General features: G+C 38.2%; 2 protein-coding genes across 2 annotated transcripts; one reads left to right on the top strand and one right to left on the bottom strand.

Annotated features, from left to right (window-relative positions):
- Window positions 1-43,660: 43,660 nt before the first annotated feature.
- LOC149696977 (P2X purinoceptor 7-like) lies at window positions 43,661-45,021 on the top strand. The gene is made up of 5 exons (XM_089867382.1): window positions 43,661-43,920; window positions 43,996-44,214; window positions 44,297-44,574; window positions 44,643-44,774; window positions 44,843-45,021. Exons 1-3 carry the CDS (start codon window positions 43,661-43,663, stop codon window positions 44,457-44,459), a joined length of 642 nt encoding a protein of 213 aa, XP_089723508.1. The 3' UTR covers window positions 44,460-44,574; window positions 44,643-44,774; window positions 44,843-45,021.
- Window positions 44,947-48,520, bottom strand: LOC149696976 (uncharacterized). The gene is made up of 9 exons (XM_089867367.1): window positions 47,520-48,520; window positions 47,262-47,457; window positions 46,822-47,194; window positions 46,600-46,764; window positions 46,329-46,515; window positions 45,758-46,000; window positions 45,521-45,686; window positions 45,310-45,458; window positions 44,947-45,230 (listed from the first exon to the last, which is right to left on the bottom strand). Exons 1-9 carry the CDS (start codon window positions 48,100-48,102, stop codon window positions 45,025-45,027), a joined length of 2,268 nt encoding a protein of 755 aa, XP_089723493.1. The 5' UTR covers window positions 48,103-48,520; the 3' UTR covers window positions 44,947-45,024.
- Between the last annotated feature and the right edge of the window lie 23,569 nt (window positions 48,521-72,089).

The following is a 72,089-nucleotide window of genomic DNA, read 5'->3' as shown; positions in this document are numbered from 1 at the left end:
GAGACAAAAAGTAAGTTGACGACGATATTGAGGTAGCCTCAAGTTTAAAGTATCCTTGTATGGGGAGCAAAGAGTACTATAACATATCCAAAGGAGATCCCAGTATCTCTTGTAGAACAAGAGTTATGAGCCTCCAAAGTTTAGTGCAAAAATCATAAGTAACATAATAAAAATAAGTGAGACGATACCAAAGTTGACGAACATTTTGCTTAACATCTCGGCCCCTGTTTGTCGTAGCTCAATGTTTTTAGTATGGTTAGATGGGGGACAATTTGGACTATAACATATCCTAAGGACATCCCCGTATCTCTAGTAGATACAGAGTTATGGGCCTGCAAAATATAGTCTTATGCATTTCCTATGGACGGGTTGTTTGTTTACGTTTAGCTTAATTACTCGGCCCCTGTTTGTCGTAGTTCAATGTTTTTAGTATGGTTAGATGGGGGACAAATTGGACTATAACATACTCAAAGGACATCCCCGTATCTCCAGTAGAAACAGAGTTACGAGCCTGCAAAATATAGTCTAATGAATTTTCTATGGAGGTGTTTGTTTTTTCACGTATTGCTTAATTACTTGACCCTGTTCTTTCGATTAAAAATAATAACATATCTTTAGTGTAGCGGTTATCGCATCCGCCTCACTCCCGGAAGGCCACAGGTTCGAAACCGCGAAGTTTTTTTTTTTTGCTTGGAACATGCAAAGACCTATATAATTATCCGAACATTTGTGTCAAGGTCACATTATTTACATCCCCGTATCTCTGGTAGAACCAGAGTTACGAGCCTCCTGAATTTAGTCCAATGTATTTCCTATGGAGGGGTTTGTTTGTTTACGATTAGCTTAATTACTCGACTACTGTTTGTCGTAGCCCTAATTCTTAGTATGGCTAGATGGGGACAAATTGGTCTATAACATACTCAAAGGACATGTTCACGTATTGCTTAAATACTTGACCCTGTTCTTTCGATTAAAAATAATAACATATCTTTAGTGTAGCGGTTATCGCATCCGCCTCACTCCCGGAAGGCCACAGGATCGAAACCGCGAAGTTTTTTTTTTTGCTTGGAACATGCAAAGACCTTTATAATTATCCGAACATTTGTGTCAAGGTCACATTATTTACATCCCCGTATCTCTGGTAGAACCAGAGTTACGAGCCTCCTGAATTTAGTCCAATGTATTTCCTATGGAGGGGTTTGTTTGTTTACGATTAGCTTAATTACTCGACTACTGTTTGTCGTAGCCCTAATTCTTAGTATGGCTAGATGGGGGACAAATTGGTCTATAACATACTCAAAGGACATGTTCACGTATTGCTTAAATACTTGACCCTGTTCTTTCGATTAAAAATAATAACATATCTTTAGTGTAGCGGTTATCGCATCCGCCTCACTCCCGGAAGGCCACAGGATCGAAACCGCGAAGTTTTTTTTTTTGCTTGGAACATGCAAAGACCTTTATAATTATCCGAACATTTGTGTCAAGGTCACATTATTTACATCCCCGTATCTCTGGTAGAACCAGAGTTACGAGCCTGCAAACTTTATTTTCAAAAATCAAAAGTAACCTTCTAACAATAAGTGAGACAAAAAATAAGTTGACGACGATATTGAGGTAGCCTCAAGTTTAAAGTATCCTTGTATGGGGAGCAAAAAGTACTATAACATATCCAAAGGAGATCCCAGTATCTCTTGTAGAACAAGAGTTATGAGCCTCCAAAGTTTAGTGCAAAAATCATAAGTAACATAATAAAAATAAGTGAGACGATACCAAAATTGACGAACATTTTGCTTAACATCTCGGCCCCTGTTTGTCGTAGCTCAATGTTTTTAGTATGGTTAGATGGGGGACAATTTGGACTATAACATATCCTAAGGACATCCCCGTATCTCTAGTAGACACAGAGTTATGGGCCTGCAAAATATAGTCTAATGCATTTCCTATGGACGGGTTGTTTGTTTACGTTTAGCTTAATTACTCGGCCCCTGTTTGTCGTAGTTCAATGTTTTTAGTATGGTTAGATGGGGGACAAATTGGACTATAACATACTCAAAGGACATCCCCGTATCTCCAGTAGAAACAGAGTTACGAGCCTGCAAAATATAGTCTAATGCATTTTCTATGGAGGTGTTTGTTTTTTCACGTATTGCTTAATTACTTGACCCTGTTCTTTCGATTAAAAATAATAACATATCTTTAGTGTAGCGGTTATCGCATCCGCCTCACTCCCGGAAGGCCACAGGTTCGAAACCGCGAAGTTTTTTTTTTTTTTGCTTGGAACATGCAAAGACCTATATAATTATCCGAACATTTGTGTCAAGGTCACATTATTTACATCCCCGTATCTCTGGTAGAACCAGAGTTACGAGCCTCCTGAATTTAGTCCAATGTATTTCCTATGGAGGGGTTTGTTTGTTTACGATTAGCTTAATTTCTCGACTACTGTTTGTCGTAGCCCTAATTCTTAGTATGGCTAGATGGGGGACAAATTGGTCTATAACATACTCAAAGGACATCCCCGTATCTCCAGTAGAAACAGAGTTACGAGCCTGCAAAGTTTATTTTCAAAAATCAAAAGTAACCTTCTAACAATAAGTGAGACAAAAAGTAAGTTGACGACGATATTGAGGTAGCCTCAAGTTTAAAGTATCCTTGTATGGGGAGCAAAGAGTACTATAACATATCCAAAGGAGATCCCAGTATCTCTTGTAGAACAAGAGTTATGAGCCTCCAAAGTTTAGTGCAAAAATCATAAGTAACATAATAAAAATAAGTGAGACGATACCAAAGTTGACGAACATTTTGCTTAATATCTCGGCCCCTGTTTGTCGTAGCTCAATGTTTTTAGTATATTTGGATGGGGGACAATTTGGACTATAACATATCCTAAGGACATCCCCGTATCTCTAGTAGACACAGAGTTATGGGCCTGCAAAATATAGTCTAATGCATTTCCTATGGACGGGTTGTTTGTTTACGTTTAGCTTAATTACTCGGCCCCTGTTTGTCGTAGTTCAATGTTTTTAGTATGGTTAGATGGGGGACAAATTGCACTATAACATACTCAAAGGACATCCCCGTATCTCCAGTAGAAACAGAGTTACGAGCCTGCAAAATATAGTCTAATGAATTTTCTATGGAGGTGTTTGTTTTTTCACGTATTGCTTAATTACTTGACCCTGTTCTTTCGATTAAAAATAATAACATATCTTTAGTGTAGCGGTTATCGCATCCGCCTCACTCCCGGAAGGCCACAGGTTCGAAACCGCGAAGTTTTTTTTTTTTGCTTGGAACATGCAAAGACCTATATAATTATCCGAACATTTGTGTCAAGGTCACATTATTTACATCCCCGTATCTCTGGTAGAACCAGAGTTACGAGCCTCCTGAATTTAGTCCAATGTATTTCCTATGGAGGGGTTTGTTTGTTTACGATTAGCTTAATTACTCGACTACTGTTTGTCGTAGCCCTAATTCTTAGTATGGCTAGATGGGGGACAAATTGGTCTATAACATACTCAAAGGACAAGTTCACGTATTGCTTAAATACTTGACCCTGTTCTTTCGATTAAAAATAATAACATATCTTTAGTGTAGCGGTTATCGCATCCGCCTCACTCCCGGAAGGCCACAGGATCGAAACCGCGAAGTTTTTTTTTTTGCTTGGAACATGCAAAGACCTTTATAATTATCCGAACATTTGTGTCAAGGTCACATTATTTACATCCCCGTATCTCTGGTAGAACCAGAGTTACGAGCCTGCAAACTTTATTTTCAAAAATCAAAAGTAACCTTCTAACAATAAGTGAGACAAAAAATAAGTTGACGACGATATTGAGGTAGCCTCAAGTTTAAAGTATCCTTGTATGGGGAGCAAAAAGTACTATAACATATCCAAAGGAGATCCCAGTATCTCTTGTAGAACAAGAGTTATGAGCCTCCAAAGTTTAGTGCAAAAATCATAAGTAACATAATAAAAATAAGTGAGACGATACCAAAATTGACGAACATTTTGCTTAACATCTCGGCCCCTGTTTGTCGTAGCTCAATGTTTTTAGTATGGTTAGATGGGGGACAATTTGGACTATAACATATCCTAAGGACATCCCCGTATCTCTAGTAGACACAGAGTTATGGGCCTGCAAAATATAGTCTAATGCATTTCCTATGGACGGGTTGTTTGTTTACGTTTAGCTTAATTACTCGGCCCCTGTTTGTCGTAGTTCAATGTTTTTAGTATGGTTAGATGGGGGACAAATTGGACTATAACATACTCAAAGGACATCCCCGTATCTCCAGTAGAAACAGAGTTACGAGCCTGCAAAATATAGTCTAATGCATTTTCTATGGAGGTGTTTGTTTTTTCACGTATTGCTTAATTACTTGACCCTGTTCTTTCGATTAAAAATAATAACATATCTTTAGTGTAGCGGTTATCGCATCCGCCTCACTCCCGGAAGGCCACAGGTTCGAAACCGCGAAGTTTTTTTTTTTTTTGCTTGGAACATGCAAAGACCTATATAATTATCCGAACATTTGTGTCAAGGTCACATTATTTACATCCCCGTATCTCTGGTAGAACCAGAGTTACGAGCCTCCTGAATTTAGTCCAATGTATTTCCTATGGAGGGGTTTGTTTGTTTACGATTAGCTTAATTTCTCGACTACTGTTTGTCGTAGCCCTAATTCTTAGTATGGCTAGATGGGGGACAAATTGGTCTATAACATACTCAAAGGACAAGTTCACGTATTGCTTAAATACTTGACCCTGTTCTTTCGATTAAAAATAATAACATATCTTTAGTGTAGCGGTTATCGCATCCGCCTCACTCCCGGAAGGCCACAGGATCGAAACCGCGAAGTTTTTTTTTTTGCTTGGAACATGCAAAGACCTTTATAATTATCCGAACATTTGTGTCAAGGTCACATTATTTACATCCCCGTATCTCTGGTAGAACCAGAGTTACGAGCCTGCAAACTTTATTTTCAAAAATCAAAAGTAACCTTCTAACAATAAGTGAGACAAAAAATAAGTTGACGACGATATTGAGGTAGCCTCAAGTTTAAAGTATCCTTGTATGGGGAGCAAAAAGTACTATAACATATCCAAAGGAGATCCCAGTATCTCTTGTAGAACAAGAGTTATGAGCCTCCAAAGTTTAGTGCAAAAATCATAAGTAACATAATAAAAATAAGTGAGACGATACCAAAATTGACGAACATTTTGCTTAACATCTCGGCCCCTGTTTGTCGTAGCTCAATGTTTTTAGTATGGTTAGATGGGGGACAATTTGGACTATAACATATCCTAAGGACATCCCCGTATCTCTAGTAGACACAGAGTTATGGGCCTGCAAAATATAGTCTAATGCATTTCCTATGGACGGGTTGTTTGTTTACGTTTAGCTTAATTACTCGGCCCCTGTTTGTCGTAGTTCAATGTTTTTAGTATGGTTAGATGGGGGACAAATTGGACTATAACATACTCAAAGGACATCCCCGTATCTCCAGTAGAAACAGAGTTACGAGCCTGCAAAATATAGTCTAATGCATTTTCTATGGAGGTGTTTGTTTTTTCACGTATTGCTTAATTACTTGACCCTGTTCTTTCGATTAAAAATAATAACATATCTTTAGTGTAGCGGTTATCGCATCCGCCTCACTCCCGGAAGGCCACAGGTTCGAAACCGCGAAGTTTTTTTTTTTTTTGCTTGGAACATGCAAAGACCTATATAATTATCCGAACATTTGTGTCAAGGTCACATTATTTACATCCCCGTATCTCTGGTAGAACCAGAGTTACGAGCCTCCTGAATTTAGTCCAATGTATTTCCTATGGAGGGGTTTGTTTGTTTACGATTAGCTTAATTTCTCGACTACTGTTTGTCGTAGCCCTAATTCTTAGTATGGCTAGATGGGGGACAAATTGGTCTATAACATACTCAAAGGACATCCCCGTATCTCCAGTAGAAACAGAGTTACGAGCCTGCAAAGTTTATTTTCAAAAATCAAAAGTAACCTTCTAACAATAAGTGAGACAAAAAGTAAGTTGACGACGATATTGAGGTAGCCTCAAGTTTAAAGTATCCTTGTATGGGGAGCAAAGAGTACTATAACATATCCAAAGGAGATCCCAGTATCTCTTGTAGAACAAGAGTTATGAGCCTCCAAAGTTTAGTGCAAAAATCATAAGTAACATAATAAAAATAAGTGAGACGATACCAAAGTTGACGAACATTTTGCTTAACATCTCGGCCCCTGTTTGTCGTAGCTCAATGTTTTTAGTATGGTTAGATGGGGGACAATTTGGACTATAACATATCCTAAGGACATCCCCGTATCTCTAGTAGACACAGAGTTATGGGCCTGCAAAATATAGTCTAATGCATTTCCTATGGACGGGTTGTTTGTTTACGTTTAGCTTAATTACTCGGCCCCTGTTTGTCGTAGTTCAATGTTTTTAGTATGGTTAGATGGGGGACAAATTGGACTATAACATACTCAAAGGACATTCCCGTATCTCCAGTAGAAACAGAGTTACGAGCCTGCAAAATATAGTCTAATGCATTTTCTATGGAGGTGTTTGTTTCTTCACGTATTGCTTAATTACTTGACCCTGTTCTTTCGATTAAAAATAATAACATATCTTTAGTGTAGCGGTTATCGCATCCGCCTCACTCCCGGAGGGCCACAGGTTCGAAACCGCGAAGTTTTTTTTTTTTTTGCTTGGAACATGCAAAGACCTATATAATTATCCGAACATTTGTGTCAAGGTCACATTATTTACATCCCCGTATCTCTGGTAGAACCAGAGTTACGAGCCTCCTGAATTTAGTCCAATGTATTTCCTATGGAGGGGTTTGTTTGTTTACGATTAGCTTAATTACTCGACTACTGTTTGTCGTAGCCCTAATTCTTAGTATGGCTAGATGGGGGACAAATTGGTCTATAACATACTCAAAGGACATCCCCGTATCTCCAGTAGAAACAGAGTTACGAGCCTCCAAAGTTTATTTTCAAAAATCAAAAGTAACCTTCTAACAATACGTGAGACAAAAAGTAAGTTGACGACGATATTGAGGTAGCCTCAAGTTTAAAGTATCCTTGTATGGGGAGCAAAGAGTACTATAACATATCCAAAGGAGATCCCAGTATCTCTTGTAGAACAAGAGTTATGAGCCTCCAAAGTTTAGTGCAAAAATCATAAGTAACATAATAAAAATAAGTGAGACGATACCAAAGTTGACGAACATTTTGCTTAACATCTCGGCCCCTGTTTGTCGTAGCTCCATGTTTTTAGTATGGTTAGATGGGGGACAATTTGGACTATAACATATCCTAAGGACATCCCCGTATCTCTAGTAGACACAGAGTTATGGGCCTGCAAAATATAGTCTAATGCATTTCCTATGGACGGGTTGTTTGTTTACGTTTAGCTTAATTACTCGGCCCCTCTTTGTCGTAGTTCAATGTTTTTAGTATGGTTAGATGGGGGACAAATTGGACTATAACATACTCAAAGGACATTCCCGTATCTCCAGTAGAAACAGAGTTACGAGCCTGCAAAATATAGTCTAATGCATTTTCTATGGAGGTGTTTGTTTTTTCACGTATTGCTTAATTACTTGACCCTGTTCTTTCGATTAAAAATAATAACATATCTTTAGTGTAGCGGTTATCGCATCCGCCTCACTCCCGGAAGGCCACAGGATCGAAACCGCGAAGTTTTTTTTTTTTTGCTTGGAACATGCAAAGACCTTTATAATTATCCGAACATTTGTGTCAAGGTCACATTATTTACATCCCCGTATCTCTGGTAGAACCAGAGTTACGAGCCTCCTGAATTTAGTCCAATGTATTTCCTATGGAGGGGTTTGTTTGTTTACGATTAGCTTAATTACTCGACTACTGTTTGTCGTAGCCCTAATTCTTAGTATGGCTAGATGGGGGACAAATTGGTCTATAACATACTCAAAGGACATCCCCGTATCTCCAGTAGAAACAGAGTTACGAGCCTGCAAAGTTTATTTTCAAAAATCAAAAGTAACCTTCTAACAATACGTGAGACAAAAAGTAAGTTGACGACGATATTGAGGTAGCCTCAAGTTTAAAGTATCCTTGTATGGGGAGCAAAGAGTACTATAACATATCCAAAGGAGATCCCAGTATCTCTTGTAGAACAAGAGTTATGAGCCTCCAAAGTTTAGTGCAAAAATCATAAGTAACATAATAAAAATAAGTGAGACGATACCAAAGTTGACGAACATTTTGCTTAACATCTCGGCCCCTGTTTGTCGTAGCTCCATGTTTTTAGTATGGTTAGATGGGGGACAATTTGGACTATAACATATCCTAAGGACATCCCCGTATCTCTAGTAGACACAGAGTTATGGGCCTGCAAAATATAGTCTAATGCATTTCCTATGGACGGGTTGTTTGTTTACGTTTAGCTTAATTACTCGGCCCCTCTTTGTCGTAGTTCAATGTTTTTAGTATGGTTAGATGGGGGACAAATTGGACTATAACATACTCAAAGGACATTCCCGTATCTCCAGTAGAAACAGAGTTACGAGCCTGCAAAATATAGTCTAATGCATTTTCTATGGAGGTGTTTGTTTTTTCACGTATTGCTTAATTACTTGACCCTGTTCTTTCGATTAAAAATAATAACATATCTTTAGTGTAGCGGTTATCGCATCCGCCTCACTCCCGGAGGGCCACAGGTTCGAAACCGCGAAGTTTTTTTTTTTTTTGCTTGGAACATGCAAAGACCTATATAATTATCCGAACATTTGTGTCAAGGTCACATTATTTACATCCCCGTATCTCTGGTAGAACCAGAGTTACGAGCCTCCTGAATTTAGTACAATGTATTTCCTATGGAGGGGTTTGTTTGTTTACGATTAGCTTAATTACTCGACTACTGTTTGTCGTAGCCCTAATTCTTAGTATGGCTAGATGGGGGACAAATTGGTCTATAACATACTCAAAGGACATCCCCGTATCTCCAGTAGAAACAGAGTTACGAGCCTGCAAAGTTTATTTTCAAAAATCAAAAGTAACCTTCTAACAATAAGTGAGACAAAAAGTAAGTTGACGACGATATTGAGGTAGCCTCAAGTTTAAAGTATCCTTGTATGGGGAGCAAAGAGTACTATAACATATCCAAAGGAGATCCCAGTATCTCTTGTAGAACAAGAGTTATGAGCCTCCAAAGTTTAGTGCAAAAATCATAAGTAACATAATAAAAATAAGTGAGACGATACCAAAGTTGACGAACATTTTGCTTAATATCTCGGCCCCTGTTTGTCGTAGCTCAATGTTTTTAGTATATTTGGATGGGGGACAATTTGGACTATAACATATCCTAAGGACATCCCCGTATCTCTAGTAGACACAGAGTTATGGGCCTGCAAAATATAGTCTAATGCATTTCCTATGGACGGGTTGTTTGTTTACGTTTAGCTTAATTACTCGGCCCCTGTTTGTCGTAGTTCAATGTTTTTAGTATGGTTAGATGGGGGACAAATTGGACTATAACATACTCAAAGGACATCCCCGTATCTCCAGTAGAAACAGAGTTACGAGCCTGCAAACTATAGTCTAATGCATTTTCTATGGAGGGGTTTGTTTGTTCACGTATTGCTTAATTACTTGACCCTGTTCTTTCGATTAAAAATAATAACATATCTTTAGTGTAGCGGTTATCGCATCCGCGTCACTCCCGGAAGGCCACAGGTTCGAAACCGCGAATTTTTTTTTTATAATTATCCGAACATTTGTGTCAAGGTCACATTATTTACATCCCCGTATCTCTGGTAGAACCAGAGTTACGAGCCTCCAGAATTTAGTCTAATGTATTTCCTATGGAGGGGTTTGTTTGTTTACGATTAGCTTAATTACTCGACTACTGTTTGTCGTAGCCCTAGTTCTTAGTATGGCTAGATGGGGGACAAATTGGTCTATAACATACTCGAAGGACATCCCCGTATCTCCAGTAGAAACAGAGTTACGAGCCTGCAAAGTATAGTCTAATGCATTTTCTATGGAGGGGTTTGTTTGTTCACGTATTACTTAATTACTTGACCCTGTTCCTTCGATTAAAAATAATAACATATCTTTAGTGTAGCGGTTATCGCATCCGCCTCACTCCCCGAAGGCCACAGGTTCGAAACCGCGAAGTTTTTTTTTTTTGCTTGGAACATGCAAAGACCTATATAATTATCCGAACATTTGTGTCAAGGTCACATTATTTACATCCCCGTATCTCTGGTAGAACCAGAGTTACGAGCCTCCTGAATTTAGTCCAATGTATTTCCTATGAAGGGGTTTGTTTGTTTACGATTAGCTTAATTACTCGACTACTGTTTGTCGTAGCCCTAATTCTTAGTATGGCTAGATGGGGGACAAATTGGTCTATAACACACTCAAAGGACATGTTCACGTATTGCTTAAATACTTGACCCTGTTCTTTCGATTAAAAATAATAACATATCTTTAGTGTAGCGGTTATCGCATCCGCCTCACTCCCGGAAGGCCACAGGATCGAAACCGCGAAGTTTTTTTTTTTTGCTTGGAACATGCAAAGACCTTTATAATTATCCGAACATTTGTGTCAAGGTCACATTATTTACATCCCCGTATCTCTGGTAGAACCAGAGTTACGAGCCTGCAAACTTTATTTTCAAAAATCAAAAGTAACCTTCTAACAATAAGTGAGACAAAAAATAAGTTGACGACGATATTGAGGTAGCCTCAAGTTTAAAGTATCCTTGTATGGGGAGCAAAGAGTACTATAACATATCCAAAGGAGAACCCAGTATCTCTTGTAGAACAAGAGTTATGAGCCTCCAAAGTTTAGTGCAAAAATCATAAGTAACATAATAAAATAAGTGAGACGATACCAAAGTTGACGAACATTTTGCTTAATATCTCGGCCCCTGTTTGTCGTAGCTCAATGTTTTTAGTATGGTTAGATGGGGGACAATTTGGACTATAACATATCCTAAGGACATATCCGTATCTCTAGTAAACACAGAGTTATGGGCCTGCAAATTATAGTCTAATGCATTTCCTATGGACGGCATGTTTGTTTACGTTTAGCTTAATTACTCGGCCCCTGTTTGTCGTAGCTCAATGTTTTTAGTATGGATAGATGGGGGACAAATTGGTCTATAACATACTCAAAGGACATCCCCGTATCTCCAGTAGAAACAGAGTTACGAGCCTGCAAAATTTATTTTCAAAAATCAAAAGTAACCTTCTAACAATAAGTGAGACAAAAAATAAGTTGACGACGATATTCAGGTAGCCTCAAGTTTAAAGTATCCTTGTATGGGGAGCAAAGAGTACTATAACATATCCAAAGGAGATCCCAGTATCTCTTGTAGAACAAGAGTTATGAGCCTCCAAAGTTTAGTGCAAAAATCATAAGTAACATAATAAAAATAAGTGAGACGATACCAAAGTTGACGAACATTTTGCTTAATATCTCGGCCCTTGTTTGTCGTAGCTCAATGTTTTTAGTATGGTTAGATGGGGGACAATTTGGACTATAACATATCCTAAGCACATCTCCGTATCTCTAGTAGACACAGAGTTATGGGCCTGCAAAGTATAGTCTAATGCATTTCCTATGGAGGGGTTTGTTTGTTTACGATTAGCTTAATAACTCGACTACTGTTTGTCGTAGCTCAATGTTTTTAGTATGGTGAGATGGGGGACAAATTGGACTATAACATACTCAAAGGACATCCCCGTATCTAAAGTAGAAACAGAGTTACGAGCCTGCAAAGTATAGTCTAATGCATTTTCTATGGAGGGGTTTGTTTGTTCACGTATTGCTTAATTACTTGACCCTGTTCTTTCGATTAAAAATAATAACATATCTTTAGTGTAGCGGTTATCGCATCAGCCTCACTCCCGGAAGGCCACAGGTTCGAAACCGCGAAGTTTTTTTTATAATTATCCGAACATTTGTGTCAAGGTCACATTATTTACATCCCCGTATCTCTGGTAGAACCAGAGTTACGAGCCTCCAGAATTTAGTCTAATGTATTTCCTATGGAGGGGTTTGTTTGTTTACGATTAGCTTAATTACTCGACTTCTGTTTGTCGTAGCCCTAATTCTTAGTATGGCTAGATGGGGGACAAATTGGTCTATAACATACTCAAAGGACATCCCCGTATCTCCAGTAGAAACAGAGTTACGAGCCTGCAAAGTTTATTTTCAAAAATCAAAAGTAACCTTCTAACATTAAGTGAGACAAAAAATAAGTTGACCACGATATTGCGGTAGCCTCAAGTTTAAAGTATCCTTGTATGGGGAGCAAAGAGTACTATAACATATCCAAAGGAGATCCCAGTATCTCTTGTAGAACAAGAGTTATGAGCCTCCAAAGTTTAGTGCAAAAATCATAAGTAACATAATAAAAATAAGTGAGACGATACCAAAGTTGACGAACATTTTGCTTAATATCTCGGCCCCTGTTTGTCGTAGCTCAATGTTTTTAGTATATTTGGATGGGGGACAATTTGGACTATAACATATCCTAAGGACATCCCCGTATCTCTAGTAGACACAGAGTTATGGGCCTGCAAAATATAGTCTAATGCATTTCCTATGGACGGGTTGTTTGTTTACGTTTAGCTTAATTACTCGGCCCCTGTTTGTCGTAGTTCAATGTTTTTAGTATGGTTAGATGGGGGACAAATTGGACTATAACATACTCAAAGGACATCCCCGTATCTCCAGTAGAAACAGAGTTACGAGCCTGCAAACTATAGTCTAATGCATTTTCTATGGAGGGGTTTGTTTGTTCACGTATTGCTTAATTACTTGACCCTGTTCTTTCGATTAAAAATAATAACATATCTTTAGTGTAGCGGTTATCGCATCCGCGTCACTCCCGGAAGGCCACAGGTTCGAAACCGCGAATTTTTTTTTTATAATTATCCGAACATTTGTGTCAAGGTCACATTATTTACATCCCCGTATCTCTGGTAGAACCAGAGTTACGAGCCTCCAGAATTTAGTCTAATGTATTTCCTATGGAGGGGTTTGTTTGTTTACGATTAGCTTAATTACTCGACTACTGTTTGTCGTAGCCCTAGTTCTTAGTATGGCTAGATGGGGGACAAATTGGTCTATAACATACTCGAAGGACATCCCCGTATCTCCAGTAGAAACAGAGTTACGAGCCTGCAAAGTATAGTCTAATGCATTTTCTATGGAGGGGTTTGTTTGTTCACGTATTACTTAATTACTTGACCCTGTTCCTTCGATTAAAAATAATAACATATCTTTAGTGTAGCGGTTATCGCATCCGCCTCACTCCCCGAAGGCCACAGGTTCGAAACCGCGAAGTTTTTTTTTTTTTGCTTGGAACATGCAAAGACCTATATAATTATCCGAACATTTGTGTCAAGGTCACATTATTTACATCCCCGTATCTCTGGTAGAACCAGAGTTACGAGCCTCCTGAATTTAGTCCAATGTATTTCCTATGAAGGGGTTTGTTTGTTTACGATTAGCTTAATTACTCGACTACTGTTTGTCGTAGCCCTAATTCTTAGTATGGCTAGATGGGGGACAAATTGGTCTATAACACACTCAAAGGACATGTTCACGTATTGCTTAAATACTTGACCCTGTTCTTTCGATTAAAAATAATAACATATCTTTAGTGTAGCGGTTATCGCATCCGCCTCACTCCCGGAAGGCCACAGGATCGAAACCGCGAAGTTTTTTTTTTTTGCTTGGAACATGCAAAGACCTTTATAATTATCCGAACATTTGTGTCAAGGTCACATTATTTACATCCCCGTATCTCTGGTAGAACCAGAGTTACGAGCCTGCAAACTTTATTTTCAAAAATCAAAAGTAACCTTCTAACAATAAGTGAGACAAAAAATAAGTTGACGACGATATTGAGGTAGCCTCAAGTTTAAAGTATCCTTGTATGGGGAGCAAAGAGTACTATAACATATCCAAAGGAGAACCCAGTATCTCTTGTAGAACAAGAGTTATGAGCCTCCAAAGTTTAGTGCAAAAATCATAAGTAACATAATAAAATAAGTGAGACGATACCAAAGTTGACGAACATTTTGCTTAATATCTCGGCCCCTGTTTGTCGTAGCTCAATGTTTTTAGTATGGTTAGATGGGGGACAATTTGGACTATAACATATCCTAAGGACATATCCGTATCTCTAGTAAACACAGAGTTATGGGCCTGCAAATTATAGTCTAATGCATTTCCTATGGACGGCATGTTTGTTTACGTTTAGCTTAATTACTCGGCCCCTGTTTGTCGTAGCTCAATGTTTTTAGTATGGCTAGATGGGGGACAAATTGGTCTATAACACACTCAAAGGACATGTTCACGTATTGCTTAAATACTTGACCCTGTTCTTTCGATTAAAAATAATAACATATCTTTAGTGTAGCGGTTATCGCATCCGCCTCACTCCCGGAAGGCCACAGGATCGAAACCGCGAAGTTTTTTTTTTTTGCTTGGAACATGCAAAGACCTTTATAATTATCCGAACATTTGTGTCAAGGTCACATTATTTACATCCCCGTATCTCTGGTAGAACCAGAGTTACGAGCCTGCAAACTTTATTTTCAAAAATCAAAAGTAACCTTCTAACAATAAGTGAGACAAAAAATAAGTTGACGACGATATTGAGGTAGCCTCAAGTTTAAAGTATCCTTGTATGGGGAGCAAAGAGTACTATAACATATCCAAAGGAGAACCCAGTATCTCTTGTAGAACAAGAGTTATGAGCCTCCAAAGTTTAGTGCAAAAATCATAAGTAACATAATAAAATAAGTGAGACGATACCAAAGTTGACGAACATTTTGCTTAATATCTCGGCCCCTGTTTGTCGTAGCTCAATGTTTTTAGTATGGTTAGATGGGGGACAATTTGGACTATAACATATCCTAAGGACATATCCGTATCTCTAGTAAACACAGAGTTATGGGCCTGCAAATTATAGTCTAATGCATTTCCTATGGACGGCATGTTTGTTTACGTTTAGCTTAATTACTCGGCCCCTGTTTGTCGTAGCTCAATGTTTTTAGTATGGATAGATGGGGGACAAATTGGTCTATAACATACTCAAAGGACATCCCCGTATCTCCAGTAGAAACAGAGTTACGAGCCTGCAAAATTTATTTTCAAAAATCAAAAGTAACCTTCTAACAATAAGTGAGACAAAAAATAAGTTGACGACGATATTCAGGTAGCCTCAAGTTTAAAGTATCCTTGTATGGGGAGCAAAGAGTACTATAACATATCCAAAGGAGATCCCAGTATCTCTTGTAGAACAAGAGTTATGAGCCTCCAAAGTTTAGTGCAAAAATCATAAGTAACATAATAAAAATAAGTGAGACGATACCAAAGTTGACGAACATTTTGCTTAATATCTCGGCCCTTGTTTGTCGTAGCTCAATGTTTTTAGTATGGTTAGATGGGGGACAATTTGGACTATAACATATCCTAAGCACATCTCCGTATCTCTAGTAGACACAGAGTTATGGGCCTGCAAAGTATAGTCTAATGCATTTCCTATGGAGGGGTTTGTTTGTTTACGATTAGCTTAATAACTCGACTACTGTTTGTCGTAGCTCAATGTTTTTAGTATGGTGAGATGGGGGACAAATTGGACTATAACATACTCAAAGGACATCCCCGTATCTAAAGTAGAAACAGAGTTACGAGCCTGCAAAGTATAGTCTAATGCATTTTCTATGGAGGGGTTTGTTTGTTCACGTATTGCTTAATTACTTGACCCTGTTCTTTCGATTAAAAATAATAACATATCTTTAGTGTAGCGGTTATCGCATCAGCCTCACTCCCGGAAGGCCACAGGTTCGAAACCGCGAAGTTTTTTTTATAATTATCCGAACATTTGTGTCAAGGTCACATTATTTACATCCCCGTATCTCTGGTAGAACCAGAGTTACGAGCCTCCAGAATTTAGTCTAATGTATTTCCTATGGAGGGGTTTGTTTGTTTACGATTAGCTTAATTACTCGACTTCTGTTTGTCGTAGCCCTAATTCTTAGTATGGCTAGATGGGGGACAAATTGGTCTATAACATACTCAAAGGACATCCCCGTATCTCCAGTAGAAACAGAGTTACGAGCCTGCAAAGTTTATTTTCAAAAATCAAAAGTAACCTTCTAACATTAAGTGAGACAAAAAATAAGTTGACCACGATATTGCGGTAGCCTCAAGTTTAAAGTATCCTTGTATGGGGAGCAAAGAGTACTATAACATATCCAAAGGAGATCCCAGTATCTCTTGTAGAACAAGAGTTATGAGCCTCCAAAGTTTAGTGCAAAAATCATAAGTAACATAATAAAAATAAGTGAGACGATACCAAAGTTGACGAACATTTTGCTTAACATCTCGGCCCCTGTTTGTCGTAGCTCAATGTTTTTAGTATGGTTAGATGGGGGACAATTTGGACTATAACATATCCTAAGGACATCCCCGTATCTCTAGTAGACACAGAGTTCTGGGCCTGCAAAATATAGTCTAATGCATTTGCTATGGACGGGTTGTTTGTTTACGTTTAGCTTAATTACTCGGCCCCTGTTTGTCGTAGCTCAATGTTTTTAGTATGGTTAGATGGGGGACAAATTGGACTATAACATACTCAAAGGACATCCCCGTATCTCCAGTAGAAACAGAGTTACGAGCCTGCAAAATATAGTCTAATGCATTTTCTATGGAGGGGTTTGTTTGTTCACGTATTGCTTAATTACTTGACCCTGTTCTTTCGATTAAAAATAATAACATATCTTTAGTGTAGCGGTTATCGCATCCGCGTCACTCCCGGAAGGCCACAGGTTCGAAACCGCGAATTTTTTTTTTATAATTATCCGAACATTTGTGTCAAGGTCACATTATTTACATCCCCGTATCTCTGGTAGAACCAGAGTTACGAGCCTCCAGAATTTAGTCTAATGTATTTCCTATGGAGGGGTTTGTTTGTTTACGATTAGCTTAATTACTCGACTACTGTTTGTCGTAGCCCTAATTCTTAGTATGGCTAGATGGGGGACAAATTGGTCTATAACATACTCGAAGGACATCCCCGTATCTCCAGTAGAAACAGAGTTACGAGCCTGCAAAGTATAGTCTAATGCATTTTCTATGGAGAGGTTTGTTTGTTCACGTATTACTTAATTACTTGAACCTGTTCCTTCGATTACAAATAATAACATATCTTTAGTGTAGCGGTTATCGCATCCGCCTCACTCCCGGAAGGCCACAGGTTCGAAACCGCGAAGTTTTTTTTTTTTTTTGCTTGGAACATGCAAAGACCTTTATAATTATCCGAACATTTGCGTCAAGGTCACATTATTTACATCCCCGTATCTCTGGTAGAACCAGAGTTACGAGCCTCCAGAATTTAGTCTAATGTATTTCCTATGGAGGGGTTTGTTTGTTTACGATTAGTTTAATTACTCGACTACTGTTTGTCGTAGCCCTAATTCTTAGTATGGCTAGATGGGGGACAAATTGGTCTATAACATACTCAAAGGACATCCCCGTATCTCCAGTAGAAACAGAGTTACGAGCCTGCAAAGTTTATTTTCAAAAATCAAAAGTAACCTTCTAACAATAAGTGAGACAAAAAATAAGTTGACGACGATATTGAGGTAGCCTCAAGTTTAAAGTATCCTTGTATGGGGAGCAAAGAGTACTATAACATATCCAAAGGAGAACCCAGTATCTCTTGTAGAACAAGAGTTATGAGCCTCCAAAGTTTAGTGCAAAAATCATAAGTAACATAATAAAATAAGTGAGACGATACCAAAGTTGACGAACATTTTGCTTAATATCTCGGCCCCTGTTTGTCGTAGCTCAATGTTTTTAGTATGGTTAGATGGGGGACAATTTGGACTATAACATATCCTAAGGACATCCCCGTATCTCTAGTAAACACAGAGTTATGGGCCTGCAAATTATAGTCTAATGCATTTCCTATGGACGGCATGTTTGTTTACGTTTAGCTTAATTACTCGGCCCCTGTTTGTCGTAGCTCAATGTTTTTAGTATGGCTAGATGGGGGACAAATTGGTCTATAACATACTCAAAGTACATCCCCGTATCTCCAGTAGAAACAGAGTTACGAGCCTGCAAAGTTTATTTTCAAAAATCAAAAGTAACCTTCTAACATTAAGTGAGACAAAAAATAAGTTGACCACGATATTGCGGTAGCCTCAAGTTTAAAGTATCCTTGTATGGGGAGCAAAGAGTACTATAACATATCCAAAGGAGATCCCAGTATCTCTTGTAGAACAAGAGTTATGAGCCTCCAAAGTTTAGTGCAAAAATCATAAGTAACATAATAAAAATAAGTGAGACGATACCAAAGTTGACGAACATTTTGCTTAAAATCTCGGCCCCTGTTTGTCGTAGCTCAATGTTTTTAGTATGGTTAGATGGGGGACAATTTGGACTATAACATATCCTAAGGACATCCCCGTATCTCTAGTAGACACAGAGTTCTGGGCCTGCAAAATATAGTCTAATGCATTTGCTATGGACGGGTTGTTTGTTTACGTTTAGCTTAATTACTCGGCCCCTGTTTGTCGTAGCTCAATGTTTTTAGTATGGTTAGATGGGGGACAAATTGGACTATAACATACTCAAAGGACATCCCCGTATCTCCAGTAGAAACAGAGTTACGAGCCTGCAAAATATAGTCTAATGCATTTTCTATGGAGGGGTTTGTTTGTTCACGTATTGCTTAATTACTTGACCCTGTTCTTTCGATTAAAAATAATAACATATCTTTAGTGTAGCGGTTATCGCATCCGCGTCACTCCCGGAAGGCCACAGGTTCGAAACCGCGAATTTTTTTTTTTATAATTATCCGAACATTTGTGTCAAGGTCACATTATTTACATCCCCGTATCTCTGGTAGAACCAGAGTTACGAGCCTCCAGAATTTAGTCTAATGTATTTCCTATGGAGGGGTTTGTTTGTTTACGATTAGCTTAATTACTCGACTACTGTTTGTCGTAGCCCTAATTCTTAGTATGGCTAGATGGGGGACAAATTGGTCTATAACATACTCGAAGGACATCCCCGTATCTCCAGTAGAAACAGAGTTACGAGCCTGCAAAGTTTATTTTCAAAAATCAAAAGTAACCTTCTAACAATAAGTGAGACAAAAAATAAGTTGACGACGATATTGAGGTAGCCTCAAGTTTAAAGTATCCTTGTATGGGGAGCAAAGAGTACTATAACATATCCAAAGGAGAACCCAGTATCTCTTGTAGAACAAGAGTTATGAGCCTCCAAAGTTTAGTGCAAAAATCATAAGTAACATAATAAAATAAGTGAGACGATACCAAAGTTGACGAACATTTTGCTTAATATCTCGGCCCCTGTTTGTCGTAGCTCAATGTTTTTAGTATGGTTAGATGGGGGACAATTTGGACTATAACATATCCTAAGGACATCCCCGTATCTCTAGTAAACACAGAGTTATGGGCCTGCAAATTATAGTCTAATGCATTTCCTATGGACGGCATGTTTGTTTACGTTTAGCTTAATTACTCGGCCCCTGTTTGTCGTAGCTCAATGTTTTTAGTATGGATAGATGGGGGACAAATTGGTCTATAACATACTCAAAGGACATCCCCGTATCTCCAGTAGAAACAGAGTTACGAGCCTGCAAAGTTTATTTTCAAAAATCAAAAGTAACCTTCTAACAATAAGTGAGTCAAAAAATAAGTTGACGACGATATTCAGGTAGCCTCAAGTTTAAAGTATCCTTGTATGGGGAGCAAAGAGTACTATAACATATCCAAAGGAGATCCCAGTATCTCTTGTAGAACAAGAGTTATGAGCCTCCAAAGTTTAGTGCAAAAATCATAAGTAACATAATAAAAATAAGTGAGACGATACCAAAGTTGACGAACATTTTGCTTAATATCTCGGCCCTTGTTTGTCGTAGCTCAATGTTTTTAGTATGGTTAGATGGGGGACAATTTGGACTATAACATATCCTAAGGACATCCCCGTATCTCTAGTAGACACAGAGTTATGGGCCTGCAAAGTATAGTCTAATGCATTTCCTATGGAGGGGTTTGTTTGTTTACGATTAGCTTAATAACTCGACTACTGTTTGTCGTAGCTCAATGTTTTTAGTATGGTGAGATGGGGGACAAATTGGACTATAACATACTCAAAGGACATCCCCGTATCTCCAGTAGAAACAGAGTTACGAGCCTGCAAAGTATAGTCTAATGCATTTTCTATGGAGGGGTTTGTTTGTTCACGTATTGCTTAATTACTTGACCCTGTGCTTTCGATTAAAAATAATAACATATCTTTAGTGTAGCGGTTATCGCATCAGCCTCACTCCCGGAAGGCCACAGGTTCGAAACCGCGAAGTTTTTTTTTTGCTTGGAACATGCAAAGACCTTTATAATTATCCGAACATTTGTGTCAAGGTCACATTATTTACATCCCCGTATCTCTGGTAGAACCAGAGTTACGAGCCTCCAGAATTTAGTCTAATGTATTTCCTATGGAGGGGTTTGTTTGTTTACGATTAGCTTAATTACTCGACTACTGTTTGTCGTAGCCCTAATTCTTAGTATGGCTAGAAGGGGGACAAATTGGTCTATAACATACTCAAAGGACATCCCCGTATCTCCAGTAGAAACAGAGTTACGAGCCTGCGAAGTTTATTTTCAAAAATCAAAAGTAACCTTCTAACAATAAGTGAGACAAAAAATAAGTTGACGACGATATTGCGGTAGCCTCAAGTTTAAAGTATCCTTGTATGGGGAGCAAAGAGTACTATAACATATCCATAGGAGATCCCAGTATCTCTTGTAGAACAAGAGTTATGAGCCTCGAAAGTTTAGTGCAAAAATCATAAGTAACATAATAAAAATAAGTGAGACGATACCAAAGTTGACGAACATTTTGCTTAATATCTCGGACCCTGTTTGTCGTAGCTCAATGTTTTTAGTATGGTTAGATGGGGGACAATTTGGACTATAACATATCCTAAGGAAGTCCCCGTATCTCTAGTAGACACAGAGTTATGGGCCTGCAAAGTATAGTCTAATGCATTTGCTATGGACGGGTTGTTTGTTTACGTTTAGGTTAATTACTCGGCCCCTGTTTGTCGTAGCTCAATGTTTTTAGTATGGTTAGATGGGGGACAAATTGGACTATAACATACTCAAAGGACATCCCCGTATCTCCAGTAGAAATAGAGTTACGAGCCTGCAAACTATAGTCTAATGCATTTTCTATGGAGGGGTTTGTTTGTTCACGTATTGCTTAATTACTTGACCCTGTTCTTTCGATTAAAAATAATAACATATCTTTAGTGTAGCGGTTATCGCATCCGCGTCACTCCCGGAAGGCCACAGGTTCGAAACCGCGATTTTTCTTTTTATAATTATCCGAACATTTGTGTCAAGGTCACATTATTTACATCCCCGTATCTCTGGTAGAACCAGAGTTACGAGCCTCCAGAATTTAGTCTAATGTATTTCCTATGGAGGGGTTTGTTTGTTTACGATTAGCTTAATTACTCGACTACTGTTTATCGTAGCCCTAATTCTTAGTATGGCTAGATGGGGGACAAATTGGTCTATAACATACTCGAAGGACATCCCCGTATCTCCAGTAGAAACAGAGTTACGAGCCTGCAAAGTATAGTCTAATGCATTTTCTATGGAGGGGTTTGTTTGTTCACGTATTGCTTAATTACTTGACCCTGTTCTTTCGATTAAAAATAATAACATATCTTCAGTGTAGCGGTTATCGCATCCGCCTCACTCTCGGAAGGCCACAGGTTCGAAACCACGAAGTTTTTTTTTTGCTTGGAACATGCAAAGACCTTTATAATTATCCGAACATTTGTGTCAAGGTCACATTATTTACATCCCCGTATCTCTGGTAGAACCAGAGTAACGAGCCTCCAGAATTTAGTCTAATGTATTTCCTATGGAAGGGTTTGTTTGTATACGATTAGCTTAATTACTCGACTACTGTTTGTCGTAGCCCTAATTCTTAGTATGGCTAGATGGGGGACAAATTGGTCTATAACATACTCAAAGGACATCCCCGTATCTCCAGTAGAAACAGAGTTACGAGCCTGCAAAGTATATTTTAAAAAATCAAAAGTAACCTTCTAACAATAAGTGAGACAAAAAGTAAGTTGACGACGATATTGAGGTAGCCTCAAGTTTAAAGTATCCTTGTATGGGGAGTAAAGAGTACTATAACATATCCAAAGGAGATCCCAGTATCTCTTGTAGAACAAGAGTTATGAGCCTCCAAAGTTTAGTGCAAAAATCATAAGTAACATAATAAAAATAAGTGAGACGATACCAAAGTTGACGAACATTTTGCTTAATATCTCGGCCCTTGTTTGTCGTAGCTCAATGTTTTTAGTATGGTTAGATGGGGGACAATTTGGACTATAACATATCCTAAGGACATCCCCGTATCTCTAGTAGACACAGAGTTATGGGCCTGCAAAGTATAGTCTAATGCATTTCCTATGGAGGGGTTTGTTTGTTTACGATTAGCTTAATAACTCGACTACTGTTTGTCGTAGCTCAATGTTTTTAGTATGGTTAGATGGGGGACAAATTGGACTATAACATACTCAAAGGACATCCCCGTATCTCCAGTAGAAACAGAGTTACGAGCCTGCAAAGTATAGTCTAATGCATTTTCTATGGAGGGGTTTGTTTGTTCATGTATTGCTTAATTACTTGACCCTGTTCTTTCGATTAAAAATAATAACATATCTTTAGTGTAGCGGTTATCGCATCCGCCTCACTCTCGGAAGGCCACAGGTTCGAAACCACGAAGTTTTTTTTTTGCTTGGAACATGCAAAGACCTTTATAATTATCCGAACATTTGTGTCAAGGTCACATTATTTACATCCCCGTATCTCTGGTAGAACCAGAGTTACGAGCCTCCAGAATTTAGTCTAATGTATTTCCTATGGAGGGGTTTGTTTGTTTACGATTAGCTTAATTACTCGACTACTGTTTGTCGTAGCTCTAATTCTTAGTATGGCTAGATGGGGGACAAATTGGTCTATAACATACTCAAAGGACATCCCCGTATCTCCAGTAGAAACAGAGTTACGAGCCTGCGAAGTTCATTTTCAAAAATCAAAAGTAACCTTCTAACAATAAGTGAGACAAAAAATAAGTTGACGACGATATTGCGGTAGCCTCAAGTTTAAAGTATCCTTGTATGGGGAGCAAAGAGTACTATAACATATCCAAAGGAGATCCCAGTATCTCTTGTAGAACAAGAGTTATGAGCCTCCAAAGTTTAGTGCAAAAATCATAAGTAACATAATAAAAATAAGTGAGACGATACCAAAGTTGTCGAACATTTTGCTTAATATCTCGGACCCTGTTTGTCGTAGCTCAATGTTTTTAGTATGGTTAGATGGGGGACAATTTGGACTATAACATATCCTAAGGACATCCCCGTATCTCTAGTAAACACAGAGTTATGGGCCTGCAAATTATAGTCTAATGCATTTCCTATGGACGGCATGTTTGTTTACGTTTAGCTTAATTACTCGGCCCCTGTTTGTCGTAGCTCAATGTTTTTAGTATGGATAGATGGGGGACAAATTGGTCTATAACATACTCAAAGGACATCCCCGTATCTCCAGTAGAAACAGAGTTACGAGCCTGCAAAGTTTATTTTCAAAAATCAAAAGTAACCTTCTAACAATAAGTGAGACAAAAAATAAGTTGACGACGATATTGAGGTAGCCTCAAGTTTAAAGTATCCTTGTATGGGGAGCAAAGAGTACTATAACATATCCAAAGGAGATCCCAGTATCTCTTGTAGAACAAGAGTTATGAGCCTCCAAAGTTTAGTGCAAAAATCATAAGTAACATAATAAAAATAAGTGAGACGATACCAAAGTTGACGAACATTTTGCTTAATATCTCGGCCCTTGTTTGTCGTAGCTCAATGTTTTTAGTATGGTTAGATGGGGGACAATTTGGACTATAACATATCCTAAGGACATCCCCGTATCTCTAGTAGACACAGAGTTATGGGCCTGCAAAGTATAGTCTAATGCATTTCCTATGGAGGGGTTTGTTTGTTTACGATTAGCTTAATAACTCGACTACTGTTTGTCGTAGCTCAATGTTTTTAGTATGGTTAGATGGGGAACAAATTGGACTATAACATACTCAAAGGACATCCCCGTATCTCCAGTAGAAACAGAGTTACGAGCCTGCAAAGTATAGTCTAATGCATTTTCTATGGAGGGGTTTGTTTGTTCACGTATTGCTTAATTACTTGACCCTGTTCTTTCGATTAAAAATAATAACATATCTTTAGTGTAGCGGTTATCGCATCCGCCTCACTCTCGGAAGGCCACAGGTTCGAAACCACGAAGTTTTTTTTTGCTTGGAACATGCAAAGACCTTTATAATTATCCGAACATTTGTGTCAAGGTCACATTATTTACATCCCCGTATCTCTGGTAGAACCAGAGTTACGAGCCTCCAGAATTTAGTCTAATGTATTTCCTATGGAGGGGTTTGTTTGTTTACGATTAGCTTAATTACTCGACTACTGTTTGTCGTAGCCCTAATTCTTAGTATGGCTAGATGGGGGACAAATTGGTCTATAACATACTCAAAGGACATCCCCGTATCTCCAGTAGAAACAGAGTTACGAGCCTGCGAAGTTTATTTTCAAAAATCAAAAGTAACCTTCTAACAATAAGTGAGACAAAAAATAAGTTGACGACGATATTGCGGTAGCCTCAAGTTTAAAGTATCCTTGTATGGGGAGCAAAGAGTACTATAACATATCCAAAGGAGATCCCAGTATCTCTTGTAGAACAAGAGTTATGAGCCTCCAAAGTTTAGTGCAAAAATCATAAGTAACATAATAAAAATAAGTGAGACGATACCAAAGTTGACGAACATTTTGCTTAATATCTCGGACCCTGTTTGTCGTAGCTCAATGTTTTTAGTATGGTTAGATGGGGGACAATTTGGACTATAACATATCCTAAGGACATCCCCGTATCTCTAGTAAACACAGAGTTATGGGCCTGCAAATTATAGTCTAATGCATTTCCTATGGACGGCATGTTTGTTTACGTTTAGCTTAATTACTCGGCCCCTGTTTGTCGTAGCTCAATGTTTTTAGTATGGTTAGATGGGGGACAAATTGGACTATAACATACTCAAAGGACATCCCCGTATCTCCAGTAGAAACAGAGTTACGAGCCTGCAAACTATAGTCTAATGCATTTTCTATGGAGGGGTTTGTTTGTTCACGTATTGCTTAATTACTTGACCCTGTTCTTTCGATTAAAAATAATAACATATCTTTAGTGTAGCGGTTATCGCATCCGCGTCACTCCCGGAAGGCCACAGGTTCGAAACCGCGATTTTTTTTTTATAATTATCCGAACATTTGTGTCAAGGTCACATTATTTACATCCCCGTATCTCTGGTAGAACCAGAGTTACGAGCCTCCAGAATTTAGTCTAATGTATTTCCTATGGAGGGGTTTGTTTGTTTACGATTAGCTTAATTACTCGACTACTGTTTGTCGTAGCCCTAATTCTTAGTATGGATAGATGGGGGACAAATTGGTCTATAACATACTCAAAGGACATCCCCGTATCTCCAGTAGAAACAGAGTTACGAGCCTGCAAAGTTTATTTTCAAAAATCAAAAGTAACCTACTAACAATAAGTGAGACAAAAAATAAGTTGACGACGATATTGAGGTAGCCTCAAGTTTAAAGTATCCTTGTATGGGGAGCAAAGAGTACTATAACATATCCAAAGGAGATCCCAGTATCTCTTGTAGAACAAGAGTTATGAGCCTCCAAAGTTTAGTGCAAAAATCATAAGTAACATAATAAAAATAAGTGAGACGATACCAAAGTTGACGAACATTTTGCTTAATATCTCGGACCCTGTTAGTCGTAGCTCAATGTTTTTAGTATGGTTAGATGGGGGACAATTTGGACTATAACATATCCTAAGGACATCCCCGTATCTCTAGTAAACACAGAGTTATGGGCCTGCAAATTATAGTCTAATGCATTTCCTATGGAGGGGTTTGTTTGTTTACGATTAGCTTAATAACTCGACTACTGTTTGTCGTAGCTCAATGTTTTTAGTATGGTTAGATGGGGGACAAATTGGACTATAACATACTCAAAGGACATCCCCGTATCTCCAGTAGAAACAGAGTTACGAGCCTGCAAACTATAGTCTAATGCATTTTCTATGGAGGGGTTTGTTTGTTCACGTATTGCTTAATTACTTGACCCTGTTCTTTCGATTAAAAATAATAACATATCTTTAGTGTAGCGGTTATCGCATCCGCGTCACTCCCGGAAGGCCACAGGTTCGAAACCGCGATTTTTTTTTTATAATTATCCGAACATTTGTGTCAAGGTCACATTATTTACATCCCCGTATCTCTGGTAGAACTAGAGTTACGAGCCTCCAGAATTTAGTCTAATGTATTTCCTATGGAGGGGTTTGTTTGTTTACGATTAGCTTAATTACTCGACTACTGTTTGTCGTAGCCCTAATTCTTAGTATGGCTAGATGGGGGTCAAATTGGTCTATAACATACTCGAAGGACATCCCCGTATCTCCAGTAGAAACAGAGTTACGAGCCTGCAAAGTATAGTCTAATGCATTTTCTATGGAGGGGTTTGTTTGTTCACGTATTACTTAATTACTTGACCCTGTTCCTTCGATTACAAATAATAACATATCTTTAGTGTAGCGGTTATCGCATCCGCCTCACTCCCGGAAGGCCACAGGTTCGAAACCGCGAAGTTTTTTTTTTTTTGCTTGGAACATGCAAAGACCTTTATAATTATCCGAACATTTGCGTCAAGGTCACATTATTTACATCCCCGTATCTCTGGTAGAACCAGAGTTACGAGCCTCCAGAATTTAGTCTAATGTATTTCCTATGGAGGGGTTTGTTTGTTTACGATTAGTTTAATTACTCGACTACTGTTTGTCGTAGCCCTAATTCTTAGTATGGCTAGATGGGGGACAAATTGGTCTATAACATACTCAAAGGACATCCCCGTATCTCCAGTAGAAACAGAGTTACGAGCCTGCAAAGTTTATTTTCAAAAATCAAAAGTAACCTTCTAACAATAAGTGAGACAAAAAATAAGTTGACGACGATATTGAGGTAGCCTCAAGTTTAAAGTATCCTTGTATGGGGAGCAAAGAGTACTATAACATATCCAAAGGAGATCCCAGTATCTCTTGTAGAACAAGAGTTATGAGCCTCCAAAGTTTAGTGCAAAAATCATAAGTAACATAATAAAAATAAGTGAGACGATACCAAAGTTGACGAACTTTTTGCTTAATATCTCGGCCCTTGTTTGTCGTAGCTCAATGTTTTTAGTATGGTTAGATGGGGGACAATTTGGACTATAACATATCCTAAGGACATCCCCGTATCTCTAGTAGACACAGAGTTATGGGCCTGCAAAGTATAGTCTAATGCATTTGCTATGGACGGGTTGTTTGTTTACGTTTAGCTTAATTACTCGGCCCCTGTTTGTCGTAGCTCAATGTTTTTAGTATGGTTAGATGGGGGACAAATTGGACTATAACATACTCAAAGGACATCCCCGTATCTCCAGTAAAAACAGAGTTACGAGCCTGCAAACTATAGTCTAATGCATTTTCTATGGAGGGGTTTGTTTGTTCAGGTATTGCTTAATTACTTGACCCTGTTCTTTCGATTAAAAATAATAACATATCTTTAGTGTAGCGGTTATCGCATCCGCGTCACTCCCGGAAGGCCACAGGTTCGAAACCGCGATTTTTCTTTTTATAATTATCCGAACATTTGTGTCAAGGTCACATTATTTACATCCCCGTATCTCTGGTAGAACCAGAGTTACGAGCCTCCAGAATTTAGTCTAATGTATTTCCTATGGAGGGGTTTGTTTGTTTACGATTAGCTTAATTACTCGGCCCCTGTTTGTCGTAGCTCAATGTTTTTAGTATGGTTAGATGGGGGACAAATTGGACTATAACATACTCAAAGGACATCCCCGTATCTCCAGTAAAAACAGAGTTACGAGCCTGCAAACTATAGTCTAATGCATTTTCTATGGAGGGGTTTGTTTGTTCAGGTATTGCTTAATTACTTGACCCTGTTCTTTCGATTAAAAATAATAACATATCTTTAGTGTAGCGGTTATCGCATCCGCGTCACTCCCGGAAGGCCACAGGTTCGAAACCGCGATTTTTCTTTTTATAATTATCCGAACATTTGTGTCAAGGTCACATTATTTACATCCCCGTATCTCTGGTAGAACCAGAGTTACGAGCCTCCAGAATTTAGTCTAATGTATTTCCTATGGAGGGGTTTGTTTGTTTACGATTAGCTTAATTACTCGGCTACTGTTTGTCGTAGCCCTAATTCTTAGTATGGCTAGATGGGGGACAAATTGGTCTATAACATACTCAAAGGACATCCCCGTATCTCCAGTAGAAACAGAGTTACGAGCCTGCAAAGTTTATTTTCAAAAATCAAAAGTAACCTTCTAACAATAAGTGAGACAAAAAATAAGTTGACGACGATATTGCGGTAGCCTCAAGTTTAAAGTATCCTTGTATGGGGAGCAAAGAGTACTATAACATATCCAAAGGAGATCCCAGTATCTCTTGTAGAACAAGAGTTATGAGCCTCCAAAGTTTAGTGCAAAAATCATAAGTAACATAATAAAAATAAGTGAGACGATACCAAAGTTGACGAACTTTTTGCTTAATATCTCGGCCCTTGTTTGTCGTAGCTCAATGTTTTTAGTATGGTTAGATGGGGGACAATTTGGACTATAACATATCCTAAGGACATCCCCGTATCTCTAGTAGACACAGAGTTATGGGCCTGCAAAGTATAGTCTAATGCATTTGCTATGGACGGGTTGTTTGTTTACGTTTAGCTTAATTACTCGGCCCCTGTTTGTCGTAGCTCAATGTTTTTAGTATGGTTAGATGGGGGACAAATTGGACTATAACATACTCAAAGGACATCCCCGTATCTCCAGTAAAAACAGAGTTACGAGCCTGCAAACTATAGTCTAATGCATTTTCTATGGAGGGGTTTGTTTGTTCAGGTATTGCTTAATTACTTGACCCTGTTCTTTCGACTAAAAATAATAACATATCTTTAGTGTAGCGGTTATCGCATCCGCGTCACTCCCGGAAGGCCACAGGTTCGAAACCGCGATTTTTCTTTTTATAATTATCCGAACATTTGTGTCAAGGTCACATTATTTACATCCCCGTATCTCTGGTAGAACCAGAGTTACGAGCCTCCAGAATTTAGTCTAATGTATTTCCTATGGAGGGGTTTGTTTGTTTACGATTAGCTTAATTACTCGACTACTGTTTGTCGTAGCTCAATGTTTTTAGTATGGTTAGATGGGGGACAAATTGGACTATAACATACTCAAAGGACATCCCCGTATCTCCAGTAGAAACAGAGTTACGAGCCTGCAAAGTATAGTCTAATGCATTTTCTATGGAGGGGTTTGTTTGTTCACGTATTGCTTAATTACTTGACCCTGTTCTTTCGATTAAAAATAATAACATATCTTTAGTGTAGCGGTTATCGCATCAGCCTCACTCCCGGAAAGCCACAGGTTCGAAACCGCGAAGTTTTTTTTTTGCTTGGAACATGCAAAGACCTTTATAATTATCCCAACATTTGTGTCAAGGTCACATTATTTACATCCCCGTATCTCTGGTAGAACCAGAGTTACGAGCCTCCAGAATTTAGTCTAATGTATTTCCTATGGAGGGGTTTGTTTGTTTACGATTAGCTTAATTACTCGGCTACTGTTTGTCGTAGCCCTAATTCTTAGTATGGCTAGATGGGGGACAAATTGGTCTATAACATACTCAAAGGACATCCCCGTATCTCCAGTAGAAACAGAGTTACGAGCCTGCAAAGTTTATTTTCAAAAATCAAAAGTAACCTTCTAACAATAAGTGAGACAAAAAATAAGTTGACGACGATATTGCGGTAGCCTCAAGTTTAAAGTATCCTTGTATGGGGAGCAAAGAGTACTATAACATATCCAAAGGAGATCCCAGTATCTCTTGTAGAACAAGAGTTATGAGCCTCCAAAGTTTAGTGCAAAAATCATAAGTAACATAATAAAAATAAGTGAGACGATACCAAAGTTGACGAACATTTAGCTTAATATCTCGGGCCCTGTTTGTCGTAGCTCAATGTTTTTAGTATGGTTAGATGGGGGACAATTTGGACTATAACATATCCTAAGGAAGTCCCCGTATCTCTAGTAGACACAGAGTTATTTGCCTGCAAAGTATAGTCTAATGCATTTGCTATGGACGGGTTGTTTGTTTACGTTTAGCTTAATTACTCGGCCCCTGTTTGTCGTAGCTCAATGTTTTTAGTATGGTTAGATGGGGGACAAATTGGACTATAACATACTCAAAGGACATCCCCGTATCTCCAGTAGAAACAGAGTTACGAGCCTGCAAACTATAGTCTAATGCATTTTCTATGGAGGGGTTTGTTTGTTCACGTATTGCTTAATTACTTGACCCTGTTCTTTCGATTAAAAATAATAACATATCTTTAGTGTAGCGGTTATCGCATCCGCGTCACTCCCGGAAGGCCACAGGTTCGAAACCGCGATTTTTTTTTATAATTATCCGAACATTTGTGTCAAGGTCACATTATTTACATCCCCGTATCTCTGGTAGAACCAGAGTTACGAGCCTCCAGAATTTAGTCTAATGTATTTCCTATGGAGGGGTTTGTTTGTTTACGATTAGCTTAATTACTCGACTACTGTTTGTCGTAGCCCTAATTCTTAGTATGGCTAGATGGGGGACAAATTGGTCTATAACATACTCGAAGGACATCCCCGTATCTCCAGTAGAAACAGAGTTACGAGCCTGCAAAGTATAGTCTAATGCATTTTCTATGGAGGGGTTTGTTTGTTCACGTATTACTTAATTACTTGACCCTGTTCCTTCGATTACAAATAATAACATATCTTTAGTGTAGCGGTTATCGCATCCGCCTCACTCCCGGAAGGCCACAGGTTCGAAACCGCGAAGTTTTTTTTTTTTGCTTGGAACATGCAAAGACCTTTATAATTATCCGAACATTTGCGTCAAGGTCACATTATTTACATCCCCGTATCTCTGGTAGAACCAGAGTTACGAGCCTCCAGAATTTAGTCTAATGTATTTCCTATGGAGGGGTTTGTTTGTTTACGATTAGTTTAATTACTCGACTACTGTTTGTCGTAGCCCTAATTCTTAGTATGGCTAGATGGGGGACAAATTGGTCTATAACATACTCAAAGGACATCCCCGTATCTCCAGTAGAAACAGAGTTACGAGCCTGCAAAGTTTATTTTCAAAAATCAAAAGTAACCTTCTAACAATAAGTGAGACAAAAAATAAGTTGACGACGATATTGAGGTAGCCTCAAGTTTAAAGTATCCTTGTATGGGGAGCAAAGAGTACTATAACATATCCAAAGGAGATCCCAGTATCTCTTGTAGAACAAGAGTTATGAGCCTCCAAAGTTTAGTGCAAAAATCATAAGTAACATAATAAAAATAAGTGAGACGATACCAAAGTTGACGAACTTTTTGCTTAATATCTCGGCCCTTGTTTGTCGTAGCTCAATGTTTTTAGTATGGTTAGATGGGGGACAATTTGGACTATAACATATCCTAAGGACATCCCCGTATCTCTAGTAGACACAGAGTTATGGGCCTGCAAAGTATAGTCTAATGCATTTGCTATGGACGGGTTGTTTGTTTACGTTTAGCTTAATTACTCGGCCCCTGTTTGTCGTAGCTCAATGTTTTTAGTATGGTTAGATGGGGGACAAATTGGACTATAACATACTCAAAGGACATCCCCGTATCTCCAGTAGAAACAGAGTTACGAGCCTGCAAACTATAGTCTAATGCATTTTCTATGGAGGGGTTTGTTTGTTCACGTATTGCTTAATTACTTGACCCTGTTCTTTCGATTAAAAATAATAACATATCTTTAGTGTAGCGGTTATCGCATCCGCGTCACTCCCGGAAGGCCACAGGTTCGAAACCGCGATTTTTCTTTTTATAATTATCCGAACATTTGTGTCAAGGTCACATTATTTACATCCCCGTATCTCTGGTAGAACCAGAGTTACGAGCCTCCAGAATTTAGTCTAATGTATTTCCTATGGAGGGGTTTGTTTGTTTACGATTAGCTTAATTACTCGACTACTGTTTGTCGTAGCTCAATGTTTTTAGTATGGTTAGATGGGGGACAAATTGGACTATAACATACTCAAAGGACATCCCCGTATCTCCAGTAGAAACAGAGTTACGAGCCTGCAAAGTATAGTCTAATGCATTTTCTATGGAGGGGTTTGTTTGTTCACGTATTGCTTAATTACTTGACCCTGTTCTTTCGATTAAAAATAATAACATATCTTCAGTGTAGCGGTTATCGCATCCGCCTCACTCTCGGAAGGCCACAGGTTCGAAACCACGAAGTTTTTTTTTTTGCTTGGAACATGCAAAGACCTTTATAATTATCCGAACATTTGTGTCAAGGTCACATTATTTACATCCCCGTATCTCTGGTAGAACCAGAGTCACGAGCCTCCAGAATTTAGTCTAATGTATTTCCTATGGAGGGGTTTGTTTGTATACGATTAGCTTAATTACTCGACTACTGTTTGTCGTAGCCCTAATTCTTAGTATGGCTAGATGGGGGACAAATTGGTCTATAAGATACTCAAAGGACATCCCCGTATCTCCAGTAGAAACAGAGTTACGAGCCTGCAAAGTATATTTTAAAAAATCAAAAGTAACCTTCTAACAATAAGTGAGACAAAAAGTAAGTTGACGACGATATTGAGGTAGCCTCAAGTTTAAAGTATCCTTGTATGGGGAGCAAAGAGTACTATAACATATCCAAAGGAGATCCCAGTATCTCTTGTAGAACAAGAGTTATGAGCCTCCAAAGTTTAGTGCAAAAATCATAAGTAACATAATAAAAATAAGTGAGACGATACCAAAGTTGACGAATATTTTGCTTAATATCTCGGCCCTTGTTTGTCGTAGCTCAATGTTTTTAGTATGGTTAGATGGGGGACAATTTGGACTATAACATATCCTAAGGACATCCCCGTATCTCTAGTAGACACAGAGTTATGGGCCTGCAAAGTATAGTCTAATGCATTTCCTATGGAGGGGTTTGTTTGTTTACGATTAGCTTAATAACTCGACTACTGTTTGTCGTAGCTCAATGTTTTTAGTATGGTTAGATGGGGGACAAATTGGACTATAACATACTCAAAGGACATCCCCGTATCTCCAGTAGAAACAGAGTTACGAGCCTGCAAAGTATAGTCTAATGCATTTTCTATGGAGGGGTTTGTTTGTTCACGTATTGCTTAATTACTTGACCCTGTTCTTTCGATTAAAAATAATAACATATCTTTAGTGTAGCGGTTATCGCATCCGCCTCACTCTCGGAAGGCCACAGGTTCGAAACCACGAAGTTTTTTTTTTTGCTTGGAACATGCAAAGACCTTTATAATTATCCGAACATTTGTGTCAAGGTCACATTATTTACATCCCCGTATCTCTGGTAGAACCAGAGTTACGAGCCTCCAGAATTTAGTCTAATGTATTTCCTATGGAGGGGTTTGTTTGTATACGATTAGCTTAATTACTCGACTACTGTTTGTCGTAGCCCTAATTCTTAGTATGGCTAGATGGGGGACAAATTGGTCTATAACATACTCAAAGGACATCCCCGTATCTCCAGTAGAAACAGAGTAACGAGCCTGCAAAGTATATTTTAAAAAATCAAAAGTAACCTTCTAACAATAAGTGAGACAAAAAGTAAGTTGACGACGATATTGAGGTAGCCTCAAGTTTAAAGTATCCTTGTATGGGGAGCAAAGAGTACTATAACATATCCAAAGGAGATCCCAGTATCTCTTGTAGAACAAGAGTTATGAGCCTCCAAAGTTAAGTGCAAAAATCACAAGTAACATAATAAAAATAAGTGAGACGATACCAAAGTTGACGAATATTTTGCTTAATATCTCGGCCCTTGTTTGTCGTAGCTCAATGTTTTTAGTATGGTTAGATGGGGGACAATTTGGACTATAACATATCCTAAGGACATCCCCGTATCTCTAGTAGACACAGAGTTATGGGCCTGCAAAGTATAGTCTAATGCATTTCCTATGGAGGGGTTTGTTTGTTTACGATTAGCTTAATAACTCGACTACTGTTTGTCGTAGCTCAATGTTTTTAGTATGGTTAGATGGGGGACAAATTGGACTATAACATACTCAAAGGACATCCCCGTATCTCCAGTAGAAACAGAGTTACGAGCCTGCAAAGTATAGTCTAATGCATTTTCTATGGAGGGGTTTGTTTGTTCACGTATTGCTTAATTACTTGACCCTGTTCTTTCGATTAAAAATAATAACATATCTTTAGTGTAGCGGTTATCGCATCCGCCTCACTCTCGGAAGGCCACAGGTTCGAAACCACGAAGTTTTTTTTTTTTGCTTGGAACATGCAAAGACCTTTATAATTATCCGAACATTTGTGTCAAGGTCACATTATTTACATCCCCGTATCTCTGGTAGAACCAGAGTTACGAGCCTCCAGAATTTAGTCTAATGTATTTCCTATGGAGGGGTTTGTTTGTATACGATTAGCTTAATTACTCGACTACTGTTTGTCGTAGCCCTAATTCTTAGTATGGCTAGATGGGGGACAAATTGGTCTATAACATACTCAAAGGACATCCCCGTATCTCCAGTAGAAACAGAGTAACGAGCCTGCAAAGTATATTTTAAAAAATCAAAAGTAACCTTCTAACAATAAGTGAGACAAAAAGTAAGTTGACGACGATATTGAGGTAGCCTCAAGTTTAAAGTATCCTTGTATGGGGAGCAAAGAGTACTATAACATATCCAAAGGAGATCCCAGTATCTCTTGTAGAACAAGAGTTATGAGCCTCCAAAGTTAAGTGCAAAAATCACAAGTAACATAATAAAAATAAGTGAGACGATACCAAAGTTGACGAATATTTTGCTTAATATCTCGGCCCTTGTTTGTCGTAGCTCAATGTTTTTAGTATGGTTAGATGGGGGACAATTTGGACTATAACATATCCTAAGGACATCCCCGTATCTCTAGTAGACACAGAGTTATGGGCCTGCAAAATATAGTCTAATGCATTTCCTATGGAGGGGTTTGTTTGTTTACGATTAGCTTAATAACTCGACTACTGTTTGTCGTAGCTCAATGTTTTTAGTATGGTTAGATGGGGGACAAATTGGACTATAACATACTCAAAGGACATCCCCGTATCTCCAGTAGAAACAGAGTTACGAGCCTGCAAAGTATAGTCTAATGCATTTTCTATGGAGGGGTTTGTTTGTTCACGTATTGCTTAATTACTTGACCCTGTTCTTTCGATTAAAAATAATAACATATCTTTAGTGTAGCGGTTATCGCATCCGCCTCACTCTCGGAAGGCCACAGGTTCGAAACCACGAAGTTTTTTTTTTTTGCTTGGAACATGCAAAGACCTTTATAATTATCCGAACATTTGTGTCAAGGTCACATTATTTACATCCCCGTATCTCTGGTAGAACCAGAGTTACGAGCCTCCAGAATTTAGTCTAATGTATTTCCTATGGAGGGGTTTGTTTGTATACGATTAGCTTAATTACTCGACTACTGTTTGTCGTAGCCCTAATTCTTAGTATGGCTAGATGGGGGACAAATTGGTCTATAACATACTCAAAGGACATCCCCGTATCTCCAGTAGAAACAGAGTAACGAGCCTGCAAAGTATATTTTAAAAAATCAAAAGTAACCTTCTAACAATAAGTGAGACAAAAAGTAAGTTGACGACGATATTGAGGTAGCCTCAAGTTTAAAGTATCCTTGTATGGGGAGCAAAGAGTACTATAACATATCCAAAGGAGATCCCAGTATCTCTTGTAGAACAAGAGTTATGAGCCTCCAAAGTTTTGTGCAAAAATCATAAGTAACATAATAAAAATAAGTGAGACGATACCAAAGTTGACGAAAATTTTGCTTAATATCTCGGCCCCTGTTTGTCGTAGCTCAATGTTTTTAGTATGGTTAGATGGGGGACAATTTGGACTATATCATATCCTAAGGACATCCCCGTATCTCTTGTAGACACAGAGTTATGGGCCTGCAAATCATAGTCTAATGCATTTCCTTTGGACGGGTTGTTTGTTTACGTTTATCTTAATTACTCGGCCCCTGTTTGTCGTAGCTCAATGTTTTTAGTATGGTTAGATGGGGGACAAATTGGAATATAACATACTCAAAGGACATCGCCGTATCTACAGTAGAAACAGAGTTACGAGCCTGCAAAGTATAGTCTAATGCATTTTCTATGGAGGGGTTTGTTTGTTCACGTATTGCTTAATTACTTGACCCTGTTCTTTCGATTAAAAATAATAACATATCTTTAGTGTAGCGGTTATCGCATCCGTCCCACTCCCGGAAGGCCACAGGTTCGAAACCGCGAAGTTTTTTTTATAATTATCCGAACATTTGTGTCAAGGTCACATTATTTACATCCCCGTATCTCTGGTAGAACCAGAGTTACGATCTCCAGAATTTAGTCTAATGGATTTCCTAAGGAGGGGTTTGTTTGTTTACGATTAGCTTAATTACTCGAATACTGTTTGTCGTAGCTCAATGTTTTTAGTATGGTTAGATGAAGGACAAATTGGACTATAACATACTCAAAGGACATCCCCGTATCTACAGTAGAAACAGAGTTACGAGCCTGCAAAGTATAGTCTAATGCATTTTCTATGGAGGGGTTTGTTTGTTCACGTATTGCTTAATTACTTGGCCCTGTTCTTTCGATTAAAAATAATAACATATCTTTAGTGTAGCGGTTATCGCATCAGCCTCACTCCCGGAAGGCCACAAGTTCGAAACCGCGAAGTTTTTTTTTTTTGCTTGGAACATGCAAAGACCTTTATAATTATCCGAACATTTGTGTCAAGGTCACATTATTTACATCCCCGTATCTCTGGTAGAACCAGAGTTACGAGCCTCCAGAATTTAGTCTAATGTATTTCCTATGGAGGGGTTTGTTTGTTTACGATTAGCTTAATTACTCGACTACTGTTTGTCGTAGCCCTAATTCTTAGTATGGCTATAGTCTGTCAAACGAAAGAAGAGCCCTGAGAAATTTGTCCAAATTGGTGTCGCTACCATCGACCCCATAGTACTTTATCAACTTGTTTTGTTTTGTCAATAGTCGTCTGTAATATAGTCTGCTATAAACAGATAGGCTTAATCTTTTACTTTAACTTATTTCATTAAAATATATTGCAATGCTAGTTCAACAAAGATAAAACTGGTGTCTTGTCGTTAATTTTGTTTTATATTCTTTAATACTCGATGATCGTAAAAAACCATGAAACATAAACATATTTAATATATATTGCAAAATGTATTGGTTCTATTGCGATTAAGCCTATCTGTTTATAGCAGACTATATTACAGACGACTATTGACAAAATAAAACAAGTTGGTAAATTACTATGGGGTCGATGGTGGCGACACCAACTTGGACAAATTTCTCAGGGCTCTTCTTTCGTTTGACAGACTATAGATGGGGGACAAATTGGTCTATAACATACTCAAAGGACATCCCCGTATCTCCAGTAGAAACAGAGTTACGAGCCTGCAAATTTTTTTTCAAAAATCAAAAGTAACCTTCTAACAATAAGTGAGACAAAAAATAAGTTGACGACGATATTGAGGTAGCCTCAAGTTTAAAGTATCCTTGTATGGGGAGCAAAGAGTACTATAACATATCCAAAGGAGATCCCAGTATCTCTTGTAGAACAAGAGTTATGAGCCTCCAAAGTTTAGTGCAAAAATCATAAGTAACATAATAAAATAAGTGAGACGATACCAAAGTTGACGAACATTTTGCTTAATATCTCGGCCCCTGTTTGTCGTAGCTCAATGTTTTTAGTATGGTTAGATGGGGGACAATTTGGACTATAACATATCCTAAGGACATCCCCGTTTCTCCAGTAGAAACAGAGTTACGAGCCTGCAAAGTAGAGTCTAATGCATTTTCTATGGAGGGGTTTGTTTGTTCACGTATTGCTTAACTACTTGACCCTGTTCTTTCGATTAAAAATAATAACATATCTTTAGTGTAGCGGTTATCGCATCCGCGTCACTCCCGGAAGGCCACAGGTTCGAAACCGCGAAGTTTTTTTTTATAATTATCCGAACATTTGTGTCAAGGTCACATTATTTACATCCCCGTATCTCTGGTAGAACCAGAGTTACGAGCCTCCAGAATTTAGTCTAATGTATTTCCTAAGGAGGGGTTTGTTTGTTTACGATTAGCTTAATTACTCGACTACTGTTTGTCGTAGCCGTAATTCTTAGTATGGCTAGATGGGGGACAAATTGGTCTATAACATACTCGAAGGACATCCCCGTATCTCCAGTAGAAACAGAGTTACGAGCCTGCAAAGTATAGTCTAATGCATTTTCTATGGAGGGGTTTGTTTGTTCACGTATTGCTTAATTACTTGACCCTGTTCCTTCGATTACAAATAATAACATATCTTTAGTGTAGCGGTTATCGCATCCGCCTCACTCCCGGAAGGCCACAGGTTCGAAACCGCGAAGTTTTTTTTTTTGCTTGGAACATGCAAAGACCTTTATAATTATCCGAACATTTGCGTCAAGGTCACATTATTTACATCCCCGTATCTCTGGTAGAACCAGAGTTACGAGCCTCCAGAATTTAGTCTAATGTATTTCCTATGGAGGGGTTTGTTTGTTTACGATTAGCTTAATTACTCGACTACTGTTTGTCGTAGCCCTAATTCTTAGTATGGCTAGATGGGGGACAAATTGGTCTATAACATACTCAAAGGACATCCCCGTATCTCCAGTAGAAACAGAGTTAAGAGCCTGCAAAGTTTATTTTCAAAAATCAAAAGTAACCTTCAAACAATAAGTGAGACAAAAAATAAGTTGACGACGATATTGCGGTAGCCTCAAGTTTAAAGTATCCTTGTATGGGGAGCAAAGAGTACTATAACATATCCAAAGGAGATCCCAGTATCTCTTGTAGAACAAGAGTTATGAGCCTCCAAAGTTTAGTGCAAAAATCATAAGTAACATAATAAAAATAAGTGAGACGATACCAAAGTTGACGAACATTTTGCTTAATATCTTGGACCCTGTTTGTCGTAGCTCAATGTTTTTAGTATGGTTAGATGGGGGACAATTTGGACTATAACATATCCTAAGGACATCCCCGTATCTCTAGTAGACACTAGAGGTGAGCGGGCCCTACAATACCCGTCGCCAAACAGCAGGCCTACCCGGTTAGACGCAGGCGTATGTTTGCTAAGCAACGTCATTTAGTAGAGCAAAAGGCTTAAATCCCTATCAGAAATAATACGTCAGAGCAGGGGAAGGTAAACTGCTTAAGGTGTGAAACCAATGTTGGCATGCGTTATCGCGCCCGCGGGCAAAATATGAAACGATACCACAGCCTGCTATCGTTCGTGGATAGTGCGTTGCCTATGTGGCGGGCACATTTGGGCGGGTTCAATTATGAACTCGTTGCGTATGTTGTACTTAGGATTAAAAAGGATAAAGCCAACAGTCATGGGCAATAGTATCATGTTAAGTGCAGCAGCGTTAAACAATTTTGCCTTAGGATTTTGCTTTGAGTATATTTATTAGAGTTCAAGAGGAGTTTCATGAAATTTTATTATATGGCAGCCTGGTATCCTTTTAAATATTACTACGTGGTGGCCCATTTCTAGCAGCTAATAGAAAACAGCGTTAAATAAAACATCTCTTTCACACGTTATATACCTCGATTAGAAAATGCTTTTTCATTGGTTTTTAGCCATATCGTAGTATACGATAGGCTCTTAGTTTGACCCGAGCCGTAGTAGTAGTAGTAGTGGCCGGGGTTGTCGCTTCGTTATCGTCAGATTTTAGCTTAAAAGGAACTTTATATTACCACAACCCACCCATAGGGGTAACTGGGCTCGGTTAGAAATTTAATTTTAATTAAAATTTTTTTGAGATCGCAGCCGGGATTCGAACCCGGGTCGCTCACGTAGTAGACGGAAATTCTACCACTGAGCTATAGAGACTTGATAGAAACCCCGAGTTTTTTATTATTTATTTTTATCTCTAAAATGTCAGGGTGATGTGGGGTGGGTTACCTCTTAATCTGTGGGGGTCGGATACTTTTGAATTTTTATCTGTGGGGTCGGATACTTATGAATTTGTATGTTTGGGGTTTTTATATTTATTTCCTTTTTTTTATGTGCTAATTAAATAGATAACGATTTTCCTTGTTTCGTTCTCGTTCGGTAGCTATCGTCATTTATGTTATGTTTGACTGGGACGTTTTGGCGGTTAATTCAAATGTGGGTTTAGATAGAGCTAACATAGTGTTAAATGAGCGTTATGCGTTTGATCATTTTAGCATTGCTAAAGGTAATTCGAGGGGATTATCACTAAAATGCGTAATCACTATAACTAAACTTTCTCTTTCAAAAGTTTCTGGGCATAAGTCCTTGTTAGAAATTTATAAGATGCGATAAGTGTGCATCGGCATAAGTCTGTTGTAAACTCATCGAGGGGATTAACACTAAAAACTATCTGTTCTTCGATTCGCCGGAATATTAGAATTACAGCATAAGTAAATTTATACGGTTTTAATTTAATCACTGTTTAGAGTGGGAATCGAGGGGCTATCCACTCTGATTTTATGCACGGTAAATCATTTAAGCATTGAAAAAGATAGCGCTATTCACTCATTAGGGTAAGGTATAGAGGGGTTATCCACTCATTAGGGTAGGGTATAGAGGGGCTATTCACTCGTACGATATGGCTACTATTACGAGCCCTTGGGCCGTCTTGTTAATAACTGGGATGTCGATATCTACCTTTAGAGACTATCAATTTACCTTTGTGAGTCACGTACAAAGAGTTAGCAGGACGTCGTCTAAACATATTAACAGAAACTAGTAACGATATCTGGTTATGAATGCGGGATGCTAATAGTTAATATTTACGTGGCAGAGGGAGTGAAAACAATCTATAGGGAGCCAGTTATTTCGCTAATAAACTTCGTGTTGTTGAAATTATTGAAATATAATAACTCTGCATTTGGGTCGTGTTTGCAAAATGTTGTCACGCATGAACTTCTATGCGTTTACTACATAGCCACAGCAACTACACGAACTTTATGTACTACTTACTCTATGGAAATATAAAAATGCTAATTGAGTAACGTTTGTAAAACTGGACTGCCATTTAAAAACGAAAACGTTATCTAATCGTCTAAAGTCCACATTCGTACATTCTGTTTTATATAACCCTAGATTCTTGCCTAATTTGATATGGCATATTTTTTAAATCTATTAGATCCAATCTTGCTATATTCTACTTTTAAATCATCTACTATCTGCGTATACCATTCGACCTGGTATACAGACTAAATACCCCCAAGTCAAAAGACCCCCGGTCATAATCCCCCCATTTTTAAAAACGTACAAAATCCCCCTCTCTCAAGACAAAATCCCCCGGTCATTTTCCCCCCATCCAAGTTAAGAGTACAAAATCCCCCCACTATCAAGACAAAATCCCCCCACTCTGTAGACAAAATCCCCCTACTCTGTAGACAAAATCCCCCTACTTTCTAGTCAAAATCCCCCTACGCTCTAGACAAAATTCCCCGGTCATAATCCCCGGTTATGTTATGTTAGGTTAGGTTAAGTTAGGTTAGGTTTGGTTGCGTTTGGTTGCGTTTGGTTAGGTTAGGTTGCGTTTGGTTAGGTTAGGTTAGGTTGCGTTTGGTTAGGTTAGGTTAGGTTAGGTTTGGTTTGGTTAGGTTAGGTTGCGTTTGGTTAGGTTAGGTTGCGTTTGGTTGGGTTGGGTTGGGTTGACATTGAACAGTTCTTGAACTGTATCGGAAATATTTTGGCTTGGAATTAAGAAAATCTACTTTCAATATTAAAGAATATAATTATTAAACGCATGAATTGAAGTTTTTTTCCTTAAAAATCTTCATATAAATTGAAATCGTTCTCTAGGGTATTTTGTCGTAAACACAGTTTGTGGGGAATTTGTCCTGGGGCTGGGGGTTTTTTGTCTTTGGCATCCATTCGGGGGAAATTGTCCGGGGGATTTTGTCTCCTACCTGAGGGGATTATGTCCTTTTCTTCTCAAATGGGGGGGGGGGATCATGTCCGGGGGATTATGTCCTACATTCAGTAGACCTAGTTAATATTTGTAAATAAAAATGCCTAATCTCTATAAAATTTCTTTGGAAATAATTATAAAACGGAGCTTCTTTCATGCATTACTAGTCTTAAACCATCACGACAAAGCCAATATCCTTTCACAGATGCTTACGCATCACGGTATTGTTTCAAAAAATAGTGTCCTTTTATCGTGGGCGGAAGCCTGGCGATTTTAGTTGTCTCTTTCACGTAGTGTAACAATACACGCAAAGTCTAACGAACGCCTGTATATAAGTTTATGTTCGACGATAGGCCTGCGCATAAGTTTTTGTTCAATGAGAGGCCTGCAAAGTCAAAAATCTAGAGATTAACAACTAAAACGTCATCAAGCCTGTTCAATGTAATCTTCAGGCGCCATTGTGGAACTGTACATTGTATATCATGTAGTTACGGGACAATGCCCGCCTGCAACAGCGGGCACACATCGGTAACCAACAAACCTCCTGAAACTTAAATTCAGCCCTCGGAATAACGGTCGAAGCCCTTAGGGACACTGCCCGCGGTCGCTTGAGCCCGCTATATCTGGCATGCCCACTCACCTCTAGTAGACACAGAGTTATGGGCCTGCAAAGTATAGTCTAATGCATTTCCTATGGAGGGGTTTGTTTGTTTACGATTAGCTTAATAACTCGACTACTGTTTGTCGTAGCTCAATGTTTTTAGTATGGTTAGATGGGGGACAAATTGGACTATAACATACTCAAAGGACATCCCCGTATCTCCAGTAGAAACAGAGTTACGAGCCTGCAAAGTATAGTCTAATGCATTTTCTATGGAGGGGTTTGTTTGTTCACGTATTGCTTAAAGGGTATGCGCAGCTTTATTTGAAAAACCTTTCATTCATTTAACAAAAGATAGAATTTCTTTCAAAGAATCCAAAAATATCAAACTTTTAACTCTCCGATTTGTAGTTATTTAATAAGATAAGTTTGAATATATAAAGTTTCTATCCCCATTTTTCAAATTAGGCCGCCATTTTACCAAAGTAAAAACAAGTATATGACGTCAGATACTTGTCTTTCACTAGAGGGTTTTTGGGTCGGGACTCGGGGAAACGAAATCTTCAGTTGCGCGTCCCGACTCCCGGACCGGCCAGACCGCGCTCCACTGCGTCGTCTGCAATCACGGAGCAATTCTGTTTTGATTTTTAAGAAGCGGAACTTAGCGGATAGTTTAGCTGAAATTTTACCAGTTATGTCTTCAAACTCGAGTAGTGAGTCGGATAATCTGGTCGATGTGTTGTCAGATTTTTCAATTAATTTAAGCGGTTCGTCCGAGTCTGAAGGGGAGGGTGCAGTTGTTAGGCCTAGGATTCATGAAAATCTAGGTGCACAACCCTATCAGTTCGAGCCTGAGGCGCGACCTAACCCCGAGGCGCGACCTAATCCCCCACCAGATGAAATTGTAGAGGAGCCAGAGAGAGAAGGGCATGAACGACTTAACAACAATAACTGGTAGGCATTTAAATTAATCAAGGCTACCTTATGGTTAACAAAATTTGGTGATGAACGTTGCTTCTAAATAACCAGGTGTACTTGCGGGTTTTGTGTTCCAATGAGCTCCGTGGAAGAGAGTATTTGTTGCCAGGAGATAAGAAAAGTGTGGGACAAAATCCAAGCCCAACACACCTGCATTACTCAGCACCCAGGCACAGAATATGTTTATTTAAATATTTATAGCTTGGAGGCTGGAGTTTATGAGTACTGCGATAACAACTTCGTTATACCCAATGATGCTACAATTCACAAGTATACCAAAACTACACCAATTTATTTATATGCATATGTGTCCTAACAAACTTAGCATTTAACCACTTAAATTTTTATTTAGAACGTACCGCTACATTGCTTACCGCAAGTTCACCAGATGGATTCACAAGCGTTTGAGACGGGGCCAAAGACGCGCAATTCCTAGCTGCGTTTTGACGAAGATCAGAACTGCATTTCCATCTGAAGAATATGCTGGATTTCGTTACCCACGCATTAATGACTAAATTAAAATAATTAAGAATGGCACAAGGGCTGGGCTCATAATAGCCACATCGTACTCAAATTGATTACACTTCTTCTGGTTAAACTATAATTGTATTCCCATTTTATGGTATAAAGGTATGCCAACTTCCTATACTTATTTTAAAGAGAGAATGACATCCGCTATAACATTTCTCGTATTATAGACAATCCTTATGGCGTAAGTGTGAGAACGACAATGATGACTTAAAACTCAGATACCGTGTAACGAGGAGGCTAATTCCGTTAACACTTCTTCTGATTAAACTATAATAGTATTCCCAATTTATGGTATAAAGGTATGCCAACTTCCTATACTTATTTTAAAGAGAGAATGACATCCGCTATAACATTTCTCGTATTATAGACAATCCTTATGGCGTAAGTGTGAGAACGACAATGATGACTTAAAACTCAGATACCGTGTAAAGAGGAAGCTAATTTGACGAATGTGAAATAATTCTGACAATATTTATTTTTGTATTATTTTTTAATTAATGGATGTAATAATGTGTAGCTTATTAAAACTACCACATCGAGCGACTGGCTTTATTCGCCTTCATTTTCTTCAACTCTAAAACGTTTCTTTGCCTTGTATGATTCAATTGCTTCTGATTTTTCAGGGTGAACATATTGAGCACTTAACGGTCGTGGAATTGGTACGGACTCGACTTCTCTATCATATAAATCTTTTGCATTCTTCATGCTCAATTCCGCTCTATCCATTACAATTTTGAATAAATTCTGCACATAATCTAATTTTATCCAACAATACGAAAAAAAAAAATAATTAAAACGAAGTTTACTAGTAAAAGTTTTATATTATTAAATTACCGTATGTAGATGGCTCCTTGATAGGTCTTACACTATACTCGCCTAGTTTAGCCTTAGGAAAAGAAACACTGTAACGCAAAGTGCCATCCGCTTTGCGAGCGTGAGCTTTGTTAGAGTTTTCATTGAAATGTAAGACTGACAAGAACAATCTGCAAAGTTAAATTAAATTATGTTTGTCTTATGTGGGCAAAATAAAGAAATATAATTTTACCTAGCTTCCATAATTTTGTAGGGGTAATAAACACTCTTGCTTGCAAAGTGCAACACCACAGAGTGATATGCTTCTACATTAGATGTTTGTACAGTGGGTGATAATTGGCCTATGTCATGGCTGGCGAGCTTCACAATATATGCTAGTCTATTGTATGGCTCAGATACTGCAATTATTAGTTGTTAAAATTCATTGAGAGTAGTAGACCAAAGCCATAATTTTTGTCATCTTTCTTACAATGTACGAGCCATTCTTTTGGTGTTATTTGTTCGTGAGCACACTCTGGAAACAACCCACCATGACCAGTATGCACATTTGTGACATGACGAAGAACAGAAAGCCATTTGTCTTTTGCCAACTCCGCGTTTCCGTAGCTTGAAACAGCACACCAATAAACATGGTTTACAATGCTACGCTTCCATTGCAAAAGAACTTCACAGTTTTTTTTCTTTCCTGCAGCCTCAATTTTAGTTTTAACCCCTAGATGAATATAATTTACAATTAGGCCTATATTCATTAATTTTTTTGGGGGTTTTGAGGGATTAACGAAGGCTCCCTAGATAAAATAATGGATGGTGCACACTCCTCTGGCAAGGGGGAACATAAGTTGTATAGAATAGCGTAATCTCAGAGCTAAACAGCGTTACATTTCCGTGCATTAGGCGCGAATATTTAACCCAGTAGTAGGCAAGGACTGGTTTTTCCGCGAAAATATTTCATGTAAATCAATGAGAAATTCCATTTTTGGGTTGGAAAAAAAAAATAACGTGCACCAACCGTCATTTTACCAGGGGAGCCTTGGATTTACCTTTTGCAAGATGCCAGCAATCAAAAAAATGCTTTACAGCGGGATGCTCTTCTCTCATGTGCTTCCGAATACCTTTATGTCTGTCAGTTACAATACTTCCAACTGTTATACCACTGACTTCCAAGTAACGTAAACCTCTGCGTAATCCTTCCAATTCCATTGCCTGGCTACTATTAACTTCAGTAGACTAGAAAAAGAATATTTCAAAAAGCTTGCCTCATTAATAATAATTAATTAAAGTCCATATAAAGTCGTGTTTTTGTAGATTTACCTGGACAAGTTGCAAATGTATGACTTTTTTCGTAGTGCTCTCCAAAAAACAATAACTTCCAAATAAAGCAGAATAACCTGGTGAATCACACCTACCATCTCCACCAATGTCAATGGTTTTGCCCTCAAATGATGTTAATAGCTCATCTTCTTGTCTTATCCATGCCTACCATAATGTCAGTAATTTGAAATATAAATCTTTCATGCACCAAAACCATCTTACTTCTCGAATAGCAGGAATTAGATAAGCTTCTTGTATGTTGCAATAAGCTCTTTTCTGGATCATGGCTATACCAATAGACTTAAACATTCTCAAAACTTTAGTAGGATTTAGTCCAGCGAAAAGGATAGCTGCCGCAGTCAAGAGATTCCCCAAAGGTTTTCTCATCATTTTGGGTTGACTTTCCCAAACAAAAGTGTGGTTGTTTTTGCAAACAGCTTTAACCGTGACCAGTGATCCCAAAATTGATAGAGTTTGAGTGCATGGCGCCAAACAAGAAAAACAATATTTGAACAATACTAATAACGCTGACTGAAAAACTAAGAATTTTGGCTCTGAAACTGGATTGTCAATAACATCCAAATGATCCGAAGAGCTATTAGTAATAATATAGATTTATTTTATACTTTATAAAATGTAATTCACGTATCAAAAATACATACCGAATAAAACTAGTATCTCCGAAGCCAAGACTTGAAGGAGTAAAACTAGTATCAAGTGGGTCAGACTCTATACTTTCATCATCACTCTCATGAATATCTGACATTTCTTCATCTTTTGTCATAGTTGTATTATGATTTATAAAATCAGTTTGGGTTCCAATACTGTTCACGCTGTTTAATTGGGTCGTTTGACATGCTAAGTAAAAGTTGTCTCGGATTACACATTTAAATAAAATCTAACTACGAATATTTTAATACCTTTATGCCGATTGCTGGGAAAAGCTTGAATGCCAACACTTTTGCCAAGATTATAAACTTGGATATATTTGTCTTTACCTACCGTATTTCTCTGCAATAACTTATCGCTCTGCGGTTCATCTGGGCGGCTAATTGATTCTTCACCTTTTGATTTTGAATATAATTTTTCAAGGCCGAAAGCGCGACTTCGGTGTGGCATAGGGCTTGTTGCACAGATTTTTTTTACGGGCAAAGGTCTCTGAAGTGGTTCTGCACTGCCACTGCAGCCTGCAGAAAGTTCTTTGGGTTTCTCAATGAAAGAATCGGAAGGAAAAATAGTTGGTATTGCCGACGTAATTAAACGTGACTTTTTCTTCTTTCCCAAGGTTTTTACAACGTCTGGATTATATTCAAAACATTCATTTGTAAAGTGAGCTGAACATACGAGAGATCTAGCTTTCGGTTCCCAGTTTGGTCTATCAATATTTTTTAACCATTTTTCTGCTAAAGAAGGGTCTTTAGGAAATATGTGAAACGAAATATCCTTATTTAAGTTGTTGTTTTTACAACGTGGAACTACGCAAATCGTACTCGGTTTAGACATTTTTTATATCTATTTTATATTTAGTTCAGTTACCCAGAAACCAGAAAGTACAGTAGTACACGCTACAAACAAGCAAAAGTTTAACGCGGTAAAATAAGTAGCAGACGTCACGTAACCTCAACCACGAGTCGACTCCAAAGAGTCCAAACGCTTCGCGCCTAGAGAGTCCGGACTACCGTTTTCGCATAGAGCCAAGATTAAGGCTCCATGGTTTTTCCCGCGCTTATTCAGTTGACGTCAAAAAACAAGCTGGTAAGGCAAGAGTATAGGTATGGAAAAATTCAGTTTTGACGATTTTTAAATTGATTTTAAGTATAGAATTAATTGTTAAATTATTTTAAAAAGTTGATTTTTATAAATTAGAGACTCGAAAGTGTAACTTTAGACCTTTTAAGATATAAAATAAGATATGAAATTAAAGCTGCCTATACCCTTTAATTACTTGACCCTGTTCTTTCGATTAAAAATAATAACATATCTTTAGTGTAGCGGTTATCGCATCCGCCTCACTCTCGGAAGGCCACAGGTTCGAAACCACGAAGTTTTTTTTTTTTTGCTTGGAACATGCAAAGACCTTTATAATTATCCGAACATTTGTGTCAAGGTCACATTATTTACATCCCCGTATCTCTGGTAGAACCAGAGTTACGAGCCTCCAGAATTTAGTCTAATGTATTTCCTATGGAGGGGTTTGTTTGTATACGATTAGCTTAATTACTCGACTACTGTTTGTCGTAGCCCTAATTCTTAGTATGGCTAGATGGGGGACAAATTGGTCTATAACATACTCAAAGGACATCCCCGTATCTCCAGTAGAAACAGAGTAACGAGCCTGCAAAGTATATTTTAAAAAATCAAAAGTAACCTTCTAACAATAAGTGAGACAAAAAGTAAGTTGACGACGATATTGAGGTAGCCTCAAGTTTAAAGTATCCTTTATGGGGAGCAAAGAGTACTATAACATATCCAAAGGAGATCCCAGTATCTCTTGTAGAACAAGAGTTATGAGCCTCCAAAGTTTTGTGCAAAAATCATAAGTAACATAATAAAAATAAGTGAGACGATACCAAAGTTGACGAAAATTTTGCTTAATATCTCGGCCCCTGTTTGTCGTAGCTCAATGTTTTTAGTATGGTTAGATGGGGGACAATTTGGACTATATCATATCCTAAGCTTAATTACTCGACTACTGTTTGTCGTAGCCCTAATTCTTAGTATGGCTATAGTCTGTCAAACGAAAGAAGAGCCCTGAGAAATTTGTCCAAATTGGTGTCGCTACCATCGACCCCATAGTACTTTATCAACTTGTTTTGTTTTGTCAATAGTCGTCTGTAATATAGTCTGCTATAAACAGATAGGCTTAATCTTTTACTTTAACTTATTTCATTAAAATATATTGCAATGCTAGTTCAACAAAGATAAAACTGGTGTCTTGTCGTTAATTTTGTTTTATATTCTTTAATACTCGATGATCGTAAAAAACCATGAAACATAAACATATTTAATATATATTGCAAAATGTATTGGTTCTATTGCGATTAAGCCTATCTGTTTATAGCAGACTATATTACAGACGACTATTGACAAAATAAAACAAGTTGGTAAATTACTATGGGGTCGATGGTGGCGACACCAACTTGGACAAATTTCTCAGGGCTCTTCTTTCGTTTGACAGACTATAGATGGGGGACAAATTGGTCTATAACATACTCAAAGGACATCCCCGTATCTCCAGTAGAAACAGAGTTACGAGCCTGCAAATTTTTTTTCAAAAATCAAAAGTAACCTTCTAACAATAAGTGAGACAAAAAATAAGTTGACGACGATATTAAGGTAGCCTCAAGTTTAAAGTATCCTTGTATGGGGAGCAAAGAGTACTATAACATATCCAAAGGAGATCCCAGTATCTCTTGTAGAACAAGAGTTATGAGCCTCCAAAGTTTAGTGCAAAAATCATAAGTAACATAATAAAATAAGTGAGACGATACCAAAGTTGACGAACATTTTGCTTAATATCTCGGCCCCTGTTTGTCGTAGCTCAATGTTTTTAGTATGGTTAGATGGGGGACAATTTGGACTATAACATATCCTAAGGACATCCCCGTTTCTCCAGTAGAAACAGAGTTACGAGCCTGCAAAGTATAGTCTAATGCATTTTCTATGGAGGGGTTTGTTTGTTCACGTATTGCTTAATTACTTGACCCTGTTCTTTCGATTAAAAATAATAACATATCTTTAGTGTAGCGGTTATCGCATCCGCCTCACTCTCGGAAGGCCACAGGTTCGAAACCACGAAGTTTTTTTTTTTTGCTTGGAACATGCAAAGACCTTTATAATTATCCGAACATTTGCGTCAAGGTCACATTATTTACATCCCCGTATCTCTGGTAGAACCAGAGTTACGAGCCTCCAGAATTTAGTCTAATGTATTTCCTATGGAGGGGTTTGTTTGTTTACGATTAGCTTAATTACTCGACTACTGTTTGTCGTAGCCCTAATTCTTAGTATGGCTAGATGGGGGACAAATTGGTCTATAACATACTCAAAGGACATCCCCGTATCTCCAGTAGAAACAGAGTTAAGAGCCTGCAAAGTTTATTTTCAAAAATCAAAAGTAACCTTCAAACAATAAGTGAGACAAAAAATAAGTTGACGACGATATTGCGGTAGCCTCAAGTTTAAAGTATCCTTGTATGGGGAGCAAAGAGTACTATAACATATCCAAAGGAGATCCCAGTATCTCTTGTAGAACAAGAGTTATGAGCCTCCAAAGTTTAGTGCAAAAATCATAAGTAACATAATAAAAATAAGTGAGACGATACCAAAGTTGACGAACATTTTGCTTAATATCTTGGACCCTGTTTGTCCTAGCTCAATGTTTTTAGTATGGTTAGATGGGGGACAATTTGGACTATAACATATCCTAAGGACGTCCCCGTATCTCTAGTAGACACAGAGTTATGGGCCTGCAAAGTATAGTCTAATGCATTTTCTATGGAGGGGTTTGTTTGTTCACGTATTGCTTAATTACTTGACCCTGTTCTTTCGATTAAAAATAATAACATATCTTTAGTGTAGCGGTTATCGCATCCGCGTCACTCCCGGAAGGCCACAGGTTCGAAAGCGCGAAGTTTTTTTTATAATTATCCGAACATTTGTGTCAAGGTCACATTATTTACATCCCCGTATCTCTGGTAGAACCAGAGTTACGAGCCTCCAGAATTTAGTCTAATGTATTTCCTAAGGAGGGGTTTGTTTGTTTACGATTAGCTTAATTACTCGACTACTGTTTGTCGTAGCCCTAATTCTTAGTATGGCTAGATGGGGGACAAATTGGTCTATAACATACTCGAAGGACATCCCCGTATCTCCAGTAGAAACAGAGTTACGAGCCTGCAAAGTATAGTCTAATGCATTTTCTATGGAGGGGTTTGTTTGTTCACGTATTGCTTAATTACTTGACCCTGTTCCTTCGATTACAAATAATAACATATCTTTAGTGTAGCTGTTATCGCATCCGCCTCACTCCCGGAAGGCCACAGGTTCGAAACCGCGAAGTTTTTTTTTTGCTTGGAACATGCAAAGACCTTTATAATTATCCGAACATTTGCGTCAAGGTCACATTATTTACATCCCCGTATCTCTGGTAGAACCAGAGTTACGAGCCTCCAGAATTTAGTCTAATGTATTTCCTATGGAGGGGTTTGTTTGTTTACGATTAGCTTAATTACTCGACTACTGTTTGTCGTAGCCCTAATTCTTAGTATGGCTAGATGTTGGACAAATTGGTCTATAACATACTCAAAGGACATCCCCGTATCTCCAGTAGAAACAGAGTTACGAGCCTGCAAAGTATAGTCTAATGCATTTTCTATGGAGGGGTTTGTTTGTTCACGTATTGCTTAATTACTTGACCCTGTTCCTTCGATTAAAAATAATAACATGTCTTTAGTGTAGCGTTTATCGCATCCGCCTCACTCCCGGAAGGCCACAGGTTCGAAACCGCGAAGTTTTTTTTTGGCTTGGAACATGCAAAGACCTTTATAATTATCCGAACATTTGTGTCAAGGTCACATTTTTTACATCCCCGTATCTCTGGTAGAACCAGAGTTACGAGCCTCCAGAATTTAGTCTAATGTATTTCCTATGGAGGGGTTTGTTTGTTTAAGATTAGCTTAATTACTCGACTACTGTTTGTCGTAGCCCTAATTCTTAGTATGGCTAGATGTTGGACAAATTGGTCTATAACATACTCAAAGGACATCCCCGTATCTCCAGTAGAAACAGAGTTACGAGCCTGCAAAGTATAGTCTAATGCATTTTCTATGGTGGGGTTTGTTTGTTCACGTATTGCTTAATTACTTGACCCTGTTCCTTCGATTAAAAATAATAACATATCTTTAGTGTAGCGGTTATCGCATCCGCCTCACTCCCGGAAGGCCACAGGTTCGAAACCGCGAAGTTTTTTTTTTTTTTGCTTGGAACATGCAAAGACCTTTATAATTATCCGAACATTTGTGTCAAGGTCACATTATTTACATCCCCGTATCTCTGGTAGAACCAGAGTTACAAGCCTCCAGAATTTAGTCTAATGTATTTCCTATGGAGGGGTTTGTTTGTTTACGATTAGCTTAATTACTCGACTACTGTTTGTCGTAGCCCTAATTCTTAGTATGGCTAGATGGGGGACAAATTGGTCTATAACATACTCAAAGGACATCCCCGTATCTCCAGTAGAAACAGAGTTACGAGCCTGCAAAGTATAGTCTAATGCATTTTCTATGGAGGGGTTTGTTTGTTCACGTATTGCTTAACTACTTGACCCTGTTCTTTCGATTAAAAATAATAACATATCTTTAGTGTAGAGGTTATCGCATCCGCCTCACTCCCGGAAGGCCACAGGTTCGAAACCGCGAAGTTTTTTTTTTCTTGGAACATGCAAAGACCTTTATAATTATCCGAACATTTGTGTCAAGGTCACATTATTTACATCCCCGTATCTCTGGTAGAACCAGAGTTACAAGCCTCCAGAATTTAGTCTAATGTATTTCCTATGGAGGGGTTTGTTTGTTTACGATTAGCTTAATTACTCGACTACTGTTTGTCGTAGCCCTAATTCTTAGTATGGCTAGATGGGGGACAAATTGGTCTATAACATACTCAAAGGACATCCCCGTATCTCCAGTAGAAACAGAGTTACGAGCCTGCAAAGTATAGTCTAATGCATTTTCTATGGAGGGGTTTGTTTGTTCACGTATTGCTTAATTACTTGACCCTGTTCCTTCGATTAAAAATAGTAACATATCTTTAGTGTAGCGTTTATCGCATCCGCCTCACTCCCGGAAGGCCACAGGTTCGAAACCGCGAAGTTTTTTTTTTGCTTGGAACATGCAAAGACCTTTATAATTATCCGAACATTTGTGTCAAGGTCACATTATTTACATCCCCGTATCTCTGGTAGAACCAGAGTTACGAGCCTCCAGAATTTAGTCTAATGTATTTCCTATGGAGGGGTTTGTTTGTTTACGATTTGCTTAATTACTCGACTACTGTTTGTCGTAGCCCTAATTCTTAGTATGGCTAGATGAGGGACAAATTGGTCTATAACATACTCAAAGGACATCCCCGTATCTCCAATGGAAACAGAGTTACGAAACTGCAAAGTTTTTTTTCAAAAATCAAAAGTAACCTTCTAACAATAAGTGAGACAAAAAATAAGTTGACGACGATATTGAGGTAGCCTCAAGTTTAAAGTATCCTTGTATGGGGAGCAAAGAGTACTATAACATATCCAAAGGAGATCCCAGTATCTCTTGTAGAACAAGAGTTATGAGCCTCCAAAGTTTAGTGCAAAAATCATAAGTAACATAATAAAAATAAGTGAGACGATACCAAAGTTGACGAACATTTTGCTTAATATCTCGGCCCCTGTTTGTCGTAGCTCAATGTTTTTAGTATGGTTAGATGGGGGACAAATTGGACTAAAACATACTCATAGGATATCCCCGTATCTCCAGTAGAAACAAAGTTACGAGCCTGCAAAGTATAGTCTAATGCATTTCCTATGGAGGGGTTGTTTGTTTACGTTTAGCTTAATTACTCGGCCCCTGGTTCTCGTAGCCCAAAGTTTTTAGTATGGTTAGATGGGGGACAAATTGGACTATATCATATCCTAAGGACATCCCCGTATCTCTAGTAGACACAGAGTTATGGGCCTGCAAAGTATAGTCTAATGCATTTCCTATGGAGGGGTTGTTTGTTTACGTTTAGCTTAATTACTCGGCCCCTGTTTGTCGTAGCCCTAATTCTTAGTATGGCTAGATGGGGGACAAATTGGTCTATAACATACTCAAAGGACATCCCCGTATCTCCAGTAGAAACAGAGTTACGAGCCTGCAAAGTATAGTCTAATGCATTTTCTATGGAGGGGTTTGTTTGTTCACGTATTGCTTAACTACTTGACCCTGTTCTTTCGATTAAAAATAATAACATATCTTTAGTGTAGAGGTTATTGCATCCGCCTCACTCCCGGAAGGCCACAGGTTCTAAACCGCGAAGTTTTTTTTTGCTTGGAACATGCAAAGACCTTTATAATTATCCGAACATTTGTGTCAAGGTCACATTATTTACATCCCCGTATCTCTGGTAGAACCAGAGTTACGAGCCTCCAGAATTTAGTCTAATGTATTTCCTATGGAGGGGTTTGTTTGTTTACGATTTGCTTAATTACTCGACTACTGTTTGTCGTAGCCCTAATTCTTAGTATGGCTAGATGAGGGACAAATTGGTCTATAACATACTCAAAGGACATCCCCGTATCTCCAATGGAAACAGAGTTACGAGCCTGCAAAGTTTTTTTTCAAAAATCAAAAGTAACCTTCTAACAATAAGTGAGACAAAAAATAAGTTGACGACGATATTGAGGTAGCCTCAAGTTTAAAGTATCCTTGTATGGGGAGCAAAGAGTACTATAACATATCCAAAGGAGATCCCAGTATCTCTTGTAGAACAAGAGTTATGAGCCTCCAAAGTTTAGTGCAAAAATCATAAGTAACATAATAAAAATTAGTGAGACGATACCAAAGTTGACGAACATTTTGCTTAATATCTCGGCCACTGTTTGTCGTAGCTCAATGTTTTTAGTATGGTTAGATGGGGGACAAATTGGACTAAAACATACTCAAAGGATATCCCCGTATCTCCAGTAGAAACAGAGTTACGAGCCTGCAAAGTATAGTCTAATGCATTTCCTATGGAGGGGTTGTTTGTTTACGTTTAGCTTAATTACTCGGCCCCTGTTTGTCGTAGCCCAAAGTTTTTAGTATGGTTAGATGGGGAACAAATTGGACTATAACATATCCTAAGGACATCCCGGTATCTCTAGTAGACACAGAGTTATGGGCCTGCAAAGTATGGTCTAATGCATTTTCTATTGAGGGGTTTGTTTGTTAACGTATTGCATAATTACTTGACCCTGTTCTTTCGATTAAAAATAATAACATATCTTTAGTGTAGCGGTTATCGCATCCGCCTCACTCACGGAAGGCCACAGGTTCGAAACCGCGAAGTTTTGTTTTTTTGCTTGGAACATGCAAAGACCTTTATAATTATCCGAACATTTGTGTCAAGGTCACATTATTTACATCCCCGTATCTCTGGTAGAACCAGAGTTACGAGCCTCCAGAATTTAGTCTAAAATATTTCCTATGGAGGGGTTTGTTTGTTTACGATTAGCTTAATTACTCGACTACTGTTTGTCGTAGCCCTAATTCTTAGTATGGCTAGATGGGGGACAAATTGGTCTATAACATACTCAAAGGACATCCCCGTATCTCCAGTAGAAACAGAGTTATGGGCCTGCAAAGTATAGTCTAATGCATTTCCTATGGACGGGCTATTTGTTTACGTTTAGCTTAATTACTCGGCCCCTGTTTGTCGTAGCTCATTGTCTTTAGTATGGTTAGATGGGAAACAAATTGTACTATAACATATCCTAAGGACATCCCCGTATCTCAAGTAGACACAGAGTAATGGGCCTGCAAAGTATAGTCTAATGCAGTTCCTATGGAGGGGTTGTTTGTTTACGTTTAGCTTAATTACTCGGCCCCTGTTTGTCGTAGCTCAATGTTGTTAGTATGGTTAGATGGGGGACAAATTGGACTATAACATATCCTAAGGACATCCCGGTATCTCTAGTAGACACAGAGTTATGGGCCTGCAAAGTATAGTCTAATGCATTTTCTATGGAGGGGTTTGTTTATTAACCTATTGCTTAATTACTTGACCCTGTTCTTTCGATTAAAAATAATAACATATCTTTATTGTAGCGGTTATCGCATCCGCCTCACTCCCGGAAGGCCACAGGTTCGAAACCGCGAAGTTTTTTTTATATTTATCCGAACATTTGTGTCAAATTCACATTATTTACATCCCCGTATCTCTGGTAGAACCAGAGTTACGAGCCTCCATAATTTAGTCTAATGTATTTCCTATGGAGGGGTTTGTTTGTTTACGATTAGCTTAATTACTCGACAACTGTTTGTCGTAGCCCTAATTCTTAGTATGGCTAGATGGGGGACAAATTGGTCTATAACATACTCAAAGGACATCCCCGTATCTCCAGTAGAAACAGAGTTACGAGCCTGCAAAGTTTATTTTCAAAAATCAAAAGAAACCTTCTAACAATAAGTGAGACAAAAAATAAGTTGACCACGATATTGCGGTAGCCTCAAGTTTAAAGTATCCTTGTATGGGGAGCAAAGAGTACTATAACATATCCAAAGGAGATCCCAGTATCTCTTGTAGAACAAGAGTTATGAGCCTCCAAAGTTTAGTGCAAAAATCATAAGTAACATAATAAAAATAAGTGAGACGATACCAAAGTTGACGATCATTTTGCTTAATATCTCGGCCCCTGTTTGTCGTAGCTCAATGTTTTTACTATGGTTAGATGGGGGACAATTTGGACTATAAAATACTCAAAGGACATCCCCGTATCTCCAGTAGAAACAGAGTTACGAGCCTGCAAAGTATAGTCTAACTCATTTCCTATGGAGGGGGTTTGTTTCTTTACGTTTTGCTTAAGTACTCGGCCCCTGTTTGTCGTAGCCCAAAGTTTTTAGTATGGTTAGATGAAGGACAAATTGGACTATAACATATCCTAAGGACATCCCGGTATCTCTAGTAGACACAGAGTTATGGGCCTGCAAAGTATAGTCTAATGCATTTTCTATGGAGGGGTTTGTTTGTTCACGTATTGCTTAATTACTTGACCCTGTTCTTTCGATTAAAAATAATAACATATCTTTAGTGTAGCGGTTATCGCATCCGCCTCACTCCCGGAAGGCCACAGGTTCGAAACCGCGAAGTTTTTTTTTTGCTTGGAACATGCAAAGACGGGATCGACTAATCTGCTGAATGTCTGAACGTCTGAACTGCTGAAAATAGTAGAATTCCTACTATAAAATTCTCCCATCCTACCAAACCGTAAACTGTCTGAACCTTTTTGACTATTTTGCTGAAATGCCGAATTCTGAACAGTGAACATTGAAATTAAAGTAAGAGATCGTCTGAACCATTTTGACTATTTTGCTGAAATGCCGAATTCTGAACAGTGAACATTGAAATTAAAGTACGAGATCGTCTGAAACTTTTTGACTATTTTGCTGAAATGCTGAATTCTGAACCGTGAACTTTGAAATTAATGTAAGATAGAGACCGTCTGAACTTTTTTGACTATTTTGCTGAAATGCCGAATTCTGAACCGAAATTAATGTAAGATAGTGACCGTCTGAACTTTTTTGACTATCTTGCTGAAATGCCGAATTCGGAACCGAAATTAATATAAGATAGAGACCGTCTGAACTTTTTTGACTAATTTGCTGAAATGCCGAATTCTGAACCGTGAATTTTGGAAATGAAGTAGAATGGAGACCGTCTGAACTTTTTTGACTATTTTGCTGAAATGCCGAATTCTGAACCGTGAACTTTGAAATTAATGTAAGATAGAGACCGTCTGAACTTTTTTGACTAATTTGCTGAAATGCCGAATTCTGAACCGTGAATTTTGAAAATGAAATACAATGGAGACCGTCTGATCTTTTTTGGCTATTTTGCTGAAATGCCGAATTCTGAACAGTGAACATTGAAATTAAAGTACGAGATCGTCTGAACCTTTTTGACTATTTTGCTGAAATGCTGAATTCTGAACCGTGAACTTTGAAATTAATGTAAGATAGAGACCGTCTGAACTTTTTTGACTATTTTGCTGAAATGCCGAATTCTGAACCGAAATTAATGTAAGATAGTGACCGTCTGAACTTTTTTGACTATTTTGCTGAAATGCCGAATTCTGAACCGAAATTAATATACGATAGAGACCGTCTGAACTTTTTTGACTAATTTGCTGAAATGCCGAATTCTGAACCGTGAATTTTGGAAATGAAGTAGAATGGAGACCGTCTGAACTTTTTTGACTATTTTGCTGAAATGCCGAATTCTGAACCGTGAACATTGAAATTAATGTAAGATAGAGACCGTCTGAACTTTTTTGACTAATTTGCTGAAATGCCGAATTCTGAACCGTGAATTTTGAAAATGAAATACAATGGAGACCGTCTGATCTTTTTTGGCTATTTTGCTGAAATGCTGAATTCTGAACCGTGAACTTTGAAATTAATGTAAGATAGAGACCGTCTGAACGTTTTTGACTATTTTGCTGAAATGCCGAATTCTGAACCGTGAATTTTGAAAATGAAATAGAATGGAGACCGTCTGAACTTTTTTGACTATTTTGCTGAAATGCTGAATTCTGAACCGTGAACTTTGAAATTAATGTAAGATAGAGACCGTCTGAACCTTTTTGACTATTTTGCTGAAATGCCGAATTATGAACCGTGAATTTTGAAAATGAAGTAGAATGGAGACCGTCTGAACTTTTTTGACTATTTTGCTGAAATGCCGAATTCTGAACCGAAATTAATATAGATAGAGACCGTCTGAACTTTTTTGACTATTTTGCTGAAATGCCGAATTCTGAACCGTGAATTTTGAAAATGAAATAGAATGGAGACCGTCTGAACTTTTTTGACTATTTTGCTGAAATGCCGAATTCTGAACCGTGAATTTTGAAAATGAAATAGAATGGAGACCGTCTGAACTTTTTTGACTATTTTGCTGAAATGCTGAATTCTGAACCGTGAACTTTGAAATTAATGTAAGATAGAGACCGTCTGAACCTTTTTGACTATTTTGCTGAAATGCCGAATTCTGAACCGTGAATTTTGAAAATGAAATAGAATGGAGACCGTCTGAACTTTTTTGACTATTTTGCTGAAATGCCGAAATCTGAACCGAAATTAATGTAAGATAGAGACCGTCTGAACTTTTTTGACTATTTTGCTGAAATGCCGAATTCTGAACCGAAATTAATATAGATAGAGACCGTCTGAACTTTTTTGAATATTTTGCTGAAATGCCGAATTCTGAACCGTGAACTTTGAAATTCATGTAAGATAGAGAATAATAAAAGCAGAATCTACTAAAATTATGAAATTGATGCTTATAATATTTGAAAAGGTGGATTTTTATTGAGAAAAAATTTGGAATAGGTCCCATTTTTTTGTGTTGCAAATAAAGTAAGCATCTAAATTCTGAAAAAGCTGGATTTTAATTGAGAAAAATTTCAGAAAAGGTCTCATTTTATTTGAGTATAAAAATTTTGGAAAAAGCAAATTTTAGTTGAGAAAGCCTTGTTACTTAAAAACCATTTAGTGCCTTTTCCCCAAAATATTGGTTTATTGTTTTTTTAGAAACTAAAATATCGCTAATGTAATTTTTCCAACTTCCCGCTTATATTCGCCTTTTCCTTATTTTTGGAATTTCTAAAATTTTCTTCACAAAATAATTTGGAAATTTCTCAGATTACTTTACCAAAAATGAATGGTTTTGGTAAATTCTGTATGTCCTAAAAATACCATAATTATAATTCTGTCGCCAGTCCTTGAAGTTCATTTAGTTGCCCTCCCCCCGGCATATTATCAATTCAGCATTTCAGCAAAATATTCAAAGAATTCAGACGGTCTCTATCTTACATTAATTTCGGTTCAGAATTCGGCATTTCAGCAAAATAGTCAAAAAAGTTCAGACGGTCTCCATTCTATTTCATTTTCAAAATTCACGGTTCAGAATTCGGCATTTCAGCAAAATAGTCAAAAACGTTCAGACGGTCTCCATTCTATTTCATTTTCAAAATTCACGGTTCAGAATTCCGCATTTCAGCAAAATAGTCAAAAAAGTTCAGACGGTCTCTATCTAACATTAATTTCGGTTCAGAATTCGGCATTTCAGCAAAATAGTCAAAAATGTTCAGACGGTCACTATCTTACATTAATTTCGGTTCAGAATTCGGCATTTCAGCAAAATAGTCAAAAAAGTTCAGACGGTCTCTATCTTACATTAATTTCGGTTCTGAATTCGGCATTTCAGCAAAATAGTCAAAAAAGTTCAGACGGTCTCTATCTTACATTAATTTCGGTTCAGAATTCGGCATTTCAGCAAAATAGTCAAAAAAGTTCAGACGGTCTCTATCTTACATTAATTTCAAAGTTCACGGTTCAGAATTCAGCATTTTAGCAAAATAGTCAAAAAGGTTCAGCCGATCTCTTACTTTAATTTCAATGTTCACTGTTCAGAATTCGGCATTTCAGCAAAATAGTCAAAAAGGTTCAGACAGTTTACGGTTTGGTAGGATGGGAGAATTTTATAGTAGGAATTCTACTATTTTCAGCAGTTCAGACGTTCAGACATTCAGCAGATTAGTCGATCCCTGCAAAGACCTTTATTACTTACATTATTTACATCCCCGTATCTCTGGTAGAACCAGAGTTACGAGCCTGCAAACTTTATTTTCAAAATTCAAAAGTAACCTTCTAACAATAAGTGAGACAAAAAATAAGTTGACGACGATATTGAGGTAGCCTCAAGTTTAAAGTATCCTTGTATGGGGAGCAAAGAGTACTATAACATATCCAAAGGAGATCCCAGTATCTCTTGTAGAAAAAGAGTTATGAGCCTCCAAAGTTTAGTGCAAAAATCATAAGTAACATAATGAAAATAAGTGAGACGATACCAAAGTTGACGAACATTTTGCTTAACATCTCGGCCCCTGTTTGTCGTAGCTCAATGTTTTTAGTATGGTTAGATGGGGGACAATTTGGACTATAACATATCCTAAGGACATCCCCGTATCTCTAGTAGACAAAGAGTTATGGGCCTGCAAAATATAGTCTAATGCATTTCCTATAGACGAGTTGTTAGTTTACGTTTAGCTTAATTACTCGACTACTGTTTGTCGTAGCTCAATGTTTTAAGTATGGTTAGATGAAGGACAAATTGGACTATAACATACTCAAAGGACATGCCCGTATCTTCAGTAGAAACAGAGTTACGAGCCTGCAAAGTATAGTCTAATGCATTTTCTATGGAGGGGTTTGTTTGTTCACGTATTGCTTAATTACTTGACCCTGTTCTTTCGATTAAAAATAATAACATATCTTTAGTGTAGCGGTTATCGCATCCGCCTCACTCCCGGAAGGCCACAGGTTCGAAACCGCGAAGTTTTTTTTTTTTGCTTGGAACATGCAAAGACCTTTATAATTATCCGAACATTTGTGTCAAGGTCACATTATTTACATCCCCGTATCTCTGGTAGAACCAGAGTTACGAGCCTCCATAATTTAGTCTAATGTATTTCCTATGGAGGGGTTTGTTTGTTTACGATTAGCTTAATTACTCGACTACTGTTTGTCGTAGCCCTAATTCTTAGTATGGCTAGATGGGGGACAAATTGGTCTATAACATACTCAAAGGACATCCCCGTATCTCCAGTAGAAACAGAGTTACGAGCCTGCAAAGTTTATTTTCAAAAATCAAAAGAAACCTTCTAACAATAAGTGAGACAAAAAATAAGTTGACGACGATATTGCGGTAGCCTCAAGTTTAAAGTATCCTTGTATGGGGAGCAAAGAGTACTATAACATATCCAAAGGAGATCCCAGTATCTCTTGTAGAACAAGAGTTATGAGCCTCCAAAGTTTAGTGCAAAAATCATAAGTAACATAATAAAAATAAGTGAGACGATACCAAAGTTGACGAACATTTTGCTTAATATCTCGGCCCTTGTTTGTCGTAGCTCAATGTTTTTATTATGGTTAGATGGGGGACAATTTGGACTATATCATATCCTAAGGACATCCCCGTATCTCTAGTAGACACAGAGTTATGGGCCTGCAAAGTATAGTCTAATGCATTTCCTATGGACGGGTTGTTTGTTTACGTTTAGCTTAATTACTCGGCCCCTGTTTGTCGTAGCTCAATGTTTTTAGTATGGTTAGATGGGGGACAAATTGGACTATAACACACTCATAGGACATCCCCGTATCTACAGTAGAAACAGAGTTACGAGCCTGCAAAGTATATTCTAATGCATTTTCTATGGAGGGGTTTGTTTGTTCACGTATTGCTTAATTACTTGACCCTGTTCTTTCGATTAAAAATAATAACATATCTTTAGTGTAGCGGTTATCGCATCCGCCTCACTCCCGGAAGGCCACAGGTTCGAAACCGCGAAGTTTTTTTTATATTTATCCGAACATTTGTGTCAAGGTCACATTATTTACATCCCCGTATCTCTGGTAGAACCAGAGTTACGAGCCTCCATAATTTAGTCTAATGTATTTCCTATGGAGGGGTTTGTTTGTTTACGATTAGCTTAATTACTCGACTACTGTTTGTCGTAGCCCTAATTCTTAGTATGGCTAGATGGGGGACAAATTGGTCTATAACATACTCAAAGGACATCCCCGTATCTCCAGTAGAAACAGAGTTACGAGCCTGCAAAGTTTATTTTCAAAAATCAAAAGAAACCTTCTAACAATAAGTGAGACAAAAAATAAGTTGACGACGATATTGCGGTAGCCTCAAGTTTAAAGTATCCTTGTATGGGGAGCAAAGAGTACTATAACATATCCAAAGGAGATCCCAGTATCTCTTGTAGAACAAGAGTTATGAGCCTCCAAAGTTTAGTGCAAAAATCATAAGTAACATAATAAAAATAAGTGAGACGATACCAAAGTTGACGAACATTTTGCTTAATATCTCGGCCCTTGTTTGTCGTAGCTCAATGTTTTTATTATGGTTAGATGGGGGACAATTTGGACTATATCATATCCTAAGGACATCCCCGTATCTCTAGTAGACACAGAGTTATGGGCCTGCAAAGTATAGTCTAATGCATTTCCTAAGGACGGGTTGTTTGTTTACGTTTAGCTTAATTACTCGGCCCCTGTTTGTCGTAGCTCAATGTTTTTAGTATGGTTAGATGGGGGACAAATTGGACTATAACATACTCATAGGACATCCCCGTATCTACAGTAGAAACAGAGTTACGAGCCTGCAAAGTATATTCTAATGCATTTTCTATGGAGGGGTTTGTTTGTTCAAGTATTGCTTAATTACTTGACCCTGTTCTTTCGATTAAAAATAATAACATATCTTTAGTGTAGCGGTTATCGCATCCGCCTCACTCCCGGAAGGCCACAGGTTCGAAACCGCGAAGTTTTTTTTATATTTATCCGAACATTTGTGTCAAGGTCACATTATTTACATCCCCGTATCTCTGGTAGAACCAGAGTTACGAGCCTCCATAATTTAGTCTAATGTATTTCCTATGGAGGGGTTTGTTTGTTTACGATTAGCTTAATTACTCGACTACTGTTTGTCGTAGCCCTAATTCTTAGTATGGCTAGATGGGGGACAAATTGGTCTATAACATACTCAAAGGACATCCCCGTATCTCCAGTAGAAACAGAGTTACGAGCCTGCAAACTTTATTTTCAAAAATCAAAAGAAACCTTCTAACAATAAGTGAGACAAAAAATAAGTTGACGTCGATATTGCGGTAGCCTCAAGTTTAAAGTATCCTTGTATGGGGAGCAAAGAGTACTATAACATATCCAAAGGAGATCCCAGTATCTCTTGTAGAACAAGAGTTATGAGCCTCCAAAGTTTAGTGCAAAAATCATAAGTAACATAATAAAAATAAGTGAGACGATACCAAAGTTGACGAACATTTTGCTTAATATCTCGGCCCTTGTTTGTCGTAGCTCAATGTTTTTATTATGGTTAGATGGGGGACAATTTGGACTATATCATATCCTAAGGACATCCCCGTATCTCTAGTAGACACAGAGTTATGGGCCTGCAAAGTATAGTCTAATGCATTTCCTATGGACGGGTTGTTTGTTTACGTTTAGCTTAATTACTCGGCCCCTGTTTGTCGTAGCTCAATGTTTTTAGTATGGTTAGATGGGGGACAAATTGGACTATAACATACTCATAGGACATCCCCGTATCTACAGTAGAAACAGAGTTACGAGCCTGCAAAGTATATTCTAATGCATTTTCTATGGAGGGGTTTGTTTGTTCACGTATTGCTTAATTACTTGACCCTGTTCTTTCGATTAAAAATAATAACATATCTTTAGTGTAGCGGTTATCGCATCCGCCTCACTCCCGGAAGGCCACAGGTTCGAAACCGCGAAGTTTTTTTATATTTATCCGAACATTTGTGTCAAGGTCACATTATTTACATCCCCGTATCTCTGGTAGAACCAGAGTTACGAGCCTCCATAATTTAGTCTAATGTATTTCCTATGGAGGGGTTTGTTTGTTTACGATTAGCTTAATTACTCGACTACTGTTTGTCGTAGCCCTAATTCTTAGTATGGCTAGATGGGGGACAAATTGGTCTATAACATACTCAAAGGACATCCCCGTATCTCCAGTAGAAACAGAGTTACGAGCCTGCAAAGTTTATTTTCAAAAATCAAAAGAAACCTTCTAACAATAAGTGAGACAAAAAATAAGTTGACGACGATATTGCGGTAGCCTCAAGTTTAAAGTATCCTTGTATGGGGAGCAAAGAGTACTATAACATATCCAAAGGAGATCCCAGTATCTCTTGTAGAACAAGAGTTATGAGCCTCCAAAGTTTAGTGCAAAAATCATAAGTAACATAATAAAAATAAGTGAGACGATACCAAAGTTGACGAACATTTTGCTTAATATCTCGGCCCTTGTTTGTCGTAGCTCAATGTTTTTATTATGGTTAGATGGGGGACAATTTGGACTATATCATATCCTAAGGACATCCCCGTATCTCTAGTAGACACAGAGTTATGGGCCTGCAAAGTATAGTCTAATGCATTTCCTATGGACGGGTTGTTTGTTTACGTTTAGCTTAATTACTCGGCCCCTGTTTGTCGTAGCTCAATGTTTTTAGTATGGTTAGATGGGGGACAAATTGGACTATAACATACTCATAGGACATCCCCGTATCTACAGTAGAAACAGAGTTACGAGCCTGCAAAGTATATTCTAATGCATTTTCTATGGAGGGGTTTGTTTGTTCACGTATTGCTTAATTACTTGACCCTGTTCTTTCGATTAAAAATAATAACATATCTTTAGTGTAGCGGTTATCGCATCCGCCTCACTCCCGGAAGGCCACAGGTTCGAAACCGCGAAGTTTTTTTTATATTTATCCGAAAATTTGTGTCAAGGTCACATTATTTACATCCCCGTATCTCTGGTAGAACCAGAGTTACGAGCCTCCATAATTTAGTCTAATGTATTTCCTATGGAGGGGTTTGTTTGTTTACGATTAGCTTAATTACTCGACTACTGTTTGTCGTAGCCCTAATTCTTAGTATGGCTAGATGGGGGACAAATTGGTCTATAACATACTCAAAGGACATCCCCGTATCTCCAGTAGAAACAGAGTTACGAGCCTGCAAAGTTTATTTTCAAAAATCAAAAGAAACCTTCTAACAATAAGTGAGACAAAAAATAAGTTGACGTCGATATTGCGGTAGCCTCAAGTTTAAAGTATCCTTGTATGGGGAGCAAAGAGTACTATAACATATCCAAAGGAGATCCCAGTATCTCTTGTAGAACAAGAGTTATGAGCCTCCAAAGTTTAGTGCAAAAATCATAAGTAACATAATAAAAATAAGTGAGACGATACCAAAGTTGACGAACATTTTGCTTAATATCTCGGCCCTTGTTTGTCGTAGCTCAATGTTTTTATTATGGTTAGATGGGGGACAATTTGGACTATATCATATCCTAAGGACATCCCCGTATCTCTAGTAGACACAGAGTTATGGGCCTGCAAAGTATAGTCTAATGCATTTCCTAAGGACGGGTTGTTTGTTTACGTTTAGCTTAATTACTCGGCCCCTGTTTGTCGTAGCTCAATGTTTTTAGTATGGTTAGATGGGGGACAAATTGGACTATAACATACTCATAGGACATCCCCGTATCTACAGTAGAAACAGAGTTACGAGCCTGCAAAGTATATTCTAATGCATTTTCTATGGAGGGGTTTGTTTGTTCACGTATTGCTTAATTACTTGACCCTGTTCTTTCGATTAAAAATAATAACATATCTTTAGTGTAGCGGTTATCGCATCCGCCTCACTCCCGGAAGGCCACAGGTTCGAAACCGCGAAGTTTTTTTTATATTTATCCGAACATTTGTGTCAAGGTCACATTATTTACATCCCCGTATCTCTGGTAGAACCAGAGTTACGAGCCTCCATAATTTAGTCTAATGTATTTCCTATGGAGGGGTTTGTTTGTTTACGATTAGCTTAATTACTCGACTACTGTTTGTCGTAGCCCTAATTCTTAGTATGGCTAGATGGGGGACAAATTGGTCTATAACATACTCAAAGGACATCCCCGTATCTCCAGTAGAAACAGAGTTACGAGCCTGCAAAGTTTATTTTCAAAAATCAAAAGAAACCTTCTAACAATAAGTGAGACAAAAAATAAGTTGACGACGATATTGCGGTAGCCTCAAGTTTAAAGTATCCTTGTATGGGGAGCAAAGAGTACTATAACATATCCAAAGGAGATCCCAGTATCTCTTGTAGAACAAGAGTTATGAGCCTCCAAAGTTTAGTGCAAAAATCATAAGTAACATAATAAAAATAAGTGAGACGATACCAAAGTTGACGAACATTTTGCTTAATATCTCGGCCCTTGTTTGTCGTAGCTCAATGTTTTTATTATGGTTAGATGGGGGACAATTTGGACTATATCATATCCTAAGGACATCCCCGTATCTCTAGTAGACACAGAGTTATGGGCCTGCAAAGTATAGTCTAATGCATTTCCTATGGACGGGTTGTTTGTTTACGTTTAGCTTAATTACTCGGCCCCTGTTTGTCGTAGCTCAATGTTTTTAGTATGGTTAGATGGGGGACAAATTGGACTATAACACACTCATAGGACATCCCCGTATCTACAGTAGAAACAGAGTTACGAGCCTGCAAAGTATATTCTAATGCATTTTCTATGGAGGGGTTTGTTTGTTCACGTATTGCTTAATTACTTGACCCTGTTCTTTCGATTAAAAATAATAACATATCTTTAGTGTAGCGGTTATCGCATCCGCCTCACTCCCGGAAGGCCACAGGTTCGAAACCGCGAAGTTTTTTTTATATTTATCCGAACATTTGTGTCAAGGTCACATTATTTACATCCCCGTATCTCTGGTAGAACCAGAGTTACGAGCCTCCATAATTTAGTCTAATGTATTTCCTATGGAGGGGTTTGTTTGTTTACGATTAGCTTAATTACTCGACTACTGTTTGTCGTAGCCCTAATTCTTAGTATGGCTAGATGGGGGACAAATTGGTCTATAACATACTCAAAGGACATCCCCGTATCTCCAGTAGAAACAGAGTTACGAGCCTGCAAAGTTTATTTTCAAAAATCAAAAGAAACCTTCTAACAATAAGTGAGACAAAAAATAAGTTGACGACGATATTGCGGTAGCCTCAAGTTTAAAGTATCCTTGTATGGGGAGCAAAGAGTACTATAACATATCCAAAGGAGATCCCAGTATCTCTTGTAGAACAAGAGTTATGAGCCTCCAAAGTTTAGTGCAAAAATCATAAGTAACATAATAAAAATAAGTGAGACGATACCAAAGTTGACGAACATTTTGCTTAATATCTCGGCCCTTGTTTGTCGTAGCTCAATGTTTTTATTATGGTTAGATGGGGGACAATTTGGACTATATCATATCCTAAGGACATCCCCGTATCTCTAGTAGACACAGAGTTATGGGCCTGCAAAGTATAGTCTAATGCATTTCCTAAGGACGGGTTGTTTGTTTACGTTTAGCTTAATTACTCGGCCCCTGTTTGTCGTAGCTCAATGTTTTTAGTATGGTTAGATGGGGGACAAATTGGACTATAACATACTCATAGGACATCCCCGTATCTACAGTAGAAACAGAGTTACGAGCCTGCAAAGTATATTCTAATGCATTTTCTATGGAGGGGTTTGTTTGTTCACGTATTGCTTAATTACTTGACCCTGTTCTTTCGATTAAAAATAATAACATATCTTTAGTGTAGCGGTTATCGCATCCGCCTCACTCCCGGAAGGCCACAGGTTCGAAACCGCGAAGTTTTTTTTATATTTATCCGAACATTTGTGTCAAGGTCACATTATTTACATCCCCGTATCTCTGGTAGAACCAGAGTTACGAGCCTCCATAATTTAGTCTAATGTATTTCCTATGGAGGGGTTTGTTTGTTTACGATTAGCTTAATTACTCGACTACTGTTTGTCGTAGCCCTAATTCTTAGTATGGCTAGATGGGGGACAAATTGGTCTATAACATACTCAAAGGACATCCCCGTATCTCCAGTAGAAACAGAGTTACGAGCCTGCAAAGTTTATTTTCAAAAATCAAAAGAAACCTTCTAACAATAAGTGAGACAAAAAATAAGTTGACGACGATATTGCGGTAGCCTCAAGTTTAAAGTATCCTTGTATGGGGAGCAAAGAGTACTATAACATATCCAAAGGAGATCCCAGTATCTCTTGTAGAACAAGAGTTATGAGCCTCCAAAGTTTAGTGCAAAAATCATAAGTAACATAATAAAAATAAGTGAGACGATACCAAAGTTGACGAACATTTTGCTTAATATCTCGGCCCTTGTTTGTCGTAGCTCAATGTTTTTATTATGGTTAGATGGGGGACAATTTGGACTATATCATATCCTAAGGACATCCCCGTATCTCTAGTAGACACAGAGTTATGGGCCTGCAAAGTATAGTCTAATGCATTTCCTATGGACGGGTTGTTTGTTTACGTTTAGCTTAATTACTCGGCCCCTGTTTGTCGTAGCTCAATGTTTTTAGTATGGTTAGATGGGGGACAAATTGGACTATAACACACTCATAGGACATCCCCGTATCTACAGTAGAAACAGAGTTACGAGCCTGCAAAGTATATTCTAATGCATTTTCTATGGAGGGGTTTGTTTGTTCACGTATTGCTTAATTACTTGACCCTGTTCTTTCGATTAAAAATAATAACATATCTTTAGTGTAGCGGTTATCGCATCCGCCTCACTCCCGGAAGGCCACAGGTTCGAAACCGCGAAGTTTTTTTTATATTTATCCGAACATTTGTGTCAAGGTCACATTATTTACATCCCCGTATCTCTGGTAGAACCAGAGTTACGAGCCTCCATAATTTAGTCTAATGTATTTCCTATGGAGGGGTTTGTTTGTTTACGATTAGCTTAATTACTCGACTACTGTTTGTCGTAGCCCTAATTCTTAGTATGGCTAGATGGGGGACAAATTGGTCTATAACATACTCAAAGGACATCCCCGTATCTCCAGTAGAAACAGAGTTACGAGCCTGCAAAGTTTATTTTCAAAAATCAAAAGAAACCTTCTAACAATAAGTGAGACAAAAAATAAGTTGACGACGATATTGCGGTAGCCTCAAGTTTAAAGTATCCTTGTATGGGGAGCAAAGAGTACTATAACATATCCAAAGGAGATCCCAGTATCTCTTGTAGAACAAGAGTTATGAGCCTCCAAAGTTTAGTGCAAAAATCATAAGTAACATAATAAAAATAAGTGAGACGATACCAAAGTTGACGAACATTTTGCTTAATATCTCGGCCCTTGTTTGTCGTAGCTCAATGTTTTTATTATGGTTAGATGGGGGACAATTTGGACTATATCATATCCTAAGGACATCCCCGTATCTCTAGTAGACACAGAGTTATGGGCCTGCAAAGTATAGTCTAATGCATTTCCTAAGGACGGGTTGTTTGTTTACGTTTAGCTTAATTACTCGGCCCCTGTTTGTCGTAGCTCAATGTTTTTAGTATGGTTAGATGGGGGACAAATTGGACTATAACATACTCATAGGACATCCCCGTATCTACAGTAGAAACAGAGTTACGAGCCTGCAAAGTATATTCTAATGCATTTTCTATGGAGGGGTTTGTTTGTTCACGTATTGCTTAATTACTTGACCCTGTTCTTTCGATTAAAAATAATAACATATCTTTAGTGTAGCGGTTATCGCATCCGCCTCACTCCCGGAAGGCCACAGGTTCGAAACCGCGAAGTTTTTTTTATATTTATCCGAACATTTGTGTCAAGGTCACATTATTTACATCCCCGTATCTCTGGTAGAACCAGAGTTACGAGCCTCCATAATTTAGTCTAATGTATTTCCTATGGAGGGGTTTGTTTGTTTACGATTAGCTTAATTACTCGACTACTGTTTGTCGTAGCCCTAATTCTTAGTATGGCTAGATGGGGGACAAATTGGTCTATAACATACTCAAAGGACATCCCCGTATCTCCAGTAGAAACAGAGTTACGAGCCTGCAAAGTTTATTTTCAAAAATCAAAAGAAACCTTCTAACAATAAGTGAGACAAAAAATAAGTTGACGACGATATTGCGGTAGCCTCAAGTTTAAAGTATCCTTGTATGGGGAGCAAAGAGTACTATAACATATCCAAAGGAGATCCCAGTATCTCTTGTAGAACAAGAGTTATGAGCCTCCAAAGTTTAGTGCAAAAATCATAAGTAACATAATAAAAATAAGTGAGACGATACCAAAGTTGACGAACATTTTGCTTAATATCTCGGCCCTTGTTTGTCGTAGCTCAATGTTTTTATTATGGTTAGATGGGGGACAATTTGGACTATATCATATCCTAAGGACATCCCCGTATCTCTAGTAGACACAGAGTTATGGGCCTGCAAAGTATAGTCTAATGCATTTCCTAAGGACGGGTTGTTTGTTTACGTTTAGCTTAATTACTCGGCCCCTGTTTGTCGTAGCTCAATGTTTTTAGTATGGTTAGATGGGGGACAAATTGGACTATAACATACTCATAGGACATCCCCGTATCTACAGTAGAAACAGAGTTACGAGCCTGCAAAGTATATTCTAATGCATTTTCTATGGAGGGGTTTGTTTGTTCACGTATTGCTTAATTACTTGACCCTGTTCTTTCGATTAAAAATAATAACATATCTTTAGTGTAGCGGTTATCGCATCCGCCTCACTCCCGGAAGGCCACAGGTTCGAAACCGCGAAGTTTTTTTTATATTTATCCGAACATTTGTGTCAAGGTCACATTATTTACATCCCCGTATCTCTGGTAGAACCAGAGTTACGAGCCTCCATAATTTAGTCTAATGTATTTCCTATGGAGGGGTTTGTTTGTTTACGATTAGCTTAATTACTCGACTACTGTTTGTCGTAGCCCTAATTCTTAGTATGGCTAGATGGGGGACAAATTGGTCTATAACATACTCAAAGGACATCCCCGTATCTCCAGTAGAAACAGAGTTACGAGCCTGCAAAGTTTATTTTCAAAAATCAAAAGAAACCTTCTAACAATAAGTGAGACAAAAAATAAGTTGACGACGATATTGCGGTAGCCTCAAGTTTAAAGTATCCTTGTATGGGGAGCAAAGAGTACTATAACATATCCAAAGGAGATCCCAGTATCTCTTGTAGAACAAGAGTTATGAGCCTCCAAAGTTTAGTGCAAAAATCATAAGTAACATAATAAAAAT

The sequence above is a fragment of the Phalangium opilio genome, unplaced genomic scaffold (assembly GCF_054372755.1).
Source record: "Phalangium opilio isolate 3A_F unplaced genomic scaffold, DU_Popi_V2 ptg000021l_1, whole genome shotgun sequence".
Lineage (NCBI taxonomy): Eukaryota > Metazoa > Arthropoda > Arachnida > Opiliones > Phalangiidae > Phalangium > Phalangium opilio.
Note: the sequence above shows the minus strand (reverse complement) of the source record. Positions and strands in the feature narration are given on the sequence as shown.

Bases quoted from the DNA above. Each gene is read 5' to 3' on its own strand.
- LOC149696977 (XM_089867382.1), top strand. From the start codon at position 43,661: ATGTCTTCAAACTCGAGTAGTGAGTCGGATAATCTGGTCGATGTGTTG. The intron at 43,921-43,995 runs GTAGGCATTTAA...CTAAATAACCAG, and splicing joins CGACTTAACAACAATAACTG to GTGTACTTGCGGGTTTTGTG. The intron at 44,215-44,296 runs GTATACCAAAAC...ATTTTTATTTAG, and splicing joins AATGATGCTACAATTCACAA to AACGTACCGCTACATTGCTT.
- LOC149696976 (XM_089867367.1), bottom strand. From the start codon at position 48,102: ATGTCTAAACCGAGTACGATTTGCGTAGTTCCACGTTGTAAAAACAAC. The intron at 47,195-47,261 runs GTATGTATTTTT...TATTACTAATAG, and splicing joins GGAGATACTAGTTTTATTCG to CTCTTCGGATCATTTGGATG. The intron at 46,516-46,599 runs GTAAATCTACAA...TTCTTTTTCTAG, and splicing joins TACATTTGCAACTTGTCCAG to TCTACTGAAGTTAATAGTAG.